Source organism: Lucilia sericata, unplaced genomic scaffold (assembly GCF_015586225.1).
Source record: "Lucilia sericata isolate MDLA Ls3-8-SP2 unplaced genomic scaffold, ASM1558622v1 Contig002246F_arrow, whole genome shotgun sequence".
NCBI lineage: Eukaryota > Metazoa > Arthropoda > Insecta > Diptera > Calliphoridae > Lucilia > Lucilia sericata.
The window spans coordinates 2,501-63,795 of NW_023996072.1; the positions used below are offsets into that span (position 1 = coordinate 2,501).

At 28.3% G+C, this 61,295-nt stretch overlaps 5 protein-coding genes across 8 annotated transcripts; 3 read left to right on the forward strand and 2 right to left on the reverse strand.

The window, feature by feature from the left end:
- Nucleotides 1-5,554: 5,554 nt before the first annotated feature.
- On the forward strand, nt 5,555-16,652 carry LOC119613689 (serine-rich adhesin for platelets-like). Its single transcript, XM_037969712.1, has 4 exons — nt 5,555-10,103; nt 11,896-11,992; nt 14,358-14,947; nt 15,613-16,652. Exons 1-4 carry the CDS (start codon nt 5,950-5,952, stop codon nt 15,845-15,847), a joined length of 5,076 nt encoding a protein of 1,691 aa, XP_037825640.1. The 5' UTR covers nt 5,555-5,949; the 3' UTR covers nt 15,848-16,652.
- A 9,162-nt stretch (nt 16,653-25,814) lies between these two features.
- LOC119613693 lies at nt 25,815-30,489 on the reverse strand. Its single transcript, XM_037969720.1, is given in 7 exon segments — nt 25,815-26,706; nt 26,774-27,129; nt 27,131-27,182; nt 27,823-27,830; nt 27,965-28,638; nt 29,870-30,002; nt 30,313-30,489. Coding segments are annotated over 6 exon segments (1,704 nt in total). The 5' UTR covers nt 30,002; nt 30,313-30,489; the 3' UTR covers nt 25,815-26,224.
- Nucleotides 30,490-31,041: 552 nt separating this feature from the next.
- Nucleotides 31,042-31,963, forward strand: LOC119613691. Its single transcript, XM_037969716.1, has 2 exons — nt 31,042-31,272; nt 31,339-31,963. Exons 1-2 carry the CDS (start codon nt 31,164-31,166, stop codon nt 31,704-31,706), a joined length of 477 nt encoding a protein of 158 aa, XP_037825644.1. The 5' UTR covers nt 31,042-31,163; the 3' UTR covers nt 31,707-31,963.
- Nucleotides 31,702-33,000, reverse strand: LOC119613690 (acylpyruvase FAHD1, mitochondrial). Of its 2 annotated transcripts, XM_037969714.1 has the most exons (4): nt 32,793-33,000; nt 32,495-32,615; nt 32,339-32,435; nt 31,702-32,274 (listed from the first exon to the last, which is right to left on the reverse strand). In XM_037969714.1, coding segments are annotated over exons 1-4 (708 nt in total). In that variant the 5' UTR covers nt 32,794-33,000; the 3' UTR covers nt 31,702-31,785. The 2 variants fall into 2 exon arrangements, with proteins under 2 accessions (XP_037825642.1, XP_037825643.1); XM_037969715.1 differs by lacking the exon at nt 32,793-33,000 and having other exon boundaries at nt 32,495-32,770.
- A 1,320-nt stretch (nt 33,001-34,320) lies between these two features.
- LOC119613692 (F-box/WD repeat-containing protein 11-like) lies at nt 34,321-44,118 on the forward strand. 3 transcript variants are annotated; one of them, XM_037969717.1, is made up of 3 exons: nt 34,321-34,841; nt 34,987-35,204; nt 43,888-44,118. In XM_037969717.1, the coding sequence occupies exons 2-3, from the start codon at nt 35,148-35,150 to the stop codon at nt 44,116-44,118; spliced, it is 288 nt and encodes a 95-aa protein (XP_037825645.1). In that variant the 5' UTR covers nt 34,321-34,841; nt 34,987-35,147. The 3 variants fall into 3 exon arrangements, with proteins under 3 accessions (XP_037825645.1, XP_037825647.1, XP_037825646.1); XM_037969719.1 differs by having other exon boundaries at nt 34,351-34,424; nt 35,045-35,204; XM_037969718.1 differs by having other exon boundaries at nt 34,407-34,424.
- The last annotated feature ends 17,177 nt before the right edge of the window (nt 44,119-61,295 follow it).

Here is a 61,295-nt window from a genome sequence, read left to right on the forward strand (position 1 = left end):
ATTATACTTTACCAAGTTTCTTTCTATCAACCTTATAAATTTTTTATAAATAGTTTATTATTTTGTTTATCTCGTCCCTATAAAGTTTCTTGCAATTTTGTTGTCTGATTTATCTGCAGAAAGAAAGAAATAGTTCTTTTTTTTATATAAATATTATCTAAAGTATTCATTTATTAAAAAACTAAAAATTATTCAACCAAGAAAACCTACATAACTGTTCTAAAAATAGCAAGCTTTTATTAAAATCTGCATCTTACTTAGAATCAACATCTACATACACTAAGAAAAAGTACTATTTTGCAATAAGACATATTTTTGCAACACAACTTTATAAAGTACTTTTTAAATAAAGATAATTTTGGAAATAGTTATTCTGGAATAACAAACAAAATTTTATTAAATTTATTACAATTTCATTGTCAAAACTTTACTCAATTCTATACAAAAACTTAATTATTCTTAAAGAAATTAGATTATGTATAAAACAAAGTTTAAAATAACTGTTAACTCCTCTCAGTGCTTGATATAATTGCCCATAAATATAGAAATACGGCTGAAAAAAATATGAAATTTATTAACAACACTGCATAAAACACTTCAATAAAGCAACTTTATCTATAAACAAAGACAAACAACCGAAGTAAATCACAAATTTTGTAAAGATTATGTGCAATCATAGTTTCAGACTAAATTTCTAACATTAATACGGCGTTAAATGGTTTGATTTTTACAACAAAAAACATCAATGTTTCTTAACTGTAATTTGTAAAAAAAAAAAACATAATTTCAAAATGCACGCAATGTGTAGAGAGCGTAATGCAGAATTAATATGAAATAAATTAAATTAATTTAAAAGTTTAACAAATAAAAACCATTAAATATTAAAATATGTATTTAATATTTTATGGATAAACATTAATTTCATTAAAAATTTGTTAAATTCCTATTTTTTAGTTTTTTTCTAAAATTGCATAAAAATTATTTACTCTGCTACACAACACACAGTATGTTAAAGCCTTAAGGTATGCTTTGTTTTATATTGTAGCAATAAGAGTTGCCACTATGTGTAATGTTTTAATATTAAACGTTATATTTTGAAAATAGTTAAAAAATACAAATGGAGAAAAGAGTAGAAGGAAAATAAGTATAAAGGAAGTTTTTTGTAATTGTTATACATTTGTACTGTTGTATACGATTATATGAAAATTTTACACAATTTGTAACTGTTATACAGTAATAAATTTTGTAAATATTATAAATTTTACAACTTCTATATTTGTATAACTGCTATACAGTATTACTGTTCTATGTTTATAACTGTTATACAGCTTATAAATGTTATATAGTGTTAACTGTTATACAGTATAGAACTCTTATACAGTTTTAACTGTTAAACAGTTCTTAATTGTTATAACATAACTGTATATAGTTAATAGCTCTTATATAGTTTATAACCTTATACAGTTTATAGTTGTTATACAATTAATACTGTTATACAGTTTTTAACTGTGTAGCAGTTATAGCTTTATACAGTTTATAACTGTTTATACAGTTCATAAGTGTTATACAATTTATAACTGTTATACAGTTTATAACTGTTATACAGTTTTATAACTGTCATACAGTATATAACTGTTATACAGTTTATAACTGTTATACAGTTTATAGCTGTTATACAGTTTATAACTGTTATACAGTTTATAACTGTTCTACAGATTACAACTGTTATACAGATTATAACTGTTATACAGTTTATAACTATTATACAGTTTATAACTGTTATACAGTTTATAACTATTATACAGTTTTTAACTGTTATACAGTTTTTAACTGTTATACATTTTATAACTGTTATACAGTTTATTATGGTTATACAGTTTATAAAATTATACAATTTATAACTGTTATACAATTGAAACTGTTATACAGTTTACAATTTGTGTACAGTTTTAACAGTTGCATAGTTTCATAACTCTTACACAGTTTACAACTGGTTTACATTTTGTAAATGTTATACAATGTATAACATTTGAAACTAATACAAAGTTTAGAACTGCTGTATTATGTATAACTGTTATACTTCTTATAGCTGTTATACAGATTATAACAGTTACACAGATAATAACTGCTATACAGTTTAAACTGTTGTACTGTTCATAACCGTTATACCGCTTTAGAACTATTAAACAGAAGGTAGCTGTCATACTTTTTATTCATTCAAGTGTCATATTAATTAAAACTCTTTTCGCCGTAATATTACTTACACTTAAATTAAGTTATAACTAATTTAAATATTATTCACATCTAAGGTGTGTTAGATGTATAATAATAAAAAAACTCAGGATAAATAAAATAAAACCACTTGTTACACAGTACACCACCAGGGACAAATGACATGCATTCATGCTGATATTTGTAACACTCAATATTATGGTCGTACACTCATCTGAGTCAATAAGTAAATCTTGAAGAATAGAAAATTTTCATATTTTTAAAGAAATCTTTCGATACTGAACAATTTCAATTAACACAATTTTTTAATATTTTCATGTTAAACATTGTTGTTGATAGAGTTGACAGGCCTTGGCCGAATAAGTCGGCTCATTTCGGTACGTAGAACGGACAGTCAGGGTAATGCCATATTAAACATATTTATAGATGATGTAGGGTATCATATAGTCGGACTAATCAAATTATAATTTGTTTACTTATAAAATTCTTGCTCTCATAACATTGCGTGTCAATTCAAAATTACATGCGTTACCGATTAAATAACAAAGACAATAAACTAATGTGTAGCTTTAAATATTACATAAATATTTGAAGTAAAAATGAACTAGCAATTTTCCTAAATAGATTACAAATCTATAATAAAAAAATTCTGAAAAAAAATCTAAAAATATTATAGAAAGGTCAGAAAGAGTTAAAACTGTTGTGAGTTTTTCTCTATTTTCCACCTTAGAATCCTTTACCATTCTTATGCTAGTGCTGCCAAAATAAAATCTATCTAAAATAAATCTGGCATCCTCTATTATATGTAAATATCACACTCTCGCATTTCCTTCCTTTGTGAACCAAAATATAACCAACTACAAGTGAAAAATATACTATTTTAAATATCATTGTTATTGTTTTGTTGTTATCGTTATTTCTATATAAATATTATTACTGTCATTTATATTGTATCATGTCTCTATGAATGAATCTCTCACTCTCTCTGTTTCTCTTCCTGTTACCCCTACTAACCTCAAAACAAGCAAAATATTTAGATAACAATAATGACATGCCATTACATTACCAAATACGAGGTTTGTTTACAAAATCAAAAGCAAAAATAAACTAGATTTTATCCTTATAAACTTTATAAAATCAGTTTCCCATGCAAACAACCTTCGTATATTATTTTTTAAGTGACTGTGTCTTGCTCATTATTTATTTATATTCAAACTATAGAGATGGTAGATTTCAGTTGTAGTAACCTGCATGTTTAGGGGGTAAAATGTAATGTAGAGTGTAAATATATAATTTCTTTTTTGTAATTCATATTTGATTGCCTTTTATTATTGTTGTAGTTGCAGAAAACATGAAATTGAAGTTTAATGAACTTTATAGTTTGATTTTGAAAAGTAGTTTAGTTTCAATAGAAAAAAATCATATTAAATTGTTTTAAATGGTGGAAAGATAATAATTACATACATATTACTGTGAGAAAAGATAAACGCTATTATTAAATTACATAAATAATGATATTTTTCAATATTGAAACAAATTTTATACACAATTTTCAATATTAAATAAATTTTTCTAGAAAATTTTCAATATTGAATATTTTTATTGAAAATTTACAATATTGAATATTTTTTATAGAAAATTTTCAATATTTAATAATTTTATATAGAAAATTTCAAATATTGAAAATTTTTTTATATAAAATTTTCAATATTGAATAATTTTTTATAGAAAATTTTCAATATTGAATATTTTTTTATAGAAAATTTTCAAAATTGAATATTTCTTTATAGAAAATTTTCAATATTGAATATTTCTTTATAGAAAATTTTCAATATTGAATATTTCTTTATAGAAAATTTTCAATATTGAATATTTTTTTATAGAAAATTTTCAATATTGAATAATTTTTATAGAAAATTTTCAATATTGAATAATTTTTTATAGAAAATTTTCAATATTGAATATTTTTTTATAGAAAATTTGCAATATTGAATATTTTTTTATAGAAAATTTTCAATATTGAATATTTTTTTATAGAAAATTTTCAATATTGAATATTTTTTTATAGAAAATTTTTAATATTGAATATTTTTTATAGAAATTTTTTAATATTGAATATTTTTTATAGAAAATTTTTAATATTGAATAATTTTTTTATAGAAAACTCTCAATATTGAATAATTTTTTATAAAAAATTTTCAATATTGAATATTTTTTATAGAAAATGTTTAATATTGAAAATTTTCTATAAACATTTTTAATATTTAAAATTTTCTATAAACATTTTAATATTTAAAATTTTCTATAAACATTTTTAATATTTAAAATTGTCTATAAAAAATTGTTCAATATTGATAATTTTATATAGAAAATTTTCAATTTTGATAAATTTTTATAGAAAGTTTTCAATTTTAATAAATGTTTATAGAAAATTTTCAAATTTCGTAAATTTTTATGGAAATATAAATATTGAATAATTTTTTATAGAACATTTTCAATATTGAATAATTTTTTATAGAAAATTTTCAATATTGAATCATTTTTTATAGATAATTTTCAATATTAAATAATTTTTTATAAACAATTTTCAATATTGAACAACTTTTTATAAAACATTTTCAATATTGAACAATTTTTTATACAAAATTTTCAATATTGAACAATTTTTTATAGAAATTTTTTAATATTAAAATATTTTTTATAGAAAATTTTGAATATTGAATAATTTTTTTTAGAAAAGTTTTAGTATTGAATAATTTTTTATAGAAAAGTATAAATATTGAATAATTTTTTTATAAAAAATTTTCAATATTCAATAATTTTTTAAGAAAATTTTCAATATTGAACAATTTTTTAAGAAAAATTTTCATATAAAATTTTCAATATTGAATTTTTTTTTTAAATTTACAATTTTGAACTATTTTTATAGAAAATTATCAATTATAGAAATATTCCATATTGAATTAATTTTTTAGAAAATTTTCAATATTGAGAAATTTTTTAGAAAATTAATGAAAAATATATTGAAATCTAACTTTCGCATACATATTTATGACTATTTTGAAAATGGCCTCCATACATTTAGAAATCAACAGTTCAAAAACCTTTAAAAGAAAACTTAATAAGGGCATTATGCCCGCAATAATTACAAAAAATAATAATTTAAGATAAGGTAATATGATAATGAAAAACTATATAATAAAAACAACTGATGTCAATGCCAAATGATTAGATACAATTCTAAATTTTAAACGATAAGATACTTTTAAATATTTCTAACAAAATATAACAAAAAGGCCCTTTAATTAAATTTTCATATTGTTGTTCTTTTCTTGTAGATTTTCCAAAAAACACATTCCAATAAACCTGACACCAAAATTTACCACCGATATGGTCAACATGTATTCAAAGGTGTTTTGAAATGAATACCAAACGCTAAATTAAGAACATGGAATGTCCACAAATTTCCAGGCGAACAAGTTAATCAACGAAAGAGATAATGAAATAATAAGTGAACAATTAAAGCAGCTTAAGAGGAAAGAGAAACGAAGACATTGAATAATATTTGTGTAAAAATAATAACCAACAAACAATTTTGTTACTAACAGTAGGAAAAGATTTGAAAATTTTAAATTAAGGCGGGAAATTTGAAAAGTTTAATGTTAGAAAGAAACGAGCTATAATTTTCATTTGGATTTAAAGTTTTTTTTTAACAAAATGTTGCTGTTTAAAACAAGAGTCAAGGCCCTTAGCTCGGGCTGGTGGTTAGCCATTTTAATTATATGCTTTTCGATAAACAACAATCAAGCAGCAGTAATAAAAAAACGTGACAACACTGCTGTAAACGAATCTGGCAACTTTGTTTTAGACACTGCAGCACAACCCACCATTTTAACGGCTTTAAATAATGCAAGTGAAGTTGTCAGCACAACTAAACTGCAATCGGTGGAGGGCATGAATTTTGCTTCCAAAGAAACCTCCAAGGAATTAACCAACAATGAAATTTTAATAAATGAAGCCAAAAAACTCTTAGAGGAGGAAGATAAAATTATTAATTTAAATAAAAAAGAAGAAGTGGAAGAAGAAGAAAAAACTGAAGGAAATGTTAAGGATTTAGAAGAACAAAATGTTTTATTGAAAAATAATACTGGAACACAAAATAATCTGCAAGATATTAAAGAAATTATAAAGCAATTGGAAACTAAAGAACAAAATTTGGAAGAGGCCACCAAAACCTCCACAGAATTTACCAGTAATGATATTAAAATAGATAAAATACCCCAGTTAAAGGAGCAAACTTTGGTGCAAGAGGAAGGTGCTAAGGATGAAGGGGAATCGGAAGCTAAATCCTATGAAAATAGTTTAAAATTTGAACATGAAAAGCCTCAGCCTCCCAGCAGAATCTTAACAGAGTTGAGAACTGAAACAACCACTAAAAAGTCCAAAGTTTTGGAATCCCATGGGGAAAATAGTATAGAAAATAGCAAGGAATTAAATAAAAATGTTTTAGTAGAGGAATTTAAGGAAAAATCTGCTGCAATAAATAACAACCATAATGAGTCACAGGTTAAAGTTAAATTAATTCCCTTGGAAACCTCCACCGAGGAAAATGTGAAGGAAATTGCAAAATCTAATAGTTTAGATAATAGCAAACACCAGGAGGACAGCAAAAGCATAGGACCCGTAGAGACAACAACTGTTAAAATGGTGACAGAAACTTCCACTTCAGTAGCTGAGGTTACGGAAAGTTTGGAGGTTTTAGAAATGACCACTTTAAGTCCTTTTATGGGCGAAGAGAACACAAAAGAACAGCTAACAAATAATATACAAGATGGCTTAGATCGGGAAGTGTTAATTAAAGCAAATGAACTGCCGCAAACCACCCCGGAAACCAGCACTTTAGAGACATTGAAAAATGAATCAGATTTATTAATATTTGAGGGTAATAAAAAGGAATATGCTAGATCTATGTTTAATAAAGAGGAAGAAGAAACTACTACCTTCAATTCACAAGAAAATAAAGAAGATATTCTAGCTATAACCACCTTTAGGCCCGCGATAAATCTCAATAAAGAGCAAGAAGTAGTTCAAGGTAATGTAAAACAGCAAATAGAGGATGTGTCCGTAAATCTTAAAGGAAAGACAGGCAAATTTATAAATGACAATTCCACAAATGCCCAACAGTTAAATTTACCCAACAATGCTGAGGTATGGTCTTTGGCAGCCATGAAATCCCTACCCAAAGCCGAAGTTACCTTGGAAACAGCGCCGGCGCATAATCACAGCCAGGAGTTCAAGGAAAATCTGCTACAGCTACACAATTCCTCATTAACAATGAGTAGTAATAGTGAAAAGAATTTACTAGATTGGTCACAAATAATGATGGATAAGGAATTGTCCACAACAACCAGGAATGAGGAAAAGGAAATGGAAAAAGAAAGAGAAGAAAATCATTTAGATACAAATGAAAGGATAAAGCAAAGTATTACAACAACCTCTAAACCTTTTGAAGAAACAACAACTGAGTTAAGACTACAGGTTAGAGAAGAAGAGGTTACCCTGGCACCAGAAACAATCTCAGTTACTACTTTAGAAACAATCTTATCTCTGGCGAATGATAAAAACAACAATGAAACTGATAAAAGCCCTGAGATAGATAAGAAAATTGAAGAAAATATGAATAATCATTTGGAAATGGTAACGGAAACTCTAGACGTGGCCACAACATCAAAAACAACAACTAATAATAATGCTGCATTAGTGGACAACCACCCCTTGAATGCAACGCTGAACATTGAACCAAATTTAAATGAAATAAACTTGACTTTAAAACAAAAGCAAAAAGACTTAAATAATAATAATAATAATGATGATGATAATGATGATAGTACGATAGCAGCTGGAAATATAAAAAACTTAGACCTGGAGACGACGACAGCCGAGACGTTGGCGTCAACGACTGAAGCAACAGCTGTTGTTGCTGATATCACCACAACAGTTGAGCAAATTTCCAGTGAGACAACAACAGTTAGTACGCTAGAGACTAGCAAACAAAACGCATCGTTAAATAACGACGCCATTCAACAAATCCCAGAAACAACAACAACAAATAATAATAATTATAATAACGTAAATTTAAATGAAACTAATTTTTCCACACAAACAACAACAGTGACGGTGTCAACCGCTTTACACGAGGAATTTGAAAATAACGAGAATATTACAGCTAAAAATCAATATATAAATATTGAAACAACAACAACAACAACCGTTTTACCTATTACCACATTTAGGCCAAATATTTTGGCAATAACCTCCTCTACTACTACCTCTACGAAAGCCCCTAATTTTGAACAGGAAGTTGACCAAAATGGCAACGAAATTCAAACAAATTTAACGACTAACAACGAGCCGCCGCAACAAAAACAATCAATAACAACAACAAAAGTTGAATTAGACGACAATAATTCTACGAAAACAATTGAAACGCATTTAGCGGAAAGCAGAGAATTTGAAACGACCACCATATTAGCAGCTAAATCAACAGAAACAGAAAATACTCTAACGTCTTCAATAGAAACAACTACGTCATCCTCTAAAGACGTAAACAATCTAGAGACAACAACCCCTAAACTAGAGGATGAAACCACAATTGGGTCATCAGCACCTGTCGCCACAAACGAAGAATTAGAGAGAAAGGAAATTGAAACTGAAACAGCAACAACAATAACAACAGATACAACAACAACTACTACTACAGAAACCAACAAAACACCTGTTGTTGTTATTGAAACAAAGCCGAATGAAAACTTGGCATCCACTACAACAACAACAGCAACTACAACTAGTAGCACAGAAGAAAACGTAATTGCAACGACAACTGCAAAGCAGGAAAGCAACATAAAGGAAGTTTTAACTTCTCAAGAAAAAGATGCAAATATAGATACAACAACAAACAGCAGCAACATGACAACAACAACTAGCACAATAATGTCAGTAACAGCGGCCAAAGATGAAGAGACCTTTATAAGTTTATTAGATGATACAACAACACAAACTTACTCTCCCACCACAATCTCAACAACAACAACGACGACAACGTCTCCGACACCAACACCACTAGCATCTTCAACAACCACAACGACGACGACAACCTCAACATTGCCTTCGGCTATAACAACGAAAGTGGAAGAGATTTACAATGTGATACACAGTACCACCACTGAGTTAATACAAACAACAACACAACAATTATTAACGGAAACTGAAGAAGAAGAATCATCAACATCATCATCCTCCTCCACCACCACATATCCCTCCTCCAGCACCTCGTATATCACAGAAATGATACCCGATACCACCACACCCTCTACAAAAATTATAGAAACCGCTGATATTGGCAAATCCCTACCCACACTCACTTCCATTATGGGTGGCAATAGTGGTAATATGTATCCCAAAAATTCGGAAGCTTCCGGTGAAACTGATGTTAATGTCATCATTGCCATAACAGTAAGTGTTATAGGTGTTATTGCGCTCATTTTGCTGGTGGGCTTCCTTTATCTCATGCGTAAACGTCAAAAGCAAAATTCCTATCCCAATCGTTGTCGTCCGGTTAGCATGGATGAATTTACCATAGACAACGCCTCGGTGGGTGGTAGTATGCGTAAGAGTAGTGCTTTACGTTCCTCCAAACGTACTTATGGCAATTTAGCATTCGATGATCCCTCGCTGCGTCATAATCCCATGGGTGTACATGAATTGGCGAAATTTGCTCAGGAGAAATTGCGTATATTTGAGGAATTCCGTGATGTACCACAAATAACTTCGAGATTGGATGAAGTACCGCCAGGCTGTGAGGATAAGAATAGGTAAGTTTGGAAAAATTATTTAGATTTTGAAACTCTCTTAATTTTAAAATTTTTCACAAAATTTTCTCTGAAATTTTGTAAGTGAATTATATTTGAACAAGTGTTTCCAAAGAAATCAATTACTTCAAGTGAACTGAACTTTCGGAACATTCCAAAGAACATGTTCAGTTTTCACTTACAATACAGGAGTTGAATAACATTGAAATTGTGATGAAAACAAAAGATTTCTGGGAATTTCTTTAACTGATTCGTTTAAAAAAAAGAACAGTTGTTTTATTAAAAAAATGGAATTAATATGAAAAGTTCGTCATATTTTTATTAATTAAATATAGAATATCATTGAATAACCTCAAAAGGAATATTAAGAAGTTCTGAGATTCTTATAAAATCCGATCGGAAGTATTATATTGCACAATTTCTTTTGATCCGAAACGTTTAAGATTTAAATTGGTTACTGCCGATGAAATAAAAATCGAAAATTTAGAAAAACTCATTGGAACATCAATCCATTGAAACTTCAAACGAAGCTTTATAATAAGTTTATCATAATCACGAAATGTTTATTTCAAAAAGAGAGAACAATTTGATCCACGCTGCAAAATCCAATTAAAGAGACCTTGGAACAATAACTCCAACTCCTGTTCTAGACAGAACTTCTCTCCATTACCACCAGAAGAACTATAAATCCCCTTAGATTGTTCAACTTTGAAAAGAATCAAAGTATTAGATTTTGAAACATTGAACTTTATTACCTGATCGCAATGCTCCTAATTCTCTGCTCTTATTAAGGTCCCAAAGACAATGGATTATTGACTCTAGAAATATTCACGAACGTTCCTTTAACAGCAATTCGGAATGATAAATGTCCCAGAATCAACCGCTGTTTTCTACACTTCCTTTCTCGAAGGTTTCCTCAAGAAAATATTTAGACGTTCTCGAAAGAAAAGAATTGTCAAATAGTTTACCGTTTTCCATGCTTTATTCATCGCTTTTCAGCTTTGAAAAGAATCCAAGTATTAGATTTCGAAACATTGAACTTTATCACCTGATCTCAAGGCTCCTAATAAGGTCTCAATGACAATGGATTTTTGACTCTAGAAATATTCATGAACATCCCTCTAACAACAATTGGGAATGATAAATATCCCAGAATCAACCCCTGTTTTTCTACACTTTCTACAGCGAATTTTCCCGAAGGTTGTCGAAAGAAAATATTTAGACGTTCTCAAAAGAACAAAATTATATAAAACTTTCTTAAACATTTATGAAATTTTGAAAATGGCTTCTTTTGATTTGTGCCATCATCTCTCGACAAAACATTCGAGAATGAATTTACTCTATTGAATATTTTCGCGTACATTATTAAAAAAAAAAAACCAGTTTAACTCTTTTAAACCTTTCGCCAACATTCCTCGAAAAAAATATACGAAATCTACATTTATATTCTTTAGATTTGGCGCGATCATTTCGTGACAAAACATTCGAGAATCAAAAAATCTTCTATTTTAACTCTATCCGAAGCTTAAAAATACACCCTCTTTTTAGAGCGATTCTTTCCCAAAAGTTTCTCTAAGAAATTATTAAAAGATTTAGTCGTTTTCGAATCGAAAAGAGTGAATCATCGGTCATTTGATATAAAAAATTTTAAAATTAAATATTTTTAATCACTCTAAACATTTTCATATTTTACTTATGCCCTAATAAATTATTAAAACAAATTCAAATAAAATTCTTTCTCACAAAATTTTGCGATTACTAATCTTTTCATCTCTCTTTCACTTTTCATCTACAGATATGCGAATGTATTGCCGCTTCCTGAAACGCGTGTCATATTGCAGCGTCTTAACGATGATGAAAAAACGGAATATATCAACGCCAATTATGTCACAGTAAGTTTAATAATATTTTATAATTTAAGAAAGAAAGAAATTACTAAACACCCCCTCAAAATTTAAACAAATTAAATAAAAAACAAATGCGGTTAAAGTAAAACTTAAATTTCTTCAATGTACTAGTTTATGCTTTCTGAATCTGGGAAAGAAAGACAAAAGCGTAATTACTCGGATCATGTAATCAAATAACATTAATCATGATTAAACATGGTGAATGATGATCATGATCATCATGATAGTAGAGAGGAGCCTTATTTAAATACACTAAAATGATAGAAGATAATAAAAGTAATAAAGAAAAACAAAACAAATAAAGTAAACACAAAATGTAAACAAACTTGATGGTGTAGTGTACATGGCTAAGTTATGGTTTGTGCGTTTGGCTTTTGCTACAAATATGCATTCGTTCATATTGTTGTGTTCAAACTTAACCTTTTTAATTCATTTTAATAAATAGTATTTTTTTTGCTTTCTTACATATTTTTTCTATTTTTATTGTTGTAATAATAAATTTGTGGTTAAAGTGCGAGTCTAGATTTAGAAATATAAATTATATGCATAAAGCGTATGTGTGCAATATTTAAGTGTATATGAGTGTGTAATTATCAAGAGCAACTAGCAACTTTCAAATATTTATTTTTACACAATAACAATTTCATTTTGAATACTATAAATAAAAACAATAAACACTTTAATAGTGTTTATTTTGTATGTCTGTCCGTTTGTATTTCTTTCTTTCTGTCTGTCTAACTAACTTGGTGTTTTTGTCTCTATTTTATAAACCAGATAAGAATTATTTTTTAAATTGAAAATCGAACTGAGACGAGCAATTTTTCTCTTTTCTCTTTTGTTTGTTTTATTATTTATTATGAATCATTTAGTAAAATTGTCTGTCAGTTGTCGTCAGGTTTTTATTTGTTTGTATTTATGCAGCTCTCATTGTCATTTGACTCTAATAACGTTGGAGTAAAAACTTTTTTTGGTTTCAATGTTCTGAGATGATTTGTTTGTTTTTGTTTTGTTTAAAATATTTAATTCATTTAATGGGTGCAGTAACTTTTATTTTCGTTTTTTTGTATGATTCTCATTTTGATTTGATATTGTTAATATTTATAAAGGATTATGTACAATATCTTATTTATACGAGGTCACTCTTAGATTGAAAATAAATCAGTAATTTTGAAATATTTAAACAAATTTAATAAGACTTTTCATATCTCTAGAATAATTATAACAAAGTTGATGGAATTTTTCGCGAATATTCCTTGAAAAAAATAATCTATAGTCTAGAGTCAATCGTACCTTAGATTTGTGAAAATATTCAAAAAGTTTATGAGAAAATTTTGTAATTTCCATCATTAATATCAAACAAATCTACGATTTCTTCAACTCTATTGAATTTTTCGCGAATATTTCCCAAAAAACATTAAAAGTATTTTTTATGTCAAAAACTTTTGAAAAACATTTTGCAATTCCCATCATTAGTATTATAAAATATTAAATTTTTACTCTTTTGATATGTTCGCGAACATTCCCCAAAAATATATTCAAAAAAATATTGAGTAGTGTATTCCACATTTGGTAGTATGTTATTTTAAAATAAAGAACTCGGTTTTGCTTATATTTTGCATTCGAGTGAAATTAACTTTAGTTTAAATTTAAGAAGTATAATTATATTTCTATCGGAATATTCGAGAACCTTTCATAAACAGCAACTGTAAACGTTAGCTATTCTCGAACCGTAGATTAAAAATTCACTCGCGAATTGAAGAAACCTCATAGCAATTCACTTATTTTATAAAAATCTTTCAATTTAAACAGTTAATATTAAAAATTCTTCGATTTTAACTCCATTGAACTTTTTCACGAACGATACTCGGCAAAGAGTTCGATCTCTATAGTTTTATTTTTTTTTTAAATTCAATTTTGATTCTATTGGAAAATTCGCTAAAATTCCTTAAACTGCCTTTGAGAATGATAAATGTCCCGGAATCGAAGCCTGATAAATCACTTCTCTTCTTTCACTTACTATAGCGTTTCTCTCTCCAAAATTTCTTCATGAAATCTTTAACTAGTTTAAACGTTCCGAAGCATAAAGTTTTTTATTTTGAAACAACCCTCGTATTTTGATATAACACAAATTAAGTTTTTTTATGAAAACACATAATAAATTTATAAAAAACAGGTATTTTTATATTGTTTATTAATCATCAAATATATATTATTAATTATTTTAACCATATAAAGATTAAAAGAATAAAATTTACGCAATTGAAACCCACTTCTATTAAAACTTAACATGAAGATTACTTCATCTAACAAAAAAAGAATAAAATCAAATACCATTTTTTATTTTCTACAGGGTCCCAAAGATTCTCCCAACTATTACATAGCCTGCCAAGCACCCCTAGAATCTACCGTTGAAGATTTCTGGCGCATGATTTGGGAACAACAGTCACGTGTTATCATCCAAGCCACCGATCTTATAGAAAATGGTGTTGAGAAATGTGCTGAATATCTACCGCCCTCGGTGACGCTGGATAATCACTCCAGCTTTGGTGACTTCCAAATAACATTACAAAATCGTGAGGTTAAAGATAAATATGCCATTTCGACAATACTGCTGAAAAATGTTAATGAAAATGCCAGTCGAGAGTTGACGCATTATTGGTATAAATGGCCCGAAGTGGGCGTGCCGGCAGAAGAAGCTCCCATTATTGCTATGCTTTTGGAAGCGAGATCATCTCTTATTAGTTATGCCATTGAACAGGCCAATGAGGATAAGGAGAAATCCTCTATGGCTACCCTCAAATCAGCTGAAGAGGGCACGGTATCCAATAATGGTTCAACTATGTCTCCCAATTCGAATGGCAGCAGTGCTAATGGTAGTACGGGTGAAATTAATGGTAATATATCGATGGTGCCTATTAAAAAGACTGCTAGAAATCAGGGGTAAGTCGAAAAATTATTACAAATATTTAATACCATATAAATTTTAATTTATGAGAATACTTTTTAATGGAAAAGCAGAGTTTCACTAAATTAAACAATATTGATTCTATTTCCGAACATTTATATGAAGAACTTTTAACAACAAAATTTACCAACTAGTCTAGTCTATAGTTTAGTCTAAAGACTAGTCTATAGTTCAGTATATAGTCTAGCCAGCCTATAGCGAGAATAGAAGATAAATTTGAAAGTTTCTAGCGGTTTTTGTAACATGATCTGAAGGATAATAATGAAAAATTGGCAGCACTGTGCTATTGGTAATACTTGTCATTCTCTGGCATCACTAAAATTAACGGTATTTTCGTTTTTATTTCTTTAATAACAGTGATGCCAATTAGCGTTTATATAAGATGAAATACTCTGAAATACATAATGAAATAATAGAAAAATTGTAACATTAGTCTATAGAAATGTGATTCTACAGAGAATAAGAAAACTCTAAAAAGTTTTTATTAAAATTCCTGTAAGTTTACAATTTAACATAACACTATTTCTTCCCCTTATATTTCCTGTAATTGTCCTAGTGTTTGTTTAAACTTTATCTATCTAAAACTCTTCTTATTCTATATGTTGTATGTTTCAAATTTTTGTTTTTTATATACTTTTAGTCCCTTAACTATTCACTGCTCTCCAGGTACTGGACGTACAGGCACAATAATTGCCTGTGACATAGCAATAAGAAGTTTGGAAACGCCCAAACGTACAGTAGACATACCACAAATTGTCTATTATGTGAGAAGGGGACGGGCCAGTGCGGTACTAACCAAGGAACAATACGAATTTATATATAAAGTTGCCAATATGTATGCAGCTAAAATAACAAATCCCACAAACTATAATTAAATGAAAAAAAATCCGCTTTAAAACAAGTGCCTTGTTTTGGGAAAAAATATAAACAAGTTAAAGTAACAAATTGAAAATTTAAAACACTCATTACAAGTAACCAATTTTAGTCATTATAATTATTATTATTTTTATTAATTAATAAATATTATTTAAATATAATAAAATGTTATTATGATTTTTAAAAAAATTTTGTTTCCTAACAAAATACAAAAACACAGTAAGCAGCTTTATGAACTAAAAATCAAGTTTTTTTAATAATTATTTATTTATCTATGTATTATTCTTTTTGTTTTTTTAATAATTTGCTTTAAAAAGAAAATGTTGCTTTTTTTCTAGCAGCATTTGGAAAATTTTTTTGTTATGTATTAAATTCCTCTTTTTTGTGATATTATAATTATTAAATTAATAAAGAAAAACCTAAAAATGAAACTTTAATTTCTTGTACATTTATTGTAAACTATTATATTCCATTATTATTTAAGTATTAAATAAATAAATTAATGGTTTTTGTAAATATCAATTTTATGTATAAATAATTTAGTAAATATTGTTTATATTTTAATTTAGAAAAAAAAGAAAACATTTAAGGCATTCACTTTACCAGGTAAATTACTAAAATTATATGTTTAAATTGAAAGTATACTGACAGTGTTTAAAAGCCTTACAAGTATATTTTGTTTATAATTGTTTAGTAAATTTATGTAAAAATTGTGAATCTCGAAAAAATATTAGCAACATTGTATACATTTGTATAAAACAAATAAAAAAAATTAATAGAAATTTAATTTGTAATTTGTATTATAAACGAAAATATGTATTTTAAATAAAATATACTATACATACTTATATAACGAAATAATGCTTCAGATTTATTTAATTTTAGTTATTTTTTTATAAAGGTAAAAAAGTAAAACAAGTTTAGGCTGTAACAAATATAAAACCAGAAATTACAATTCTTAGTTTTTAAATTTTGTATTTTTCCCAGTTAAAAATTACAAATTTTAACTACTTGACACTAGTGACAACACTTGTCACTGTATGGCATCACTAAAACTAACGGTACTTTCCTGGTTTATTTCTTTAGTAAATAACAGTGTTAACAATTAGCGTTAATTAAGAAGAGCTAATTGTTAAATGAAAAAATATAAAAAGAAATGAAAAGAGTTTTTGGGTTTAATTAGGAAAAATATGATTCTATACTACATATCGTCACCTAAAACGCAAACGGCTATATCTAACATTTTTTAATCAAAATCAACACTAAAATCGATTTTGAATTTTTGGTTAGTTTTAGGTGATAATATATTTATAATTCGACATAACTGAATTCAGCATTGTTACCTGTTTTTTTTTCTTAAAATGAGTCAAATAGATCCCCAAAATTCAGCCAAGACATCACCAGATATTAAAACAAATCCCCAAAAAAAATCAATTTAGAAATTAAAAATTTAAATTATTTATTAAAAAAATATTAATTAAAAAAGCCTAGAAGTATACCCTAATAAAGAAATAAATCAAATTATTTTTTAATTTAAAACTGTAATTCTACATAAAAACTATTATTTATTGCATTAACAGGTAAGTTATGAGACACTTGTTATTTTTTAATATCAAGGCTATAAAAAATATTTTTAAGTACATTTCTTTAAAAAAATAGAACATACACTATATACATACATACATACACTTAGTTACTAATCAATAACTGACCGAAAAGATAACGAGAAAACCTCATGGCATTTAATAATCTTATAAAAAAAATACCTTGTATATAAAGATAATTTATAAAAAATACAACTTTTATAAAAAATGAGTAGTCAATATGCATAAAACCAATACAAAAATAACATTTTCAAAATCGATATAGAAAAAAATATGCTTAAGTAAAAGCAAGATAAGATTTTAAATAAAAAAACAAAAAAGTTCTTAGCAGTTGGTATATAACAAAAATTCTGATTTTTATATAAACGAGTCTTTCTAACCATTACGTGTAATTTCTATGTAAAAGTGATGTAATAAATTTTTTGTCGTTTAATGGAATTATTTGTCAGGTTATTTTATTATAGCACTTGAAAACTTTTCATTTTGATAAGATTATAAAGTCTCCACACAAGTTATTGTTTTTTCTTTTTTTTTTTCTTTAAGTACTAAGTTCATAAATTTTGTATTTTTTATATAATCATAGTAAATAAATGAGCTCATCAATAGTTAAAAAAAAAATACATAAATTTATTTGTAGTTATTTTTTTAGATTAAAAAGTCATTTTTTTGAAAAATAATTCAAAGGAAATGTGACAATATAAAAATATACTTTTTATACTTATATTTTATTATCATTTTTAGTTTTTTATTATAAAAATGGTTAATGAAATATTACAATTATAATTTTCTATTTTTAACTTAATTATTCTACATTTCAACTTAATTTTATTGTATTTTTAATTTGAATTATAACATTGTGTGATTACTACAGATTTTTAGAGATTTTAAGCTGTTTTCTATTTTCTATGGTTAGCAACACTTATTTATTGTTTACCATAAAGTAACGGTGTTTTTAAAAGAAAACCTCACTTTATGACTTTCTGTTTGTCTCTTTTTCACTCACACTGCTGTAATGATGTAAACAAAATAAATAATTGCTAAACGTTGTTATTGTTTTCTTAGTGGCTTCTAAAACCAGCATGTGGGTGGGTGTTATAAAATTGCTATTATAATATATAAATTTCAATAATAGTGCTAATAAAAAATAGTTTAAATAAACAAAAATGTTTTTAAAAGTAATAACAATTGCAGCGTTTTAGTTTAATTAGCAAAATGTATGTATAAATAAAAAGTTAACGAGTTACAAGTATAGAAAAGGAGATTCATAAATTTGTGGCGGTTTAATAGCAAGGTAAGCTTATTAATTTTGTTATTTTAATTCAAAATGTTTCTTATTAATTATAAAAAACGATCTTATTATGTGCAACGAAAACTTGTTAAATTTTAAACATTCTTTATTAAAAGGCGTGTAATTTTTATAATCCTTCTTACGTGGTAGTAGATTTCTCTAAAATTATCAGAAAAATAATGATTTTATTAATGTGATTTCTCATGAAGTGTTTATTGAGGTATTTACACTTGCCGACTTCAACCCTGTTGCTCTTTCTTTGTTCTTGAGGCAGCGTTCCTTGATGTAGCTGACGTACTTGTTCGGATTAGAGTAGGAATGGAAAATTGAGTATTATAGAACTCTTGCAGCGTTCTATTATAGAGCATCGGCAGCAGTATTCAAAGTGTAATATTTAAGTGTCGTCAAAAACTTTTGTGCAACAAACATCTAAAGAACCACAGGCAATTGTTTTTGTTATACAGCTACCTAACTGTAAACATTTCTGAAGACCCTGGTTAACTTCGAGATCCAAATTTTTAATAATTCATCAGATATGCTTTCGAGAGATTTGCTATTGAAAATCAGCATAATCGATTCATAAATAACGGAGATATCAGAAAAATTCCGACAAACCCCATGATTTTTTTAGAATTTTGAATATTTCGGATGTTATAGCTATAAATAGAGAAGATATGCCTTTGATATGCATTATATATAATGTTAGTGTTTGTTTAATTTTAATAAAATCATAAAAAAATATTATAAATTTTTAACCCAACTAATGAAAAAAAGTTTAAATTTAGTCCCTAAATTTTTCAAAGCCTCTTTAGTTTAGTTAAATTACAATACATTTTGAAAACAATTTGGTTATTTTAAAATTTTACAATACTTAAGGAAAATTACTTTCATAAAACGAAAGTATTTAAAAAGAAGGGCCTGAATTCGAAAGTTAAGTTAAACTTCTACCAGATTTACAAAAGAATTAACGTAAAAATCAACAAGTTTTTTCTAACAGTCTGAAAAACTGACCTAAGTTGTAAAAGTTTCGATCATTACCAATTGCTAGTTAAGTGGACAATATCGTAATCAACCAGGATTATTATTTAATTACATAATCTAAATCCCATTTTCAATTATAAAAGAATTACATTTCGCACCTGAATAAATAATTCCCGCAAATTTTGTAGTCATTCAAACATCAATATATTCTACACAACTTTAACAGCCTGACAAATCCCCACCCCCTATTACAAAATCACATGGCTTGACTCACACAAGTGATCCCCATACGTTGCTCCCACTAATAGACAACGATTTATTAAGCTCTTTTTGCAAACACTTTCGGAAAAGAGAACACTGTAAGATAACATTTTAGAAAAAAAGTTAATTTAAATACAATTGTATTTCAAACAAATGACACTCAAAAACACACTTTTTTGTTGTACTCTGAGGAATTTTTTGATGATTGTTGATGCATGTTGAAAGTAGAATAGAAGAATCTCACAAATAGCAAATTTATTTTATTTGATAAAAGACATGTGAGGAGCCCCCTACTCTACTCGCCCTGTAACATCAAAGTTTAAAGTTTTTTTTTTTTAACAAATTCAATTCACACACTTGCACAAGTTATTTTTTTATTAAATAAAATTTAACTCCTTTTTTAGTTAATAAGATTTTTCATATTTTTTTTTTTAACAAATTTTAATAATTCTTTTTTTATTTCAAAAATTTTGTCACAAATTTTAAAAATCGTTATAAATATGATGGTGTTGTACACTCTTTGTAGTTCGATTACCTAATGATGACAAATCATTTTACTGATATTGCTTTTATATGTTAACCGTTATCTATATTTTTATATTTTATATTCCCTGATATCGTCAATGTTCTATATCGTTTGGTTCTCCGATGTTTTGTTTGTTTGTTTGTGTTGAAATACAAAGATATGTAGGTTTATTAAACTGTTACTTATGGCTTTCTATGTCGAGTATTTACACCGAACGGTGGTTGCGTATTGCATTTTTTCCTTTTACTTCGGTTTCGTCGTTTTTATTTATTTATTCGTATTTATTATCAATTGATAATAATCAACATTGTTTTTTTTTATAAATTTTTTTGACACTTTTATTTACGAAACGTGAAAGAAATCATAACTTTACGGTTATTTGTTTTTCTTGTTTAATCTACTGACCAATAGATAACAATTTTCTTGGTTTCTCGTTTTGTTGTTTGTTGTTGTTTAAGTGTTTCGTTAAAGGGTTTTAGAAAAAACACGACTACTAGTATCTAACTAACTGTCTTCGTATTTACGCGAGATAAAAAGTAGATCAAGGGTTGAAGTAAATATATAATAGTGTATTTTTGTTAGGAAGTGTTGCTTAAGATTTCCAGGTACTTTTGCTGTTTTTTAGAAATTTAGGAAATTTCTAATTACCAGTCTAATTTAGTCTTTAAAACTATAATTTTATAAAAATATTAAGTACTGGACTTAGTAAATCCCGTAAGACCATTTACATCTATTTTTTGGTCATTGTTGTTTAGTTCTTGGTTAGATCATATTGTAATTTTCATTTCTTTATGAAAGATTCCATCCTACATGTTCTACATACAGACTCTTTCATATTAATATATTCTTTTATTAATCTATGAGCGAAAGATAAACAAGATATTAGTAGTTGCTCCTTATTATACTTCTGTTAACATTAATATTATGTTTAATATAAAATGATCGTCCAATGATACTTTATACGTTTATAAGTTATATTATTTTTGCTATTTGAATTCTTTAATTACCAATAATAAACCGATATTCAGCGTAAAATTTGAGTGATCACAGCTTCTCATTATAATTCCTGTAAATTCTTTTATTAACAATTTACACGCAATTTTCGAATTTTTATAAAAAAAAAAATTAACAAATTTGTGTGATCGTTACTTTGTCCTTTACACGATTGACTGATCAGAGTGATCTTTCTCTACACTATAAATAAAATTCTAAGTATATTGATCTCATCAACATCTCCAGTAGACCTCCAATCATGAGATATATCTTTTCGCTACTTGAGTTATACAAAGGATTTATTTCGAATAGACACAGCAGTCGTCTAGATCACCAGAATAGGTGACCTGTTGGTTAAGTTGTAAAGGCGTGTAGAAAAGAATTTGATTTCGAATATTAAAATTTTATACTTCCGACATAAAGTTCAATAATGTACCAACCAATCTAGTAAACCTGTATCTTAACAGGGCAATATAGGAACCTTTTATACAATGACCGGGAACCCCAACAACGACAATAGTATATATTCTTGATGCGAAGCATGTGGTCAAGTATTATCTTTCATTCTATATATCTATGTATCTATCTATCTATCTATCTATCTATCTATCTATCTATCTATCTATCTATCTATCTATCTATCTATCTATTTATCCATCTATATATCTATCTATCTATGTGTCTATGTATCTATCTATCTATCTATCTATCTATCTATCTATCTATCTATCTATCTATCTATCTATCTATCTATCTATCTATGTGTCTATGTATCTATCTATGTGTCTATGTATCTATCTATCTATCTATCTATCTATCTATCTATCTATCTATCTATCTATCTATCTATCTATCTATCTATCTATCTATCTATCTATCTATCTATCTATCTATTTATCCATCTATATATCTATCTATCTATGTGTCTATGTATCTATCTATCTATCTATCTATCTATCTATCTATCTATCTATCTATCTATCTATCTATCTATTTATCCATCTATATATCTATCTATCTATGTGTCTATGTATCTATCTATGTGTCTATGTGTCTATGTATCTATCTATCTATCTATCTACCTATCTATCTATCTATCTATCTATCTATCTATCTATCTATCTATCTATCTATCTATCTATCTATCTATCTATCTATCTATCTATCTATCTATCTATCTATCTATCTATCTATCTATCTATCTATCTATCTATCTATCTATCTATCTATCTATCTATCTATCTATCTATCTATCTATCTATCTATCTATCTATCTATCTATCTATCTATCTATCTATCTATCTATTATCTATCTATCTATCTATCTATCTATCTATCTATCTATCTATCTATCTATCTATCTATCTATCTATCTATCTATCTATCTATCTATCTATCTATTATCTATCTATCTATCTATCTATCTATCTATCTATCTATCTATCTATCTATCTATCTATCTATCTATCTATCTATCTATCTATCTATCTATCTATCTATCTATCTATCTATCTATTATCATCTATCTATCTATCTATCTATCTATCTATCTATCTATCTATCTATCTATCTATCTATCTATCTATCTATCTATCTATCTATCTATCTATCTATCTATCTATCTATCTATCTATCTATCTATCTATCTATGTGTCTATGTATCTATCTATATATGTGTCTATGTATCTATCTATCTATGTGTCTATGTATCTATCTATCTATTTATCTATCTATCTATCTATCTATCTATCTATCTATCTATCTATCTATCTATCTATCTATCTATCTATCTATCTATCTATCTATCTATCTATCTATCTATCTATCTATCTATCTATATATATATATATCTATCTATCTATCTATCTATCTATCTATCTATCTATCTATCTATCTATCTATCTATCTATCTATCTATCTATCTATCTATCTATCTATCTATCTATCCATCTACATCTATCTATATAAAGCTTCTGAATTATCTAATATAATCTGTTTAAGGTTTCACATATAAATTTATAAATATTATGGTGGATCATGGTTCTTGGATTGGCATGGATCTTAAATTATGGAACTATAACTCCAATTCTTCTTTAGTACACCCTTTCTCAAAATGTTTTCATGTTCTTAACTCCGATCATATCGAACTAATAATTTATTTGTTGTTTTTCTTCGACAGGTAGTTCCTACCTTACGAGTGCACATGGTTTTTTTTTTTTTTTTGTCCCCTAAAATCGAAATAGTCATCTAACTTACGATCGCTATTTTACGCTATTTGTTCACTGATAACACATTGACTTCGTCTTGAGAAAAATATATATGGGAAAATAGTAATAATGTGTAAATACTTAAACGAAATAGAATAAAAATTTAAAGTAGTTTAACTATATTGTATGCCTAGATTCGATAAGTATCGTCGTCGTCTTATCGTTATCAGCCAAAAGAAAAAACACAACCAGCCAATTTTTTAACTCTATCATTTTTCTTTTTCGAATATAAAACGTTTTCATCGATACATATGTATGTATGTACCAACACATGTACAGTAAGTTTGTACCTGATTACATATTTATTACTTGGAAATAAAAATATTTGATTTCAATATCAAAATTATCGTTGGAGTCCGTCGAGTAAATTGTATTATAACTAAATATAAAAAAAAATAGTAATCGCCATAAAGTTAAAGTGTCCCACAAACGAAACTAATAGATATGATTGGAAATGCAAGTTAAATTTACGATTATATTGTAAGAATAAGAATTAGAAAAAAATCACATTGTGACATTTTATAGTTTAATGATCGTGAGGTTTAATAAAATTTGCTTACGTGGCATTACAGGTTCAAAAGTTTTTTAAAGTGTATATATTTATTAGAATGTTTTTAAATAATTCTTTAAATTTTTACAACTTCCTTTAAAAAGCTCAACCCCTTAACCCATCATACTCCAAGTACCACGTCACTGTCTATCGTATATTTAACCCTTTTCTTATCTTACTTTTCTTTTTTAAAAAAAGTTCAATATTAATTTCGGACATTAGATTAATAATGAATAGAAAATAGTAAAATAAATATTTGTTCTCGATAAAAAGAACCCTTTTTTGATTAAAATTTATTTTCAATACATTATTATTTGTTTTATTCTGTAGAAATAATAATTTCTTATTTGTTGATAAGATGCACTAAAATATGAAAACGATAAGATTTATAAGGTTTTAAAAGAAACATAATTTATATACATTAAAGTATAATGATTTTACTATATTTTTTTAAAAATTGATTTTAGATTTTTATTAACAATTCGATTTTTGTTGTTGAATTTGATGGTTTCCTTTAAAAATCGAGGAAAAGTTAAAATCAGATGTAACTTCGTTAAAACACGTTTAAATTGGAAAAGAAACTTGATTCATGATCTTTCATGTTTTCCCTTAAAAATCGATATTATTTTTCAAAAATAGATTTTTTGGTAAAAATTTAAAATTGACTGTTACAGTCGTTAAAACACGATTAAATTGAAAAAGAAGCTTGATTTTTAATCAATAATGTTTTACCTTAAAATCGATAATTTTTCCTAATGCGTTTAAATTGAAAAAACAAGATCGTTTTGAGATCACTTCAAAAATATATATTATTTGGTGGAAAACTTGAAAAAACAGACCTTGATTAGTGATCACTAATATTTTCCTTAAAAATCAGTAATTTTTCTTAAAGAAATCATTTTTTTTTTTGTCGAAAACTTAAAATCTTCTGTAATTTCGTTTCAACACATTACAAGTGAAAAAGAAGCTTGATTCGTGATCACTCATAGTTTCTCTTAGAAATCGATATTTTTCTTCAAAGATAGATTTTTTGGTCAACAACTTGAAATCGTCTGTAACTTTGTTAAAACAAGATTCTACCTCTTCTTTTGCCACTTTCCTCAAGTGACATCGTGATTCATTGGAAAATATCACCATAAACATGTGTTTTTATTGTAAATCATGTTATTTTCTTTTAGAATTTGAGTGATCATAAATGGTCATTATTATTTTCACTCAACATTGCCTATTTTTAGGTGTAAGTTATTTAACAACGTGAACAAAATATACTGCATATGTTATGGATGAGATTAGTAACTTTTTCACCATTTGTTGGATGGTTTAATTAATTCATTAGTTATCTATAGGTCATTAAAATTGTAGAATGAATGTTTCATCACTCTGTTAAGGAAAAAAAACGCATTATTATCTCTTGCAATTGACAAGTTATTTCATTTATTCTTTCTATTTTTATTATTATATATAATATCTTTGTATAAATAATAAAATGATGATAATTTTTGTTTTGTAGCTTTTTAATTAATAAACTAAATTTAACTAGACTGACTATAAATTCACAAGGACATTAAATGTCATAGCTGTGTAATTTAGCTTCTTGCTTTTGGTGTAATTCAATTGATCCTTAACTCAATAATAGATGAGCAGATATAAGGAGTAATTGTTTTTGTTTTTGCTACAAAAGTGCTTAAAAAATATTACTTAAAACTAATAAAGATAGATTAAAATAATACATAGAAATATTTATATAAATAGAAAAATACAGCCAGCTGAATATGCAATTAACTGATTCAAGATATTTAGTAGAAATAGTAGTATAAATTAACAAAATATTAATTAACTAATAATGTTACAAAATACAATTAACTACAACTGTATGTTTGTAGTTTACTTGTGCATTGTAAAATATTCAAAACCATTTATTCTCGGTTTTCTGTTCACTTATCAATGGCCTTTTATCTGTCTCAGCTGAAAAACCTTCATTTTGTGCCTCACACAAAAGACTAGCCTCGCCACATTCTTCACTGGGCACTCGTTTATACGAATGTAAACGTCTGCGATTGCGTGTTGGTATAATAGTTTGCTCCGGCAAGGTTTTAGTGGTGTTATATGAGCCCCTTGGATAAGCACGATGACAATGGGGTGAAAATATAGAGGGATAATATTGTCTATATATATAATAGGAGACCACTAAACCAATCAAACTGCCAATGGTAACATCTTCCCAATGATGATGATAATCACAAGTACGACTAACAGCTACTAAAGCTGCCAACACTAAAGGTGTTATAGCAACACACAAACGCCAAGATTCACCACGGCCACGATGATTAAAGGCATGCAGTTTGGCACCTACATAGTAGGTAATAAAACCAAAACCGGCGAAGGCAACTAAAAGTTAAAAAATTTAATTAATTTCTTTAATTATTGGTTTTTAATTCCAAAAAAAAAAACTTACATGACGAATGTCCACTGGGAAAACTTTTACGTCCCTCATTTATTTCCCTTAAATTACCGGTACAATTAAATAAATCCAACATATTTTCCACACCCGTTCCATTGTGTGCCAATTGCATGACACCATCGGGAAAACAACGATAATAAAAATCTGGCCTGGGACGTCCCACACTGATTTTCAAGAGACTTGTGGCCAAACCATTTAAACCCAATATTAAAGTCCAGGCCCAACTGGCAGCACGAAAATCTCGTCGATCCTTTGTTAACGCCAGATGTATTAATGTTACAAAGAACGGCCCAAATATAACGGCCAATAGTAGAGATAAAGGTGAAACATAATCTTTGGTACGAGGATTCTATACATCCACATTCCTCTTTGTGGATGACGCGTGTAAAGGCTGTTTGAATTTCTCAATTTACTGTAGAAGAAAGAGGGGGGTAAATTTGGTCGTTGGAGCATTCAATTTTTTTTTGGTTTTGTTCTGGTTGAAGGAGAAAAAATTCTTTGACTTCCTTACGATACTTACTACTACGCTTACTTACTTACTGACTGGGTGAAGGAGACTTACTTAAAAACTTACTTACTACTTACAGACTTACTTACTTACTACACTTACTTACTTACGGACTTACTACTTACCTTACTTACTTACTTACTTACTTACTTACTTACTTACTTACTTACTTACTTACTTACTTACTTACTTACTTACTTACTTACTTACTTACTTACTTACTTACTTACTTACTTACTTACTTACTTACTTACTTACTTACGTACTTACTTACTTACTTACTTACTTACTTACTTACTTACTTACTTACTTACTTACTTACTTACTTACTTACTTACTTACTTACTACTTACTTACTTACTTACTTACTTTACTTACTTACTTACTTACTTACTTACTTACTTATACTTACTTACTTACTTACTTACTTACTTACTTACTTACTTACTTACTTACTTACTTACTTACTTATTACTTACTTACTTACTTACTTACTTACTTACTTACTTACTTACTTACTTACTTACTTACTTACTTACTTTACTTACTTACTTACTTCTACTTACTTACTTACTTACTTACTTACTTACTTACTTACTTACTTACTCTTACTTACTTACTTACTTACTTACTTATTTATATACAAAATGAATTTTATTAAAAATGTTATAACTTACCTAAAAACAACAACCAATATAACTCTGATACCAATATCAATCAAATCACTGACATACTCTGAATGTTTGCCAAATATTGGTGAACAACCAAAAGCTCTACCACCATCATCTTCTGCATCTAAACTTTGCGATATTCTTTGATTGCGTTGTGGCATTTGATGATGTTGATATTTACTATGATGATGCTGAAGTCCACTACTTAAACTTCTACGAGTCATTTTACGTTTATCCGCTGTACTCATCATTATTTCATCCTCTTCCTCCTCTTGACTAGTACTACTATCGCTTGTCGTATAACGATGTAATTTCTCTGCTGAACTCTCACTAAAACTTCTTTTCGCTGAACGTTTCGTAAACGATCTTCCAGTGTACATTGCTCGTCTCAGTGTTGTTGTGGTTTGTAAAATATTACTCGTTGATAATGATGATGGATTATTTTGCGTTGATTTCTTGGCGTAATTTCTTTTGGGGGGATACGTATCGAAGTTTTTGTTGTAATTATTTTGCCGCTCTTGTAAATGTGTAGTAAGACGACTATGTAGAATATTGTGTTTTCTATAGAGTGTGTCTTCTTCGTCGTCTTTGTCTAGGGAATTATTAAACATACTGTCTGCTCCAAGTTCAGCAGCAGTCTGTTTACTTTGATGTTGAGAATGCTGCTGCTGCTCCAGGTTCTGTTGTGTGATAAAACAAAAGAAAAAACAGTTTGTTTAATTTAAATCAAGTATGTATATGGATACAGTATAATGGTTAGCGCGATAAGATAGTAGAGTGCTATTGTATGTGGGTTTTTGCAAAAACAGTAACGTCAGTAAAAAAACTTTTTATGAGACAAGGGATTTTACAACGACAAACTCATACAGTAAGACGTGTTAGTAAATTGTTCGAAATGAAATACATATTTTGGAAAAGTGATAATTTTGATAGGCAGACTTATAGATATATAGATAGATAGATAGATAGATAGATAGATAGATAGATAGATAGAAAGATATATAGATAGATAGATAGATAGATAGATAGATAGATAGATAGATAGATAGATAGATAGATAGATAGATAGATAGATAGATAGATAGATAGATAGATAGATAGATAGATAGATAGATAGATAGATAGATAGATAGATAGATAGATAGATAGATAGATAGATACATAGATAGATACATAGATAGATACATAGATAGATAGATAGATGATATATAGATAGATAGACAGATAGATTTTTCTTCAGAAATTGAGTTCGATTTTTCCTACTAAATGTTTTATTAAAAATAAATTAAATAATTCGCTTTAATATTTCCTAATAGCCACTCACTGTTTTACATTCTTCTCACGACATTTAAACAAATACTGCTGAATCCTAATCAGTAACTTTTTTAGGCAAAAACTTGTATAGAAAATAAAAACAAACATGTTAAATAGTAAATGTTTAATAGAATTAAACAAGTATCGTACAACAGGTTGTACTGTTTATATTACTAATAAAAAATATTAAATAATGCATGAAAAAACACATGAATTGCTAAAATATTAAATTATAATCTTGATGTTTTCTTTTTATCAAATACTCCACAATAACGATGACTGTGAAATGTAAAATTTATTTATAAAAAAAAACTTTCATACACTAAAGTTTAGTTTAGTCACAAAACACACGACAAATCAATGAGCCCTATTAAAACATATACTTAATGTATATTAGTCAATTATTTAAACAAAAACTAGCAGCAATATGTATTATTTTTATTAAAAATAATGATGACTATGATCTTAACAATGTTTTTAATGCTAATGTTTTGTTGTATCCAACTGCAAGACGATTAGTTTGGCGTAATAAATGAAATCTGAGACACAGCTATAAGTCAACAACTATTTTAGTGTAAATCTTATTCTTTAACTAACCGTATTAGTATGACGTTGTCTCAGCAATGAGGGATTCATCGTTGATGTGGTTACTGTTGCTGCCACCGCTGCTGTTGATGTTGTAATTGGTTTTATTGTTGCTACTGAATTAGTAGTTGAGTCAGTTTTCATTCTTGAATTTAAAAAATAAACCAAAACCCTTAATTTTCACACAATATCACGTGTATTTCAATTTCAACTTTTCAAACTTTTAAATTCAACTTTTTTCTTGGCATTTTTCTTTTAGCTTTCACTTTATTCACTTTTTCCTCTAATCTAATAACAAAGACTCTCTATACTACACCAAAAATATTTTTTGCTAATTATTTTTTTTTTGTAATCTACTCTGGGGCCCAATTTTCTCATTGATTTGTTTAGCTTGTTTGTTGTTATTGTTCTTAGTTTTGTTTTTTTTTTGTCGGGGGGTTACTATAGGTACTTACCCTCTTTTTCCTACGTTTTAAATTAGATTATTTTTAAGTTTTTTACTTGTAACTCTTATATAAATGTAATGTTTTTATCCATTTTTTATTTATTTAAAGTTTTGTAATAATTTGTTAAACAAATATTAAAATAGTAAACACACTTAAAAAACTACACGTCGAGATAAATGTCAATTAAGATTTAACCTTTTTCAGTGTTGGTAAGTGTTCTAATAACAAGGTGTGGTGAAAAAGTCAAATTAAAGAGTTTCGTTGCCAGTTCTTATTAAATTTCGTTACATTTTAGATCCTGAGTTAATATACTCAGCAGGTAAATAACAATAATCTTAAAACCTCAATACAAAAAACAAAAAAAATTTGCCCTTTTACAATAGGGCCGAATTTCAAATAAAGTACAATACATCCTTCCGTTTATTGTTTTAATGAACAACGATAACTATTTAATGTTGGTTGTAGCTGTTTTAGTTTAGGAGATATGAGGTTATCAAAGTTACTTTTTAACCCCCTAAAAATTCGAATTTCCAAAAAATCCGTGTTAGTATAAACTTTAAAGAATCCATTTACTTATTTCGACTAAAAAATTTAAAACAATAATTAAGAATTTCATTTTAAAGACAAGAAAGAAGATAAAACAAAAAAAATATTTTCTAATTATTACCAGGGTGTGGTGAATATACGCATTAACTAGTGTTGGTTATCTTTAAAAACAAAAGGTAAACAAGCTCAGAACACTTCCTAAAGTCATATGATTAACAGCTGTGTTTATAGATTCCATTTTTAGGAAAAAAGTTGACAACTTTAATAAAAATAATTTCTGTTCATTTAATTAAACAATTTAAAAATAAATAATAATGCCGACTAATTTAAATGACGTAAACAATTTACTGGATTCCCTGTATTTGGAATTGTTAAATTTAATAGAACAACAAACAAACTGTCGAGTTAATATTGAAAAAACAAGTAAGAATAATACTTTGCTAAGAATTTAAGGCTTTTTAATAACTTCAACAAAATTTCACTAACTAGCCAATGCCGGACAGTTGTTACTGGCCAAAACACGTTATAATCAAGGCTCTCAAACTATAAGTGTGGCACAAATTCCCACCGAAAACAGTGAAGACTGTAAGGCTTTGTGTCTAGTAACAGAGGAGGCAAATGAGGAAACTGTAGCGGGCTGCAAGAAAAGTTTGCTACGTCACAAAGTAGATAAGAACGAGGGTTATTTGGAACCCATGCACTGGTTTACCATCTTGCCTTCCATGTCTTTGCGTAATGCGGCAGAACAATTTAAGAAATCAGTGGATTTGGCTATAGAAAGTGCTAATATACAAAATGAAATGTTGGCCATTATGAAAAGCATTGAACATTTAAAAGCTCTAAAACAACAAATTTAATTTGATCATATTTTTATACAAAATATTTTATTATTATTTTTTAAACTATTTTAATAATGCACATTCCCGTTTCTCATCATTATTCATCTTTACAATTGAAAGTCATTTTAATCATATCACCCATGCCACATTCAATGACATCTCCTCCCTTAATGGGCAACGAACCATTGGGTGTACCAGTCAAAATAATATCATTTGGTTCCAGAGTCATAAATTGTGAGGTATACGAAATAAGATCGTCAACTTTGAAAATTAAATCCGAAGTATTGCCCTTTTGTTTGTATTCCCCATTAAGTTTAAGCCATAAGTCGACATTGTGAGGATCTTTGATATCTTCAAGTTTAATAAAACGAGATACTGGTGTAGAAGTATCAAAACCTTTGCCCAAAGACCAAGGATGTCCTTTAGCACGAGCCTCACCCAATGCACACTGAGCAGTCATATCTAAAGCCAAACAATAGCCACCAACATAATTTAAGGCCTCAGCTTTGGAAACATTTTTACAATGTTTGCCTATAATAACACCCAATTCAACTTCATAGGCTACCTTAGTAAAAACTTTGGGTATCTGGAAATAGAAAGAAAAAATAAATACAAAAAAACTAAATTTTTATTCTAGCTTTAATACTTACCACAATATCTTGACCTTCTTGTACCAAAGAAGTGGTGGGTTTTAAAAACATCAAAGGCAATTCTGGTACAGGGACATTTCTTTCCCTAACAATATCCCTGAAAATTAGAATAAAATTAGTATAATATAAAATATTAAAATAAATCTTATAACGTACATATAATTTAAAGCAGCTCCTACAATCTTCTTGCTATTCTTAACAAAAGATTCCAATTCTGTATTGCTAGCAGTGGCCATAGTTCTTTTTGTGATGTTGTTTAATAAACGCGTTAAAAACACTACAAATTTAGCAGAAAAATTTTAGTGTGACAATTAAAATTGTATTAATAAAATATGATAAAAGAGCCTTCTGCTGTCAGGGTCGTTTCAAAGTGAAATGCCCCTTTATAAAAACAATATGAAGGCACACGCAATTATTTACTCACTCCATGTCGTTCACATTCTCTTTAACTTACTTTTTATTGCTGGAAATTTTCTCTTTTTCTTAACGATAAGCTAAATAAATGATAACTTTTGACTTGGCCCACAGGGAAATTAGTTTCGTGTTGTTTTGTATTGATGATTGTATAAAAAAAAGCTTTTCTAGTTCTTTATTTATAATTATCATTATCGTGTAAGAAAATAGTCATTATTATCATTCTACATAGTTTTGATAAGAAATGTCAAAATCAGCTGTTATATGTTTTGAAAACAAACGTGCATGTTAGGTAGGGTTTTCGATAACAGCCGGATTTTTTTTATAAAAGGACAACTATAAAAATTAGAAAAAAAAAATACCAATAAAATAAATAAATAATGAATCCTCATGGCATCGAACTTTTTTCCTCTGAATAGACATTTGGTCTATTCATCAAGAAATTATTGAAAAAATTTAGTATATATTTTTAAACAAGTTCAAAACAAAATTCCAATATTCGAACATACTTTAAAAAGTCTATATGAAACTAAACGGTTTCAATCATTCTCATCCTTGTGTCGAGAAAAAGGAAAGAAATTTCATCAAATTACCTTGAAAATTGTACATATATAGCTTAATCGACACAGAAAGTCAGGCTGCTTTCCCAAACGTCTGATTTCGACGTCAAAGTTTTAATAAAATCAAGCAGTAATAATTTACAGCAACCTCATTCTTAGCCGATTGGTATACTTTAATGGGTTTTTGGGTGTTACAAACATCAAGACAAAACTCATAATGCTCTCCCCACTATAGTGGTGTAGGGCAGAAATTGGCCTAAAGTAAACTAAAATTGTATTTCTTAGAATCCTCGTGATATAGGTATTATTTTAAACCTTAAACATATTTGTTACATATATTAAAGTTTTTTTTTATGTTCATTAAAAATACAACTTTTATAACTAATAAGAATTACAAGTCAAATAAAACTAAAATTGTGTTTTTATAAAACCTCATGATTTAGAAATTATTTTTCGAATTTTCAAAAGGATTTTTAAGGATAATTCATATCCTGAGATTAAGAATTCGCACTTTTAATTCCAAGATCATAAATTGAAATTATTGGCGATTTATTTAATACAAACATTGACAACAGTGTTGCAACTTAGTGATTTTATAAGTTATTAAAAATAGCCTATATCTTACAAATGTAAGCAATTATTTTTAATTATTACTCAAAATTTTTATATAAAATTTAGAGTAAAAACGTGTTGGAGCAAGATATTATGACAATGTCTTTGACAAAATTGTTTTTGAAACCTGAAAGAAAAAATATTTTCGCTTTAACATTCAACTTCTTTTGTGTTATTCAGGAATAAAAAATTTAAAAAGTTTTTAGTAGTATGATGTTTATTAAATAAAGGACTATAAAAACTACTATATTTTAATACATAAGTATGTAATCAAAAATGTTGAAAAATTTCAGAGAAAAACACGCGTTTTTATGATTAGAAATTTCAGCGTTTTTCTAAATATAACCCTCAATTGACAACTCCGTTATAAAATTTTAAAAGTTTATTTGTCTCCCTCATTTCAGTTTTATTTCTGGTCGCGCCGAGTTTGGTTGCGTTTATTATTTTTTTCATCAAATTTGGATAAAGAAGCAATTTGTTTTAACATAAAATTTGCAAAAGTAGTATTTTTAAAACCCCTTACGGCTGCATATTTTATGCATTTTTAGTGCTGTGAAAACTTAACAATATATAGAAAACAATTATAATTCCAAATATAACAAACAAATGCAAGAAAATTATTACAAAATTAAAAGCAAAAAAAGTACAATTCTTCAACGAATGACTTGCGCTTGTTCATCGTCTTGAAAGTAGAAAGAAGAAAAATTACGAACGAATTTTAGTGTGAGACAGAAAGAAATAGATAATATTTAATTTTGCCTATGGCAAAGATTATAAGTGCAAAAGGGTAGGCTGTATAATGCAAAACCTTTAAGAAAACATTTGCCTGCCTAAACAGAGAGAGAGCGAGAGAAACAACTACTGCTGTTTGAAAACGTAAAAACACTCTATCTCTCTTGAATCATAATTGAAGAAGTGTACGTGTTGTTATTGTAAAAAAACGCGAGTGTATTTTATGAGAAGATTGCAACTTTTTTATTTAATTTTTTTCCTTCAAATTTCACTGTGATTTTTATTTTCTTTTTTTTTTCGTACAATTTGTCATTTAATAATATTTTATAGTGCGTGTGTTGCAAAACAAAATTATCAAATAAAAAGAAGTAATTTTAATTATTATTAGATTTCCTAGTGGAATCTGAATTGATTATTCTTAAACATTGTGTTTTAAAGAAAAATAAAAACCATTTATTAGAAATTTAGTTAAAGTTTTAATTTAAAAAAATATGATGAAAATGGAGACTGATAAAATTATGGATGAAACCAATTCCAACTCACAACCTGTAAGTTTTTTTCTTCAACATTTTATTTCGTTTATAAATTTATGAATCTTTCTTGAAAACAATTCTGTTGTATTTGTAGTTTGTGGGTATTTTGTTGTTTATTTAATTTTATTGAATATTCAATTTGTTAATCCAAGGTTTTAGTTATTTAACTTTAGTTTCACCTTTAGTAAAGGTTTTTACTTTTTTTATTTTGCTAGGTATTTTTTTAGCAAATTGTGATTTAAGAAAATTTATTTAGATTTTTAAACAATTTTTAGTTTAATAAGTTTAGAACAATTGCATTTATAGTATTTGTCATTAATAAATAAAAAAAGAAAAGTAAAAAAATAAATAAAAACTCAGATGAGAAAGAAGACAAAGACAATTTACTATGACATCTGCACAGTGGGTTGATAGATTAGAAATGCGAAATTTTAACGCAACAGTATTCAGTCAGTTATTAAGTTAGTAATGAAGCAAATTAATTAGTAAATAAGTTAGTTATGAAGCAAGTTAGTAAGTAAGTCAGTTATTTATTAAGATATGTATACACGCTTGTCAGATCTTACAACGTTGCACAGTGGTATAGGAAAAAAAAAAGAGGGAAATAATTCGGTAACTTCTAAACGGTTAATCCGATTTTAATGAAATTTGGTATGCACAAAAAGGAGGTGTTGTCGAGTTTAGGTTTTGAATTTGGACCTTATAGGCCAACCAGGGGCCCGGCGGGGGGTCCTCAAATTAGGACACCTCGGCTATGTTAAATTTTTAAAACGATCTTATTTCTTCATTTGAGTTCCGATTTAAAAAAAATTTCGTATATAGAATCTTCTCATCGAGCACTATAAAAAATGTCGTCGTAGCAGTAAATTATCTCTTATAGTTTAGGAGATATTCGCATTTGAAAATTAAAATTTTAAAATTTTTACCGTCCTTACTTTAGTTTTTTGATAATAGCGGGTCTAAATATTCCCGATTTTCGCCATTTTTTTTTTATTCGCTTAACAACAAGTCTATATATCAAGCAGTGAAAGAATTATGTAAAAATCATGACTGAGTCCAAAGTTATAGGCATTTTAATTTAAAAAATTAAAAAAAGGCGATTTTTTGCCATTTTTTTGGGAAAAAAGTATCTTTTTCTTTTTAAGTTATCTAAAAAGTTTCTAAGAAGATGTATATAGAATTTATACTTTTTGAAAAGCTGACTTTACATAAAATACGATAAATGAAACAAAACCTAAAAATTTTTGATACCGAGGGGACCAGATCCATCCAAAAAAACCCTATTTTTTATATAAAATTCAATTTTGAGCAAAAATTCTCAAATCGCATAGTCGATATCAAATTATAGTGACCTGTTTTATATGACCCAATATGTTCTTAATCATTTTGTAACGGGTTTCGATAACCCCGCCCCTGGTATGGATATAATAGGCAAAAAACCAAAAAATCCCATTTTTGGGATTTTTTAAAACTTTTTTGGGAATTCCGGGATTTCTAATAAGAAAATTCGAACTTTTTATTTAATTTTAGATTTTGAGTAAAAAAATCTACCTAACTGTAAAATTTCATCAAAAAATATTCATAAATAAAATTTTTATTGCAATTTGAAAAATTTGTATCTTCGCAAAAACTGAATAAAAAACATTTTTTAATTTTTTTAAAAAAAGTATTCCGCGAATTTTTTAATTTTCAAAAATTATATACAGTTTTGAAAAATAGACAAAATTACCTTTCCATTGATATATAACATGCCTACCTAATGTTTTTTAAGTGACAAATTAATTAGGGAAAACTCAACATCTTTTAGAGAATTTACCTAGTACTATTATTTTCATCCATTCATTTGTTAGGCATGTTTTACTACCTAAATTTTTATGAATTTTTACAGCCACTTTTTACGATTAATCTTTTATTCTTTATCCCTAAAAAAAATTAACAAGTATTTATTTTATATAAAAATAGTCTTTATTTATTTTTTTTTTTATAAATTAATATAATTTTGTAAAATAATCGGTATCACAGTAGTCCATATCTAAAAGATAAAGTAAATCTTTAAATTCATGAATATTTTCAAATGCTAACGTTTTGTAGCAAATCCAACGTTTCCTTATAGTAGATAAAACAGGATCAGAAGATAGAATTAGATTATTAAAAATATCTTCATTTTGAGACTGCCTAGAACACTTCCTTGAGCTAAACTGATGAATATGCTTAAAGTCTCTATTCCTCGATTCTTGGGGTTCTTCTGTAAGCTCTCCTAAAGGCAGAATATTATGTTCTATGATGACCTTTCCATGACATAATATCTTGTGAACTGTAGGTGTCATTTCTTTCCAGGGATATAATTCCAAAAGTAATTTAGAAACTTTTGTAGAATACTCTCCAAATTTTGTTGCGTTCACTTTATGCTTGCTATTTATCGCCATTAGAATAATATTGACCTTTTGCAGTAAATCCATACTAATTCCGGTTATTTCGGAAGTAGTTTCAAAATGTTTAAAAAAACGTCTAGCGGTATTACCATCGTTTGTGCTTCCATATCCTGTGAGTGGTTTATCAATATTTAATCCCATCCGCTTTTTAAATTCCTCTTGAATTCTTCGTTTCTCACTGGCTCTCATTTCCATTAACTCCTTATTGTTATTTGCACTTTTGTTTGCATTTTCCTGTATGCTTCTGTACTTTAAATCATATGCTAAATGTAGAAAATGTTCCAGAAATCGTATGCGAGCATGTAGGGGGGATATTCCAAATTGTAATGTTTCCTCATTTATTGATCTTTGCTTGGAAATATTCGAAAATTCTGATTTTTTATCACCACATATGTAGCAGTACCAAGTAGATGATGTTCCTGTAATGGCATTTCCAACTTTCCCATCAATCATTGTAAGTTTTAAATCATAGGACATGTTAAACGAATAATTTTCTATTTCGATTGTTATAGGTTCCAAGTTTTTAATTTCTGCTTCAATACGATTTATCAAATCTTGCGTTGTTGTTTTGGATTCCTTTATATACTCAAAGCTTATTGGCCTACAAAAAGCTTTGGATCCTGGAGTCGAATTCTTCCAAATATCATCGAAACTGGTTGATGGAGAATCGCTGTCAGCATACTTTCGAATTCTTAATGGAACTAGCGATGCCATAAATACACTTTTATACTCGGAAGATGATTCACTTGTGTTGATTTGTTTATATTCCGAGAGTGCTGATAATCCATCACATCCCCACTTACAAATGAGTTGAAGATCACAAGAATTTATTTTTTTTAGTTGGTCTGAAGAAAAGTCAGAAGCAATCCTTAAAGCAGTATTTTCGAGTAGAGCGCCGAGTCCAATAACAGCCTTCCGATCAGTTATTTCAATAGGAGATGGTATAATGCTTTTCTTCTTTTCATTTATTTTGTCATATGATGGTAAAACATCCACTCCTTTTTCAGATAGCGCCTTTCTTAACGTTATGTAGTTATCACTTAATCCCAGCTGCAACATAAGCGCAATAGCTTCTTCCTCAGTGAACGTTGTATCAGATGATGGTGTGGGTATACTCTTTACAATTCTTTTCAGTCGTCTTGGTGATGCGGTTGGAAGAATATTTGCAATTTTTATGGCATCCAAAGGCTGTTTTTCTTTTCTTAACATTGCTTTAAAAGTGTCCGAAACTTCTTCGTTAGATAAGGTTTCTAGTGAAGTTGATAACCTTTTCCTCTTAGATTTTGAGCTCAAATCCTCATACTGCTTACAGGGAGTACCAACAGTTGATACGCAAATAGCAACTTCTACACATTCATTCAGCCAATCAGAAAATTTCGATCGAAATTTAGCAATGGAATACCGAACACTCTTCAGTTTTATATCAACTGATTTTATAAAATTTTCAATTTTACATATATCAGTTTTATCCACTTTATTTTTATGTGCAGTTTCAATATATTTCAATAAGAAGTTCACTTTATCTTGAAAAGGAGCTGAAGAGTGTTCAAATAAAATGGAGCACAAATCATTTTTTTTTAGTACGATCGCCATGGTTAGAAAATTACAAATAATTACAAACAGATATAAACCTGTCTTATATATTAATTACAGGTACTTAAATTAAATTATTTTTTAAAGGGTTATGATATTCTACCTAATATGTCTAACGTATCCTTATGTAATGAATTTTTCCTCAATAGGTCACTTTAATAAGCTACCTATTAAAGTGACCTATAGGGGTAAAAATCATTACAGTTTAAAAAATAATACCTGAAAATTTTTTAATATATGTAACAAATTTAAGAGTTAACGTTATGGATGAAAATAATAGTGCTAGGTAAATTTTCTAAAAGATGTTGAGTTTTCCCTAATTAATTTGTCACTTAAAAAACATTAGGTAGGCATGTTATATATCAATGGAAAGGTAATTTTGTCTATTTTTCAAAACTGTATATAATTTTTGAAAATTAAAAAATTCGCGGAATACTTTTTTTAAAAAAATTAAAAAATGTTTTTTATTCAGTTTTTGCGAAGATACAAATTTTTCAAATTGCAATAAAAATTTTATTTATGAATATTTTTTGATGAAATTTTACAGTTAGGTAGATTTTTTTACTCAAAATCTAAAATTAAATAAAAAGTTCGAATTTTCTTATTAGAAATCCCGGAATTCCCAAAAAAGTTTTAAAAAATCCCAAAAATGGGATTTTTTGGTTTTTTGCCTATTATATCCATACCAGGGGCGGGGTTATCGAAACCCGTTACAAAATGATTAAGAACATATTGGGTCATATAAAACAGGTCACTATAATTTGATATCGACTATGCGATTTGAGAATTTTTGCTCAAAATTGAATTTTATATAAAAAATAGGGTTTTTTTGGATGGATCTGGTCCCCTCGGTATCAAAAATTTTTAGGTTTTGTTTCATTTATCGTATTTTATGTAAAGTCAGCTTTTCAAAAAGTATAAATTCTATATACATCTTCTTAGAAACTTTTTAGATAACTTAAAAAGAAAAAGATACTTTTTTCCCAAAAAAATGGCAAAAAATCGCCTTTTTTTAATTTTTTAAATTAAAATGCCTATAACTTTGGACTCAGTCATGATTTTTACATAATTCTTTCACTGCTTGATATATAGACTTGTTGTTAAGCGAATAAAAAAAAATGGCGAAAATCGGGAATATTTGGACCCGCTATTATCAAAAAACTAAAGTAAGGACGGTAAAAATTTTAAAATTTTAATTTTCAAATGCGAATATCTCCTAAACTATAAGAGATAATTTACTGCTACGACGACATTTTTTATAGTGCTCGATGAGAAGATTCTATATACGAAATTTTTTTTAAATCGGAACTCAAATGAAGAAATAAGATCGTTTTAAAAATTTAACATAGCCGAGGTGTCCTAATTTGAGGACCCCCCGCCGGGCCCCTGGTTGGCCTATAAGGTCCAAATTCAAAACCTAAACTCGACAACACCTCCTCTTTGTGCATACCAAATTTCATTAAAATCGGATTAACCGTTTAGAAGTTACCGAATTATTTCCCTCTTTTTTTTTTCCTATACCACTGTGCGTTGGCAAGACATTTTTTGTCTTGCAACGTTGTCAGAAAAATCATTGTTAGTATACTGTAAAACAATAATATTGTCAGACATCTAACAGTCATGTCAACAAATAACGTTGCCATTGTCTGACAATTTTTATTGTCAGATGCAAAAAACCATTGTCAGATAAATAAATGATTTCTATTGGCAGATAAATTTATTGTCTGGAACGTCTAAACTGACAATTTACCTATTGCTAACAAATGTTCGTTGTCAGAACATTGCCAGATCTGCCAACGTTGTAAGATCTGACAAACGTGTATACATAGCTATAGCTACTTACTTACATACATATTTGATATGAACTATCGTTTTAAAGCTTTCTGTTATGAATAAAATAAACTTTTTTGAGCATATTTGTAAAATTCTAGTAGTTAAATTTTGGTTGCCCTGCCCTGGTTATTAGTGATCAATTCACAGGAATCACTTTCACTTTTCAAATATTTACATAATTAAAACAAAAAATATTCAGTTTTAAACTCCAAGAATATTAAAATATTAGCAATTAGTAAACAGAAAGGGAAATAAACTTTTTATTTTAAAAATGTTCATAACAAATTTTTACTATATTTTTTCATTTGATAGTGCTGTTATTTATAAAAATTTTGCAATAAATTTCTTGCTATCTCTGAATTTATAACACTCAAGATTTTCTTCAGTTATAGATAATTTAAAAATAAAAAAATTCAGGTACCTACATTATTGACAACATAACACACTACATATTTAATTAATTTTTTAACTAAAATTAGTAAGATTTGTTACTAACATTTTCGGGGCTAAATCAATTGTTATTTTTCCTACATTGTAGTAGCTAGCAGTTTCTGTTTGTTTGTTTATTTAACAAACTCATAATACAGGCCATGCAAAATTCATACATACTTGTCACAAGGTTATATTTACACATTATTATTTAGTTTTTTTTTTTTTTTTTCATTTATTATATGTGTAAATATACATGTATGAGCCTACATACTTACATACATGTATAAATAAATATTTTTTTTTTTTATTTTAATTACCCGCAAAACAAACTAACTGTGTGATTGTCTGTCTTTCTTAACTTACCTTTTCTGTCGTTGCTGATTATCAATTAAGTAAATTTCAAATATGATATTTATTATACATACATATGTACATATTGAGTAATGCATGTGTTATATTCAAATGCGTATAATACACATTTAACAACAATATTGTATCTTTAGTTTTTTTTTTTTTTTTGAAAAATAATTACTTCCCCGCAATCATAATTGTGTTCATATACGTCATCAGTGGTAAAATTGAAAAGTTGTTAAAAAAAAATTAAAAAGTCAATCCGATTCTCTGACGAATGCAATGTCTTCCAAAATAAAATCCTCAGAGCATTCATATTTATGCGTTGCGTTTATAGTAAAAAGTATAATGATATACAAGACAGGCTTCTTAGATCTAAATGGAATGAAAAGATTGATAAATCGATCCATTTGCCGTTATCATAGAATGTAATCTGATCGAATCTCTCTTGCAAAATGGATTGCAATGTTTCATAGTTTTATTAAAGTTGTCTATGGACTCTGATTAGGATTTTAACTAGACAATCTTCAATTAGAGCTTTTACTATGTTCGTTTTTTATTGAAATTAAAAACATGTTCCTGGACCAAATGTGAAGGAGTGCTGAAGCAGATTTTAAAAATGTAAACTGTAGATTATTCTTGGCTTACTTACTTAATTACTTACTTACTTACTTACTTAATTACTTACTTACTTACTTACTTAATTACTTACTTACTTACTTACTTACTTACTTACTTACTTACTTACTTACTCTTACTTACTTACTTACTACTTACTTACTTACTTACTTACTTACTTACTTACTTTACTTACTTACTTACTTACTTACTTACTTACTTACTTACTTACTTACTTACTTACTTACTTACTTACTTACTTACTTACTTACTTACTTACTTACTTACTTACTTACTTACTTACTTACTTACTTACTTACTTACTTACTTACTTACTTTACTTACTTACTTACTTACTTACTTACTTACTTACTTACTTACTTACTTACTTACTTACTTACTTACTTACTTACTTACTTACTTACTTACTTACTTACTTACTTACTTACTTACTTACTTACTTACTTACTTACTTACTTACTTACTTACTTACTTACTTACTTACTTACTACTTACTTACTTACTTACTTACTTACTTACTACTTACTTACTTTACTTACTTACTTACTTACTTACTTACTTACTTACTTACTTACTTACTTACTTACTTACTTACTTACTTACTTACTTACTTACTTACTTACTTACTTACTTACTTACTTACTTACTTACTTACTTACTTACTTACTTACTTACTTACTTACTTACTTACTTACTTACTTACTTACTTACTTACTTACTTACTTACTTACTTACTTACTTACTTACATACTTACCAAAAAGTTTTTTTACCTTTTTCTACAAAATTTATTTCTTAAGATTCTAGTCCATTGTCAATTTTACTACTTTAAAATGGATAAAAAATAATATGTGTTTACATTACTATGTGCACATGTAATATAGACATAAATATAGAAAAACAAGTGAATATAATCTGGTTACATACAACAATTGTACGTACATACATATGTACATATATACATTCATATCTCTAATTTATAATTATGTTAAAGTAATACAGACAAAATTTTTACAAATACTACAACAACAATTATAATTTGAGTGTCAAGGTTTACAATTTAAGTTTTTTTTTGTTTTAATTTTTTGGGGGGTGAGTTAGATACACAATTCAAACATATCATTTTAATCTAACCCACATAATAACACTTTTTTCTATTGAATGTTTTTTGTTTAAAATGTTTGCATTTGTATGAGTCTAAGTTGTTTATTATTTTAATTTAAAAATGGATTTTTTTTGTTTGATTTTTTTTAATTTTTAGAAATTACCTTCAATTTAACAGAGCGACATAAATTGTTTTTCATAGTTTATTGATTAGTGTAAAGAACCAGGGGTGTTGAAAATATTTTTATTTAATTTTTTTTAATTTTTTTGTTAATTTATAAATTTTATTATATTCTGTTTTTAAATTTCCTTTTAGTTTACTTCAACCATGCTGTATGATCCCGTACGCAAGAAAGAATCCTCCCCCACATTTCAAGTTGAACGTGAAACCTGTTTGACATACTTCTCACAATGGAACGAAGCTGATCAAGTGGATTTTGTTGAACAATTACTGTCACGCATGTGCCATTATCAACATGGTCATATCGATGCGTTTCTAAAGCCAATGTTACAGAGAGATTTTATTTCATTATTACCGAGTAAGTAAAGTTTTCAATTGTGAGTGTGTTTTTGTATTGTTGTTGTTGTTTCTAAACTTGTTTTAAACTTAATTGCAAATCACTTCCTAAACATGTTTTTAGTGTTTGCTTTTTTTTCCGCCAGTATTACAAACTTTATAATGAATAATATTATAAAAGTTTGTTTGTTTAGCAATTAAAAAAATGTAGTTAGTAATTTTTATATAGAATTGGAATAGTAATTGTATAATAAAGTTGTTTAAATGTTAAGTAAAACTATTTTTATATTTTTCTTTATAAGTATGAAAATCTTAGTTTTTTTAATTTTTATACAGAAACTTTTTATTTGTTTGAGGGTTTTACTCGTTTATTATATATTTTGTTTATTTTTGTATCTGTTAAATTGTTTTTATTTTTGTAATGAAAGCAATGACCTTTGAGTCAGCAACAATTTTCAGAAATACAAAAAAAAAACAATATACATACTCTAATAACTTGATATTAAAAATTGAAGTCTTAATAAATGAAACGTTTTATAAATGAATGTTAACCAAAAAAAAGCTGAAACAGACTTAACAGCAATGAATTAATAACAAGTAAAACATTTTGAATGGGCCGTATTTTTAAATACAATTTATGACTTATAAAACGGCAGGGGTGTTATTTAATTTGGCAGCTTTTGCTTTAGAAAAACCAACCTGAAGTTACAAACAATTTTATTAATTATACAATATTACTTTTATAAAAATATAGATATTTTATTTTCCTAATATTTTTACAAAAAGCTAGCTATTTACTTGGTCTATAGCTTAGGAATAACAAAAGCAAAAAAAATAGTTTATAAAATATTAAGATTTCGTTTTAAATTGTTTTTAAAATCATTGTTTAAATGTATCTGTAGTCAAGGTTTAAATTAATTGTTAAGTATTTAAAAATCTAATTTTAATTTATATAAACAATCCCTAAAAAAGTCTTGTTGTATTCATCTAAAGAAGTATCCTTGAAAATAAACTTAATTTGAAAATAATTATTAAATTTTGTTAATAGAAACAATACAGAATTCGACTGTAGCAAATTTTAAACAACCTTCATTTCTAATATTTCCTTGAATGTATAAAAAAATCTAATGAAACGTTTGATATAAATATTTAGATACCAGGCTCCAAACACAATCTTTGGTTTATGTTAGCTTTGGTTTAAAAGGGAAACGAAGAAAGAGACAGATTAAAAAGAAAGAAAAAAGTAAGATATTGGAGAACTGGCCTAGTTCTTAAATTACTATATTCAATCCTCAGAATGATAGTAATATGAGAGCAGATCTGAATTCTCGCTATAATCCCTAGTTCCTCAACATTTTCGCACAATCAGCTGAAGTCCGGTATAGTTATGTCCCATTTACTAGTGAAAGTTCTAATCTATTGATGGTGTTATGTAATCTATCAGAGATCATAAGAAAGTAGGTGATCGTACTACTCTGTCATTTATAATTCTAGGCCTAGGTTCGAACGCTGTCTGTCAAGTATGACAAGTATGGACAATTCGGTATTTTAGTATTCAGTATATTAGTATAGTCTATAGTCTGGTCTACAGTCTAGTCTATAGTCTAGTCTATAGTCCAGTCTATAGTCCAGTCTATAGTCTAGTCTATAGTCTAGTCTATAGTCCAGTCTATAGTCTAGTCTATAGTCCTGTTTATAGTCTAGTCTATAGTCTAGTGTATAGTCTAGTCTATAGTCCAGTCTATTGTCTAGTCTATAGCCTAGTCTACAGTCTAGTCTATAGACTATAGACTAGTCTATAGTCTAGTCTATAGTCTAGTCTATAGTCTAGTCTATAGTCTAGTCTATAGTCTAGTCTGTAGTCTAGTCTGTAGTCTAGTCTATAGTCTAGTCTATAGTCTAGTCTATAGTCTAGTCTATAGTCAAGTCTATAGTCTAGTCTATAGTCTAGTCTATAGTCTAGTCTATAGTCTAGTCTATAGTCTAGTCTATAGTCTAGTCTATAGTCTAGTCTATAGTCTAGCCTATAGTCTAGTCTATAGTCTAGTCTATAGTCTAGTCTATAGTCTAGTCTATAGTCTAGTCTATAGTCTAGTCTATAGTCTAGTCTATAGTCTAGTCTATAGTCTAGTCTATAGTCTAGTCTATAGTCTAGTCTATAGTCTAGTCTATAGTCTAGTCTATAGTCCAGTCTATAGTCTAGTCTATAGTCTAGTCTATAGTCCAGTCTATAGTCTAGTCTATAGTCCAGTCTATAGTCTAGTCTATAATCTAGTAGTCTAGTCTACAGTCTAGTCTATAGTCTAGTCCATAGTCTAGTCTATGGTCTAGTCAATAGTCTTGTGTGTTGTCTAGTCTATATTCTAGTCTAGTGTATTTTGTACTAGTCTAGACTAACCTGTAGACTAGACTAGATATTGAAAACTGTCAGTCAATCATTAACCTAAAAATTCTTCAATTTTGCTTAAACTAATCGATAATTTATGTAAAATTTTTTAGTTTAAAAATAGTACATTTCGAAAAACAGTTTTTTGAAATAAAAACTATTCTTCAGTTTTCGTCCATTATGTTTTCAAATTTCCTTTTTTTATTGGTTACCCTGATCAACATCTCCATTAAAATAATGAAATTAAATGACTAAACTAACTTCATTACACATACCTTCAGCATGTTGTTGATGATGATATTGTTTGTGTTTTAATATTTAAAACTTTTTTACAAGGTATTTTAGTTTTAAAATATTAAATATCAAAAAGAAATCATGTTTAACAAGGTGTTTTAGTATTTTTTTTTTTAATTTTTTCAGTTGATTTTTTTCTCTCTATTTTGTGTGGCATGTTATAAATTATTTGTAATAAAATTGTAATATATCTCAGCATCAAATAAACATATAGAGGAGCTTTCATAATACACATTATACCACACAATTGTGGAAAAAATCTATTTTAAACAAAAAGATAATATGAAAAAGTAATAAAAAAAATTAAATCAAAATTGAAAAAAATGCACATAACAAAATTTCAACATGCAGAGTTGGGTTTTGCTAAGGGGGTACAGAAATTAGCTTTAATAGAAATTTTCGAAATTCAAAACCAATTTTTATACCAGAAACCTTTTAAAACTGATAATTTGAAAAAATATATAACATTTTTATGTATTTTTAAAACTTTTTAATGGTCTAACCCTTTTTTTTTTTTCAAATACAAAATCACAAGACATACAAAGCAGTAAAAAAAAAGTTTAAAAAACCAAACAAAACGTTAAAATTTTTTTGGGTGGAAAACCAGTTATTTTGATTTTTTGTTTGTATTTCGCTGATGATGTACCACAGCGCAGAAAAAGAAGAAGAAGTTTGTAACAGCTTAAGCTCTGTCAGGCTAGATATCTGGCTGACTCGCTCGCTGAATGTCTGTAGTTTGTTTGTATGTTTCAGGTTGTTTAGTTTTTAGCTTAGCTTGAAGTAATAGTTTTGGAGTCTTTTTCTTTTTTATTTGAATGTTTTTATTTGTATGTGTTTGAGTTGCCAAAAGGTTTTTTTTTTTGCTTTAATTTGATATTTTTTCGTATTTCTGCTAAAGTTTCTTTGTTGGCTATACATACAATTTCCTATAAAACAAAGGCTAAATACAAATAATACAAGAAGAAATCAAGCAAACGTATATATTTAACACGTTGAAAATTACTAGTAAATGAAAATTATGAGATTTAGCTTTAAGCAATCTTCTGGTTTAGCGTTTGTTTTTTTGTTTTAGTCTTTATGTATGTTTGTCATAGTTGGATTGGAAGTGTATATATTTGCAACTGTCACTTTAGATTCATAATATGATTATACGGCTATCTGCACTAATCAACAGCAAAGTCTATAGCAACACAACAAGAGATGCGTTATTGTAGGCTTTAAGGCATTTTTTGATTTGATTTTGTTTTTTTGTCTTTTTTTCGTTTGGGAGTTTTTTTTTTTAGTAAACAACTGTTGTTTGTTTTTTAAGTAAAGTATAAAACTATTGAAATGGCATGACTCATGAGTTAAAGATTAATATAGTCGGCCCGGCCCATATCTACCACACCCTTGCCCTTTCACAAAAAGTCATAACTCAGGAGCATTCAAAATCAAAAAGTTTTTAGAGCTTTTCTTTAATATTTTCTGATGAAAACACAATTTTTTTTTAATTTTCGATAAATAATTTGAAATGTTCTGTTAAAAGGGTAATTTTTACAGAAAGGGAGAAATTTTTAAAAATTTTCTATAACAAAAGAATTTTCCATATAAAACAGACATCTTCAATAACTTTCTATAAAAATTAAAAATTTTTGAAAATTTTCTATAAAAGAAGATAAATTTATAATAATATTTTTAATTTAAAAAATTATATTTTTTGAAAATTTTTAAAAAAAACATAAAATATCGATAAATTTCTACAAAAAAAAAAAAAAAAACAAGTAATATATGGAACTTAAAAAAAAAGGATTTATTTTTTTATTTTTCGCAAAAAAAAAAAAAAAGAATAATACCTCTACCATTAAATAAATCTATTAGTTATGGTAATTTTATTCATTTCTTTAAATTCAACCCACTAATTGTAATTGTTAAGTTAAACTAAACCGCTACATTGAAAATGCCACAAAAAAGTTATAAATCGAATTTAAAATTCTATTAAATATAATGAAGAAACAATTACATTTATTTTAACCACAATAATTGACGTCATAAGAAAAAAAATTTCCAAACTAAACTAATTCAAACACGAAAATAAACACAACCTTTTTTTTACACACAATTTAAATAAAAATTTGCCTCCAGTGGAAAAACTGTTGTTAAAACATATTTTTTTTCTTTCTTGTTGAATTTTATTATTTTTTTTTATAATTTTTTTTTTGTAAGAATTCCATTTTGAATATCATTCATATTAATGATTTTTTATGTTAAACTATAGATTTTTGTAGGTGGTTGACACAATTGAAGGAGACTGAGAGAGATATCTGTGAGGTTTATTATTGGTTCGTTGTTATGGGTTCGTTTTTGTAAAGCAAGTAGCAGAAATGGAAATTTTTAAGTTTGAAATAGAGTAAAAACAGTATTTTTAGGTTTTTAAGTATTGAACTAATTTTTCGCTAGACTATAGACTAGACTATATAGAAGACTACTGACTAGAATATAGAATTGACTACAGTCTAGATTGTATACTAGATAATAGACTAGATTATAGACTAGACTAAAGACTAGATTTTAGACTAGACTATAGACTAGACTATAGACTAGACTATAGACTAGACTATAGACTAGACTATAGACTAGACTAAACTATAGACTAGACTATAGACTAGACTGTAGACTAGACTATAGACTAGACTATAGACTGTAGACTTTCGACTATACTCTAGACTATAGACTAGACTATAGACTAGACTATAGACTAGACTATAGACTAGACTATAGACTAGACTATAGACTAGACTAGAGACTAGACTAGAGACTAGACTAGAGACTAGACTATAGACTAGACTATAGACTAGACTATAGACTAGACTATAGACTAGACTATAGACTAGACTATAGACTAGACTATAGACTAGACTAGAGACTAGACTATAGACTAGACTATAGACTAGACTATAGACTAGACTATAGACTAGACTATAGACTAGACTATAGACTAGACTATAGACTAGACTATAGACTAGACTATAGACTAGACTATAGACTAGACTATAGACTAGACTATAGACTAGACTATAGACTAGACTATAGACTAGACTAGAGACTAGACTATAGACTAGACTATAGACTAGACTATAGACTAGACTATAGACTAGACTATAGACTAGACTAGAGACTAGACTAGAGACTAGACTATAGTAGACTATAGACTAGACTATAGACTAGACTATAGACTAGACTATAGACTAGACTATAGACTAGACTATAGACTAGACTATAGACTAGACTATAGACTAGACTATAGACTAGACTATAGACTAGACTATAGACTAGACTATAGACTAGACTATAGACTAGACTATAGACTAGACTATAGACTAGACTATAGACTAGACTATAGACTAGACTATAGACTAAACTATAGACTAGACTATAGACTAGACTATAGACTAGACTATAGACTAGACTATAGACTAGACTATAGACTAGACTATAGACTAGACTATTGACTAGACTAAGGGTGTGAAGTTAAATTCGTCGGCCAGATACGTCCCACACCACATATGTCAAATACGTTCCACATACTATAAAATTCGTTTTCAAATGAATTAAAATTTATTTTTTAATAAAACGAGCACCAAATAATATGTTTTTTAAGAAATAAAGTAAAATTATATTAAAATATATTCAAAAAATTAATATATAAAATAAAAATTAGTTAAAATAATTTTATACTCGTCAAATATGGTAGTAAAATATAGAATTTTCAAATGCAAAAAACAGACACTTGGAGAAGACATGAATCGGGTTACCGGCAGAGTGGAAGTAGCCCAGGACTAGTTCTTTCCAAAAATGTATAGTTTATATGCAATTCCAGCTCTGGATAATTTTGACGAATTTTTGAAAAATCATCAAATTTTGCCAAAAATAGTGGAATTTTCAAGTGGCTCCAAAGAGCATTTGGAGAAGACATGAATCGGGGTACCGAAAAACTGGAAGTAGCCCAGGACTAGTTCTTTCCAAAAATGTATAGTTTATATGCAATTCCAGCTCTGGATAATTTTGACGAATTTTTGAAAAATCATCAAATTTTGCCAAAAATAGTGGAATTTTCAAGTGGCTCCAAAGAGCATTTGGAGAAGACATGAATCGGGGTACCGAAAAACTGGAAGTAGCCCAGGACTAGTTCTTTCCAAAAATGTATAGTTTATATGCAATTCCAGCTCTGGATAATTTTGACGAATTTTGAAAAATCATCAAATTTTGCCAAAAATAGTGGAATTTTCAAGTGGCTCCAAAGATCATTTGGAGAAGACATGAATCGGGGTACCGAAAAACTGGAAGTAGCCCAGGACTAGTTCTTTCCAAAAATGTATAGTTTATATGCAATTCCAGCTCTGGATAATTTTGACGAATTTTTGAAAAATCATCAAATTTTGCCAAAAATAGTGGAATTTTCAAGTGGCTCCAAAGAGCATTTGGAGAAGACATGAATCGGGGTACCGAAAAACTGGAAGTAGCCCAGGACTAGTTCTTTCCAAAAATGTATAGTTTATATGCAATTCCAGCTCTGGATAATTTTGACGAATTTTTGAAAAATCATCAAATTTTGCCAAAAATAGTGCAATTTTCAAGTGGCTCCAAAGATCATTTGGAGAAGACATGAATCGGGGTACCGAAAAACTGAAAGTAGCCCAGGACTAGTTCTTTCCAAAAATGTATAGTTTATATGCAATTCCAGCTCTGGATAATTTTTGACGAATTTTTGAAAAATCATCAAATTTTGCCAAAAATAGTGGAATTTTCAAGTGGCTCCAAAGAGCATTTGGAGAAGACATGAATCGGGGGTACCGAAAAACTGGAAGTAGCCCAGGACTAGTTCTTTCCAAAAATGTATAGTTTATATGCAATTCCAGCTCTGGATAATTTTGACGAATTTTTGAAAAATCATCAAATTTTGCCAAAAATAGTGCAATTTTCAAGTGGCTCCAAAGATCATTTGGAGAAGACATGAATCGGGGTACCGAAAAACTGAAAGTAGCCCAGGACTAGTTCTTTCCAAAGATGTATAGTTTATATGCAATTCCAGCTCTGGATAATTTTGACGAATTTTTGAAAAATCATCAAATTTTGCCAAAAATAGTGCAATTTTCAAGTGGCTCCAAAGAGCATTTGGAGAAGACATGAATCGGGGGTACCGAAAAACTGAAAGTAGCCCAGGACTAGTTCTTTCCAAAAAAGTATAGCTTATATGCAATTCCAGCTCTGGATAATTTTGACGAATTTTTGAAAAATCGTCAAATTTTGCCAAAAATAGTGGAATTTTCAAGTGGCTCCAAAGAGCATTTGGAGAAGACATGAATCGGGGGTACCGAAAAACTGGAAGTAGCCCAGGACTAGTTCTTTCCAAAAATGTATAGTTTATATGCAATTCCAGCTCTGGATAATTTTGACGAATTTTTGAAAAATCATCAAATTTTGCCAAAAATAGTGCAATTTTCAAGTGGCTCCAAAGATCATTTGGAGAAGACATGAATCGGGGGTACCGAAAAACTGAAAGTAGCCCAGGACTAGTTCTTTCCAAAAATGTATAGTTTATATGCAATTCCAGCTCTGGATAATTTTGACGAATTTTTGAAAAATCATCAAATTTTGCCAAAAATAGTGCAATTTTCAAGTGGCTCCAAAGAGCATTTGGAGAAGACATGAATCGGGGTACCGAAAAACTGGAAGTATCCCAGGACTAGTTTTTTCCAAAAATGTATAGTTTATATTCAATTCCAGCTCTGGATAATTTTGACGAATTTTTGAAAAATCATCAAATTTTGCCAAAAATAGTGGAATTTTCAAGTGGCTCCAAAGAGCATTTGGAGAAGACATGAATCGGGGTACCGAAAAACTGAAAGTAGCCCAGGACTAGTTCTTTCCAAAAATGTATAGTTTATATGCAATTCCAGCTCTGGATAATTTTGACGAATTTTTGAAAAATCATCAAATTTTGCCAAAATAGTGCAATTTTCAAGTGGCTCCAAAGAGCATTTGGAGAAGACATGAATCGGGGTACCGAAAAACTGAAAGTAGCCCAGGACTAGTTCTTTCCAAAAAAGTATAGCTTATATGCAATTCCAGCTCTGGATAATTTTGACGAATTTTTGAAAAATCGTCAAATTTTGCCAAAAATACTGGAATTTTCAAGTGGCTCCAAAGAGCATTTGGAGAAGACATGAATCGGGGTACCGAAAAACTGGAAGTAGCCCAGGACTAGTTCTTTCCAAAAATGTATAGTTTATATGCAATTCCAGCTCTGGATAATTTTGACGAATTTTTGAAAAATCATCAAATTTTGCCAAAAATAGTGCAATTTTCAAGTGGCTCCAAAGATCATTTGGAGAAGACATGAATCGGGGTACCGAAAAACTGAAGTAGCCCAGGACTAGTTCTTTCCAAAAATGTATAGTTTATATGCAATTCCAGCTCTGGATAATTTTGACGAATTTTTGAAAAATCATCAAATTTTGCCAAAAATAGTGGAATTTTCAAGTGGCTCCAAAGAGCATTTGGAGAAGACATGAATCGGGGTACCGAAAAACTGGAAGTAGCCCAGGACCAGTTCGTTCCAAAAATATATAGTTTATATGCAATTCCAGCTCTGGATAATTTTGACGATTTTTTGAAAAGGCATAAAATTTTGCGAAAAATGTAGGTAGTTTCGGGTCGATACTGTTATTCTTATTATGAAAAACATTTCAAAAATCAACTTCTGTTGTTCAATATTTGATTTGAATTTTCGTTTTTACAGTTTTTACGTGTAAATAAAATACTTTCAATAAAAATAAACATTTGTTTCGTATTGTTTTTAATTTTTGTTAATATTAAATATCACTCAATGAACTCTTTTTAAAGAATTATCTTGACGGTAGTTCATAATTTTATTTTGTGAATAAATAATGATAGTGATGGAGGTAGCAAAATATTGTTGTAAGTTTTCCATGAAAATTATGTATATTTTATTGCTTCGCTGCCAATAGGTTTGATCGTTTTGGGCGCTGTTAATTTGTTGTTGGGATCGCCGTTTTTTATATATGATTTCTGTAATTTGTTTATGACAGCACAATTTTTTTCTTGTGTTTTTTATATTCTCAGGTACTAATAATGTAAGAATAGACAAGTAGAGTCGACTCTACTTGACCGTTCGCGCGTAGTGAACGACCACGATAACCATTCTCAGGTAATATTTTTCGTATTCGTTGTGAAAATTGAAAAAACTCTACAATAAGTAAAAAAATGAAGCAATTGTTTGAGGAAATTCGCAAAATGTTGTCTTTCCTTTTGTGAAATCTTTGATTTTTAGGACATATTTCTAATTTTTTCAATGACTTTATCTTGAAAGTCAAATGAATAGAAAAATTCAGTTGAATTTCTAGAAATTAAAAATTTTAAAAGATTTCATAAAAACAATAGTAAAGGAGAAATATTTTGTAATTCTTTGCGAATATTGGGAAATGTCTTAAAAAATTAAAGATTTCACAAAAACTCTTCTCTTCTCTTTGTTGAGAAAATTCTCAAAATTCCCTACACAGTTGCTATGGTGTCAGAAGTTTTGACCATATTTAGGGATCGATTCTTTTATTGATCGTTTATAACAACACAAGTGTTGAGGATTGAAAGGTAATTTTTGTACGTACATATGTATGAATGTATTTATGATTTTGTGTAACATATGCTTTTTATGTTTTTTTCAAAAAATCTTCAAAATTATCCAGAGCTGGAATTGCATATAAACTATATATTTTTGGAAAGAACTGGTCCTGGGCTACTTTCAGTTTTTCGGTACCCCGATTCATGTCTTCTCCAAATGATCTTTGGAGCCACTTGAAAATTGCACTATTTTTGGCAAAATTTGATGATTTTTCAAAAATTCGTCAAAATTATCCAGAGCTGGAATTGCATATAAACTATACATTTTTGGAAAGAACTAGTCCTGGGCTACTTTCAGTTTTTCGGTACCCCGATTCATGTCTTCTCCAAATGCTCTTTGGAGCCACTTGAAAATTCCACTATTTTTGGCAAAATTTGATGATTTTTCAAAAATTCGTCAAAATTATCCAGAGCTGGAATTGAATATAAACTATACATTTTTGGAAAGAACTAGTCCTGGGCTACTTTCAGTTTTTCGGTACCCCGATTCATGTCTTCTCCAAATGATCTTTGGAGCCACTTGAAAATTGCACTATTTTTGGCAAAATTTGATGATTTTTCAAAAATTCGTCAAAATTATCCAGAGCTGGAATTGCATATAAACTATACATTTTTGGAAAGAACTAGTCCTGGGCTACTTCCAGTTTTTCGGTACCCCGATTCATGTCTTCTCCAAATGCTCTTTGGAGCCACTTGAAAATTCCACTATTTTTGGCAAAATTTGATGATTTTTCAAAAATTCGTCAAAATTATCCAGAGCTGGAATTGAATATAAACTATACATTTTTGGAAAAAACTAGTCCTGGGCTACTTCCAGTTTTTCGGTACCCCGATTCATGTCTTCTCCAAATGCTCTTTGGAGCCACTTGAAAATTCCACTATTTTTGGCAAAATTTGATGATTTTTCAAAAATTCGTCAAAATTATCCAGAGCTGGAATTGCATATAAACTATACATTTTTGGAAAGAACTAGTCCTGGGCTACTTTCAGTTTTTCGGTACCCCGATTCATGTCTTCTCCAAATGATCTTTGGAGCCACTTGAAAATTGCACTATTTTTGGCAAAATTTGATGATTTTTCAAAAATTCGTCAAAATTATCCAGAGCTGGAATTGCATATAAACTATACATTTTTGGAAAGAACTAGTCCTGGGCTACTTCCAGTTTTTCGGTACCCCGATTCATGTCTTCTCCAAATGCTCTTTGGAGCCACTTGAAAATTCCACTATTTTTGGCAAAATTTGATGATTTTTCAAAAATTCGTCAAAATTATCCAGAGCTGGAATTGCATATAAACTATACATTTTTGGAAAGAACTAGTCCTGGGCTACTTCCAGTTTTTCGGTACCCCGATTCATGTCTTCTCCAAATGATCTTTGGAGCCACTTGAAAATTCCACTATTTTTGGCAAAATTTGATGATTTTTCAAAAATTCGTCAAAATTATCCAGAGCTGGAATTGCATATAAACTATACATTTTTGGAAAGAACTAGTCCTGGGCTACTTCCAGTTTTTCGGTACCCCGATTCATGTCTTCTCCAAATGCTCTTTGGAGCCACTTGAAAATTCCACTATTTTTGGCAAAATTTGATGATTTTTCAAAAATTCGTCAAAATTATCCAGAGCTGGAATTGCATTATAAACTATACATTTTTGGAAAGAACTAGTCCTGGGCTACTTCCAGTTTTTCGGTACCCCGATTCATGTCTTCTCCAAATGCTCTTTGGAGCCACTTGAAAATTCCACTATTTTTGGCAAAATTTGATGATTTTTCAAAAATTCGTCAAAATTATCCAGAGCTGGAATTGCATATAAACTATACATTTTGGGAAAGAACTAGTCCTGGGCTACTTCCACTCTGCCGGTAACCCGATTCATGTCTTCTCCAAGTGTCTGTTTTTTGCATTTGAAAATTCTATATTTTACTACCATATTTGACGAGTATAAAATTATTTTAACTAATTTTTATTTTATATATTAATTTTTTGAATATATTTTAATATAATTTTACTTTATTTCTTAAAAAACATATTATTTGGTGCTCGTTTTATTAAAAATAACTTTTAATTCATTTGAAAACGAATTTTATAGTATGTGGAACGTATTTGACATATGTGGTGTGGGACGTATCTGGCCGACGAATTTAACTTCACACCCTTGACTAGCCTATAGACTAGACTATTGACTAGGACTATAGACTAGACTATTGACTAGACTATAGACTAGACTACAGACTAGACTATAGACTAGACTATAGACTACACTATAGACTAGACATAGACTAGACTATAGACTAGACTATAGACTAGACTATAGACGACTATAGACTAGACTATAGACTACACTATAGACTAGGACTATAGACTAGACTATAGACTAGACTATAGACTAGACTATAGACTAGACTATAGACTAGACTATAGACTAGACCTATAGACTAGGACTATAGACTACACTACTAGACATAGACTATGACTAGACTATAGACTAGACTATAGACTAGACTATAGATTAGATATAGTAGACTATAGACTAGACTATAGACTAGACTATAGACTAGACTATGACTAGACTATAGATTACTAGACTAGACTATAGACTAGACTATGACTAGACATAGCTAGACTATAACCTAGACTATAGTCTAGATTATAGTCAAGATTATAGACCAGACTATAGTCTATATTAAGACTAGACTATAGTCTACATTATAGACTAGACTATAGACAACATTATAGACTAGACAATAGTCAAGATTATAGACTAGTCTATAGTCTAGATGATAGACTAATCTATAGTCTAGATTATAGACTAGTCTATTGATTATACACTAAACTGCCTATGTTTATAAGATAGAAAAGGTTCAAAAATGTCGGGTCGGTAGCGCAGTAATTTACGATATCAAAAATAACTAAAGTCCATGCCTGGCTAGTAGTCTATATAAAGGGAGTTTTAACAATATGTGTTAAATTAAACAATATTTTTTTTTTTTTTTGTAAATTTTTGAAAATAACGTAGTTTATTTATATGTAAGACGATCTGCAACTTTTGCAGTGTTCTTTAGCGGTGCACAGTGGGGCAGAATGGAAATTTTTTGGAAATAAATCTGGCATTTCTAAACGGCTGATCCGATCGGGATAAAATTTGGCGTGAGCGTAGCCAAGGAGTATTCGAGTTTAAGTTTTGAAGATGAACCCTGCAGATGCCCCAGGGGCGGCGCTGTGGCGGCTCAAAGTAGGGTACCTACGACATGTAAAATTTTTAAACTCGTGCCATTTTTTTGTTTTTCACCCAAATACAAAGATTTTTATATTTTGTGAAAGCGCTCGACGAGATCTTGAAAAAACATGCTTGGACATACTACTTATCTCTTATAATATCCGAGTTATAGGCATTTAAAAATTTAGTGATACAAAATTTACCATACCTTGGTCCGCCTTTTTTTGAATACCGGGCGTAATTTTGGACCAAATGGACTCAATTTTTTCTTGTTAGTTAGACAACAAAATTTCCAATAATATACAAAAAATTTCAGATCAATATCGTTTACAGATCCAAAAATATACGTTTTTTAATTTAAAAATTCAAAAAATTTTAGATTTTTGGCGTTTTTTTTTGCCAAAAATGTGTCTTAACTCTTTTATTAATAAAATAAATTTTTTATTAAGAACATATAACAATTTTATAGTTTTCTAAAAGGTATCTTTACGCAGAACGCTTGGCGTAAAAAACTTGTCCTATTTTTTGAAAATGTTGCCACTGCGTCCTTCCGAATATGACCTATTTTTTATCAAAACTTTAACTTTGGGCGACATGTTCTAAAATCCCAAAGCTGGGATCAGAAAACTGAAAGCAGTTTTGGAAACCTCAATATGTTTTCTATTTACTCCAAAAGTATTTTCCCAGCCCTGAAAGAAATGTGGACCCTATGGGCAAAAAAGTAAAAAATCCCATTTTTGGGATTTTCATTCCTATTTTTGGGAATTGCGGGATGCCCTTTGACCTTTTCAATTTTTTTTTTTGCATATTCTTATTTGAAATGACAAATTTAACAAGCGTTGAAAATTTCATTGAGTTTTGTTCATAAATAAAGATTTTGTCATATATTACATATTTGTTTAATTTCTAAAACTATGATTTATATCAAAATTTTAATAGGATCGCAGATAGCTACAACAATTTAGTCCATATTTATCCCTTAATATAATTTTTTAGTTAGATATGGAAATTCTCGACCCTTTACAAAAAATTTCAAGCCAATATCTCAATTACATTCAAAAATATGTTCATTTAAACCTGTGTCCTTTAATTTCATCTTTTTCATATTTTAGTATTAAGTATGACAGCACATATTTAAATCTTATATTTACCTATTTTCTATTTGTTTGCTTATCCTTATAATTGAAAGGTCCTATTATGCTTAAATTTTCAAAAATTTATAACTATTTTTTACCTAAATTTTTTCGACAGATCATTTCGTTCTGTTTCGTTTATGATCATGTAGGTAAAAATGTACAGGTAATGATAATTTCGATTCATTCACTAATAAGAAATATCAATGACTGAATTACAGGTTATAGTAATATAGTCCTAAATGTTAATAGGTAGACAATTCGTAATTTTTTACTTTGGAATACCTGTATCGGAAATGACAAGAATTGGTATATAAGTAAACTTCTCAGATTTTAAGTACCATATTTAATAAATCTACAATGAAGATTACATTAAAGTACGAAGAGTTGTGTTCCGTTTTATGGAGTATATCTTCAAAAGGGCCAGAAAGAATTGAAGACATTTCAAATTATATAAAAACTACATATAGTAGAAAAGTAGACAAAACAGGCATATCAAAAATTGAAAACTTTTTGATGTAAAAAGTCTGTGGATGGAAATCAAAAGAAATTTCGATTAAAATTTTTGTAGTTGGATGGAAACTACTACGGAAATCTCAACTTACAACACATCAATAGGAGCGCCTTGCAAGTCATACGAAGACTTATGTTCAAGGTAAAAAAAAAGAGGGTCACACAAAAACTTTTTTCAATCTCAAATGAGGAAATTGCTGATACATTTAACGAAATGCTGAAAAAGGAAAACCAACATATGGATGTCGTACATATTGCAACTATTCTTCCTAATGCATCACCAAAAACGACTTAAGCGAATTGTGGAAAGTATACCAACTCCAACATCATAATCAAATTTTACTGAAGAGGAAGCAATAGCGCTTATGTTGGAACTGGGTCTCAGTCGAAATAAGTACCAAATATTAAGAAAAGCTCTGCATGAAAAAGGACACAATATATTACCATCATACAAGGCGATCCAGGAAAAAAAAAAAAACAAACTATCCTACTAAATCAACAAAAAATAATGAAGAATTGAAAGAACTGAGAGCTGCGAAAAAAAGCAGAATCCAAGAAGAATTTGAAGTTCAGATGGGATTAAACATCGACAAACCACTTTCAAGTTGCGGTAGTACAAATGACGGTAATACGTCGAGAAGGTTTTTTCGTGATTTTGAAATTACTTCAAAAATAACTGGAATCGACAAGGAGTTGCTTCGAAGAGTTAAAACTATTTTAATGGCACTGAATAGTAAACATAAAATTAATGAAAATCAATTTGGGGAATACACATCTGAATTTCTAAATTACTTGTATCTCTGTATCCATGGAGGGAACTAACACCAACAGTACACAAAGTATTGTGTCATGGTCAAATAATAATTGAATCGAATATTCTTCCACTTGGAGAGTTAACAGAAGAAGCCCAGGAAGCGAGGAATCGAGATTTTAAGCATGTTCAACTATTCAGCTCAAGAAAATGCTCCAGGCAATCACAGAATGAAGATATTTTTAATAGTTTACTTCTATCTTCTGATCCTGTTCTTTCAACTATGCGAAAAAGATGGATTTGTTATGAAACTCTATCATCTCAAAACAAGGAAGATTTAAGGACTTATATTACCTTCTGGATATGTATACCGATATGACAGATTATTTTATAGAAAATAAGTAGTGTTAGGAATTAACTATATAAGTAGGTTTGTAAGAATTAATTGTATTATGTTTAAGATAAACAGTTCAAATAAAAAAAGCTATTATACTAACTGATGATATTGTATTAAATTGTGTTTTATATTTCGGTGGGCGGGAAAGGTAATTTGTGTGGGGTGATTTAGGTGTTGTTGTGCGTGGCTCATAATAAAATTATAATTTTTTTTATTTTATATATAATATTATAATAAAATAATTAACTAAATAATTTTTAAAAATTGTCCAAATATTTTATTCAACACCAAATGTATGTTCTGTCATACTTAATACTAAAATATGAAAAAGATGAAATTAAAGGACACAGGTTTAAATGAACATATTTTTGAATGTAATTGAGATATTGGCTTGAATTTTTTGTAAAGGATCGAGAATTTCCATATCTAACTAAAAAATGATATTAAGGGATAAATATGGACTAAATTGTTGTAGCTATCTGCGATCCTATTAAAATTTTGATATAAATCATAGTTTTAGAAATTAAACAAATATGTAATATATGACAAAATCTTTATTTATGAACAAAACTCAATAAAATTTTCAACGCTTGTTAAATTTGTCATTTCAAATATGAATATGCAAAAAAAAAATTGAAAAGGTCAAAGGGCATCCCGCAATTCCCAAAAATAGGAATGAAAATCCCAAAAATGGGATTTTTTACTTTTTTGCCCATAGGGTCCACATTTCTTTTAGGGCTGGGAAAATACTTTTGGAGTAAATAGAAAACATATTGAGGTTTCCAAAACTGCTTTCAGTTTTCTGATCCCAGCTTTGGGATTTTAGAACATTGTCGCC

Coding starts and splice junctions, on each gene's coding strand:
- LOC119613689 (XM_037969712.1), top strand. CDS start 5,950: ATGTTGCTGTTTAAAACAAGAGTCAAGGCCCTTAGCTCGGGCTGGTGG. Junction 10,104..11,895: donor GGCTGTGAGGATAAGAATAG/GTAAGTTTGGAA, acceptor TTTCATCTACAG/ATATGCGAATGTATTGCCGC. Junction 11,993..14,357: donor TCAACGCCAATTATGTCACA/GTAAGTTTAATA, acceptor TATTTTCTACAG/GGTCCCAAAGATTCTCCCAA.
- LOC119613692 (XM_037969717.1), top strand. CDS start 35,148: ATGATGAAAATGGAGACTGATAAAATTATGGATGAAACCAATTCCAAC. Junction 35,205..43,887: donor CCAATTCCAACTCACAACCT/GTAAGTTTTTTT, acceptor ATTTCCTTTTAG/TTTACTTCAACCATGCTGTA.
- LOC119613691 (XM_037969716.1), top strand. CDS start 31,164: ATGCCGACTAATTTAAATGACGTAAACAATTTACTGGATTCCCTGTAT. Junction 31,273..31,338: donor AGTTAATATTGAAAAAACAA/GTAAGAATAATA, acceptor TTCACTAACTAG/CCAATGCCGGACAGTTGTTA.
- LOC119613690 (XM_037969714.1), bottom strand. Junction 32,436..32,494: donor GGAGCTGCTTTAAATTATAT/GTACGTTATAAG, acceptor TCTAATTTTCAG/GGATATTGTTAGGGAAAGAA. Junction 32,275..32,338: donor AAGAAGGTCAAGATATTGTG/GTAAGTATTAAA, acceptor TTCTATTTCCAG/ATACCCAAAGTTTTTACTAA.